Below are 71,113 nucleotides of genomic sequence, written 5' to 3' on the forward strand. Positions count from 1 at the left end.
CCTCACGCACCGCGCGCACTGCGTGTACTCCGCACGCACCACGCGTACCACACCTTCCTTCCAGTGCCTACAGCTACAGGGCTAGAAGGGTATTTTTGGAGTTATAAAAAAATTTGCTTATAAAAGTAAAACTACTGTGTGTTTATCTAAAAAAGTATAAGCGAAAATTTTTTCACCTATTTTAATTAATATCCCCGTGAATCGTCATTTTTTTGCAGACATGGGAACAAAAAATTCATGTAAGTGGCATTGGGTCATGCGCAGCCCGCATTTTTTTAACACAATATGCATACTTACTTGCATACCATGACCTCACAATTTAAAAAAAAAATTACAAAGTAAAATAGTCATTAAAAAAAAGTACATTTAGACCATGTCAATGGCTATCCAAGTAAAATAGTCAAATAATATATAAATAAATTAACATGTTATTATCTAAGTAAATCATCTACTCATTTATTTTATTTTTAATTTAAAATTATATAATAAAACATTTGTTTATTATACTTTTTAATACTCATTCATCTGTATACGAAGTATTACTGTTTATATTAATAGGGTAAGCAAGCAAAATTAAAGAAGAAAGCGATTGACATGGAATTCATTTATTAGAATCAAGCGTGCTAGTTCGATTGAATTTAGGTGTGTGGCTCGTTGGCCTCCCAACCTTAATGTAATCAATTATATGCATTTTTATTGAATTCTTTTTAATCTCAGAATGAGACATTCATCAATCTTGTGAGAGGAACATCAATATGCCTTTCAAAGTCTTCTTGTTCAGTTACATGCCTTCTTCTTGGTTCTAAAATTTTTATTATTGTTTTGAAAAATATGGAGACCAAGAAATATGTTGGAAAATTTTGTAAAATAACATGTTAGTTTTATGACTCGGGATTGAATCGTCTAGACCAAACTGACCATCAAACCTTGGTCGAGCTGATTCAATCAATTTAATCTGAATTTCAAAACATTGGTATTTTCCACCCTGACTTTACTTGACTAAAACTGTTACAGCTACCATTTCTAATAAGCCCACACAAAATCCCAGCTCCCACAAAATTACTGATGTCAATCTCAGATGATGTGCTTTGAATTAATAATAAATATTTTATTAGATAATTTTAAATTAAAAATAAAATAAATAGATAGATGATTTACCCATATAATAAAAAAAAAATTACAAAGTAAAATAGTCGTTAAAAAAAACGAAGTATTGAATCACAATATGCATTTTTTGAACCAAATTTATGACGTGCTTTTTAAGAATAAAGATAAAAAAAGATTTGTGGTCAGTAGTGACTAAATCAAGACTTCTAAATCTATCACTAAATCATTACTTTTAAATGGCTATCTCTGCGTTGTCTCAATTGTGCCAATGGTGAAAAACAGTTCTCAGCACATTCCAAACTCAAGTGAAGCGAGACTAGCTTGCACTTAAGAAGGTTGAATTCGAAGTGAGTTTATTCGGGTTTAAAACGATTTTTGCTCTAACGAGCCAGAGCCCGAGCTTGCCTTGAACGAGCCCGAACATGAATGCAACCCTGAATTTTAAGTAAAAACAAACACAAATCTAAATCCGAATATCAGTTAAGTGAGTCGTTCACTCAAATAAAAAAACATTTAATTTAGAACAAACGACACTGTTTGTTCCTTGAAATATGAGCCTGAAACCGAGCTGTCAAGCCTAAAATGCCAGTCCAAAGCAAACCCGAGCCCGAACACATGAACCCGAGCTAAGTGCGAGCTAAGCCCGAACACTAAAATTATGAAATGAGCTGAACATGAACATATGTTTAATGAGCTCAGTGAGCCCGAGCCCGAGCTTGGGCTCACTGAAAACGAGCCGAAAACAAGTTGGGCCTTGTTTCAGCTCAGCTCGGCTCGGCTCGGCTCGTATCCAGCCCTACTTGCACTTCATGCGTTTAGGCCTTCCATCTGCTTATATAAAGCAACCCAGAAAAACAAAGTTTGCACGTTCTACTAAGCTTCCTGCCCTCATGTATCTCAGGTTTCTCCTCCAAGCTTTCCTTCTTTTTTTTTGCCTTCTATGTACTGTAAACAACAGTCATGCTGAACAACCTGAAGCCCAACTCTCTTATAGTCACATTGTTAAAGTCAGTTCTCTTTTGCCTCCGACTGTTTGCAACCGGAATTCCACCAGAGGTTACATACATAGTTTTGATTTTTCATAGCTTAATTTGTCGTAATTATTATTGACCTTCTGACTGAATATTATGTCTTGCTGTTTCAGTTCCAAGCAAAGCATCTCTGGAGGTTGTAAGCAGATATGGTCCATGCTCCTACATTAATAAGGGCAAAGCAAAAACTCTGAATTACTCGGAAATTCTGCTCAAAGACCGCGCCCGAGCCAAATACATTCAATCCAGACTCTTCAAGCTCAAACATTCTGGCAGTGATGATGACCTTTTAAAGCAAAAAGACTACTTCACGGTGGGCACCAAGCCTGATATATCAGCTGGGGCATCCATCGAGTTCTACATTACTGCATCCCTGGGAACGCCAGGACAAAGGGTTAATCTCCTTTTGGACACCGGTAGCGACATCACTTTTACACAGTGCACGCCATGCGTTGATTGCTTCAAACAGAAAACACCCTTATTTGATCCATCCAAATCCTCCTCGTTTTCCGTCGTTCCATGCAGATCGTCAGCCTGTTTATCAGGTACAAATATATATTTGTAACACTCTTCAGTTAAATCCCACCTTCGCGCAAAGCACTAGAGCCATTAGGTATGTATGAACATCCTACAGACATAATTCTTAACAGTATTGATAATTTGAAACATATGCATGCACCAATTCCTTTTGGATCGATAATAGAACTTTGTAACAAGAAATTAGCTGATTACCGTTCCTGCAGATTTCGAACCAGTTTGCAATAAAGCGAACCAGTGCATCTACAATCAATCATACGGCAGTGGTAACTCCTCTGGCGTCGTAGCAACTGAAAAGTTAACCATTATAAACCGCCGCTCTGGTACATTTGTCAAATACCCTTACATTTTTGGTTGTGGCCGAAACAATTCAGTCGATTCTGGTGGACTGGGTGGAGCAACTGGCATAATTGGTCTTGATCGATTTCCAGCATCCTTTATATCACAAACTTCCCAAAAATACTTTTCTTACTGCTTTCCCTCATCTTATAGCTCCCCTGGATACATTAGCTTCGGCAAGACTGATGATGATAAACAATACAAATTCGTCAAGTTCACTCCAATACCCACTTCTCCAAAAGAGTCTGAGTTTTACGATATTATCTTAACCGGAATGGCCGTCGCTGGAGAAAAGCTACCCGTAGCTGGTTCAGAGTATAGTAAATCAGGAGGGGTAATTGATTCAGGAACGACCATCACGTCACTGCCACCATCTGTGTATGCAGCCCTGAGATCAGCTTTCTGTAAGAAAATGTCAAATTATAAGATGTTAAAACCAGGGAGCAATGCTGACTGTGATACTTGTTATGATTTTAGCAAGTATGATGAAGTTGTAATACCAAAGATTTCTATCTTCTTCAAAGGTGGGGTTGAATTGGAGCTGGATGTGAAGGGAATTTTGTTTGTTTATGGAAAGGATTTAAGCCAAGCGTGTTTAGCTTTTCAAGCAGGCTCTGGAGAACCTTCTTTGGTCTTGGGAAATTTTCAGCTAAGGGGAATAGAGGTGCACCATGATTTGGTCGGTCAGAGGGTTGGGTTTGGTCCCGGTGGTTGCAGCTAAACTTGCACTTGAAAATTAACAAGAAGAAACCGTTGTGCTTAAATATATGTTTGAAATAATGTATTCCTAATTGTATGCTTTTACTTCCTAGTAATCTTGAATAAATTCTGGTATGCAGGATGGAAAAATTTAGAGAAATAAGCTTCTGCCATCAAAGTCAATTCAAATTCTGCAAAATCCATTCTATTGTTGTTATGTTTATCCCCTGTTTTTTCCTCAATGAGATCACCCAAAAGATAATTGCCATAGTTTATTGCAGCAGGATACGTCGGCCCACAAAATTTTAAGGCTCAAAGCGGAACCTACAGGATAGTGGACTGTGCCTCTAATGACCAACCAAAATTTTTTTTTTAAAAATTATTAATTTTCACAATTATTCTTTTAAAAATAATACCTCTAAAATTTTATTGAAATGCCTCTTACATTTACCAAAAAAAAATGATTAATATGACAAAGTAAATAATAAAATTATATATATATCTATTTTGAGTATATAAATAAATATATATTTGATATATATATTATTATATGATTAAATAATTTTAAATTAAAAATAAAATAACAACCAATAATTTAATGACACATATAAATATATACTTATTTATATATTTAAAATAGTACACAAGATATTGATCAAAACTGAACTCGTATGTATAGTTATCATATATTTTTAGTTTCACCTATATCTAAATTCTTAAAATCTTTTATTATTTTATTAGCAACATGGTTTAAATGTACTTTTTTTAACTAATATTTTACTTTGTAATTTTTTTTTAAAAATTGTGAGGTCATGATATGCAAGTAAATATGCATATTGTGTTCAAAAAATGCGGGCTATACATGACCCAATGCCATTTACATGAATTTTTTGTTCCCGTGTCTGCAAAAAAGTGAGGATTGACGCATCCAAATTAGGGGAGAAAATAATAAAACTATCAATAATTTAAATACTTAAATAATATATTAATTTTAAATTAAAAATAATAAATCACTTATAGAATATAATTTAAATATTTAATTAAATACTAAAAATTATAATCATAACATTGAACATGATTAGGTCTATGATGACACAAGTAAATCTTCCAATTTCATAGAAGATTTTTCGTCAAAGAAGAGTCTTCGTCTCTGAATGAAGACGATTCATCTTCGTCTACGACGACGCCTAGGAGAGAAAGACGTCGCACGGTCAGAAAGAGAAGACGTCGGGGAGGAAGAAACATCGCCTGGAGATCATCGGTCGTTGCCAGAAAATTCAATCCGAAAGTTTGGAAACCCTAAGGGGGAAAATGTTGTTTTTGAAAACTTGGGTTGGGGGAAAATTGTTAATTGTTAGGGTTTGGAGGTAAAAAATAAATTAAATTTAAGTTTATTTTTAATATTACAAATAAAATGATGATTTTGCCTCTGAATCCGTCAACTTGACAATTTTTTTAACTGCCCATGGGTAGGTAAATGGGTTTTTCAAAGTTAACGGGTGGGAATTTACAGAAAAAGCATACCTTGGGTGGGAAATAGTCCTTTGGCCTATAATAAAATATAATTGATTAAAAATGAAAAACTCTTTAGTCTAATAGTCTCTCAGATCCCATGTAATTGATCATTCATAAATATGATTTATGATTGATTATACGCCAAAAAACTTATTCTCATCCAATTTTAGGTGTATTTTTAAATTTTTTATATGTAAAATTTTAAAAACTCAAATACTTCTTTTTCTATTAAAATTATTTGTTATAGGTAAGTATAAAACCGTTATTTAAAAAAATTAAAATCTTATCTTATTTTTCCCTTTAATTTAAAAAATTAATAATTTCTCTTTACCTAAAGTTTAAAAAGTTTTTTTCCCTCTATATGGTTTTATTTTTTCCAAGTAACCACTTTTCGACAACAGTGTAAGAAAGTCATCGATCGGTCTTCCCCCTATCTCCTTATCTAGTGGTTTCCCAGTAAAACCACTAAAAATCTGATCGAAATAGTTGAACGATATCACACAAATCTATGTATTGTCTAACCATCTATGTGTCGATCGGATGACACATAAGCGAGTGCATCGTCCAACCAAAGCACAAATCTGTGCAATGTTGTCCAACCATTTTAACCAAATTTAAAGTGTTTTTCATATTGAGAACCACCTGAGAGGGAGATGGTGGGAAGACTAACTGATAACTTTCTAGGATTGGTTTATTTGGAAAAAATAAAATCTTAGGAGAAAAAATATAACTTTTTAAACTTTAGTAGAAAAAATTATTATATTTTTAAATTAAGAGAGAAAAAAAGATAAAATTTTAATTTTTTATTAAATAATAATTGTATTCTTAATTATATTAAAAAATTTAATAAAATAATAAATATTTAAGTTTTTAAAATTTTTCTAATGGAAGTTTATAAATACAAGAGGACCTTGAATATAAATAAACAAAAGAGAGAGTTAACAATGCAATTGTATCTAACAAAAAGCCGATTGAAAGGACCCATTTAAGCAAATCAAAATTCCAAAAATCCAGCAAATAGATTTCTATTTTCTACCACAAATCTAGAAATCTTTAACCAACTTCCAACCTTAAACAACTAAAATAGACGAGGAGGAAAATAAAAGATGGATGGATAATATGCCAAATGTGAAGGCCGTATGTCCTATCAAATTTTTGTTCTCTTTAATAAAATTTGTTAAGAGGAGGTAATCTTCTACATTTTAAAGTTTTTAATTTATAGAATAATAATGATTACCCTTGAAACTTGGTTTTTTCTATTTTTGAGAAAAATACAAAACACGTTCCTTCCCTCTTTTAAAAAAAAAAAAAAAACTCTTAGATCATGACTTCACTTGAATCAAATCAAGTTTGATTAATTATTATTAAATTAAGTTTAAATTTAATTTTTGAGTCAAACTTAATTCATTGATATTTTTTTGGTAAAATCATAAGTTTCACTTGAATATAATATTAATATATTTTTAAAATTTTAAAACTTATATTTATATTTTTAAAATTTTATTATATTGTTTTCAATATAATAGACATTATAAGTTATAAGATATTTGATAAAATATTACTCATTCATATAATAATATATATAAGTATATATTTATTTATATCTTTAAAATAAATAAACATAATATTAATTTTACTCAATATCAATGAAATTATATATTGTCACTTTGAGTATATATTTATATGTATCATCACGTGATATATATAAATATATACTTATTTATATATTCAAAATAGATGTACATAATTTTATTTTTTAAATATAAATATATCATAAATGAGATATTTTTGAGGGATTCAATTGAAAAATTACTTTGTTTTCTCATTTTTCTCTCTTAAGATATAGTTTTTTTTTTTTTTCAAATACAAAATTACAAAGGAAAATTAACTGTTAACACATTAGAAATCGTTTCTTCAAAGCCATCTTTGGTTCTTATCTTAATATCACATTTTCCCTTCACTTTCACAATAGAACAATCACTAAAAGTTACAGTGGAATGGAAATCTTCATTTAGATAAGAAAAGAAGACTTACTTCCATTCATGTGGTTACTATAGCTTGTATCCATATATGAAATATCTGACTCGAGTTTCTCTCCATCTTGAACAACCATCAATAATGTTTTTGTTTCCTTCTTTTCAGCAAAATTTGCACTCTCTTACTTTTCTTTGTCATTATGCAGCCTAGTATAACATTCAAATGCATAATGACCAAATTTTTGAAATTGGTCGTCATTGGCTTTGAAATTCTTATCGACATCTCTATTTCCTCAATCTCCCCTTCCTTTACCTCTTCCTCTAGAATTGTTGGAATGAGTATTGCTAGAAGCCTTCAACGCTTGCTCCTCTACCATTGAACTTTTGATCATCTTTTGTTCATGGACCAATAAGGAGCTTTACAATTCATTAAGAGAGAGTGCATATATGTATTTTGACTCTTCAATTGCGCAGACAATATAATTGAATTTTGGTGTCAAAGAACGCAGAATTTTCTCCACAATGGTGACATTGTCCATCCTTTTGCCATGGAATCACATTTTATTACTAATCTCCATTGTTCTGGCACAATAACTGGTGACAAATTCTCCATCCTTCGTTGCCAATGTCTCAAAATCCCTTCTCAAGGCTTGAAGTTGTGCACGCTTCACTCTAACAGAGCCATGATATTTTTTCTTCATAGAATCCCGAATATCCTTGGAAGTTTCTTTGCAAAGAATAGTTTCCGAGATGAGATGATCAATAGCCTGAAAGAGATAATTTTTTACCTTCAGGTCCATCAGCTCTCTAGCTTCCAACACTGCTTTTTGGGAATCCGTCAAAGTCATGCGTGTTGGTGGCTCTTGAATTCCAAATTCGATGACTGGCCAATACGTCTTTGACTATGAAAAATTCTCCATTAGCATGCTCCAATGGTCATAGTGACCATCAAAGCATGGGATAACTACCTGCACAAAATTAGAGTCTATGGCCATTGGGTAAACAAAAATATAGATGAAAGAAATTTGTTGCTATCTCACGTGTTTACTCTCAAAGGCTCTGATACCACTGTTGAATTTAAAACAATAAAATAAAGGAGTAAAATATTTAAAGGAAAGGAGAGATAAGACTAAAGTTTATCTTTTATTTAGAACGTTGAAGCCTTTAAATAGACAAATACATAACAGAAACACCATCAACATATAACCCGTAACGACCTATGCTCTGTACCCATTATTTTTAAAATAGAACAATTTGGATTGAAACAATTAGGATTGAAACAATTAAGAAATAACCAACTCTTAAAAACTAGGACAATTAAAGAATAAATCAGCTGAATATGCAGCAAAAAAAACAATCATTATTTCAACAGTTACTAAATAGTGGCTCATTCAAATAGTTCATTAGTTTTGCCATTGACATAATAATAATAGAGTTTATTAGTTTTATAGTTTGTCCATGAATTAGGCACATTTTTAGATGGATTGATTTCATAGCAATTGTGTTGAATTTTTATATTACATCGAGGATTGAAATTTAAACTCTAAAAAAAAATATTATTTTTTAAAAGTTAATCTGATGAATAAATTTTTAGTTTTTAAAGTTGTAGGGAGAGAAGAAAAAATTAAATTTTAATTTATATTTAATATTATAAATAAAATAATGAGTTTATTTTTAAAACTAATAAATTTAACTTTTTATAAATAAATGTTTAAGATTTTTATGATAAAAAAGTGAAAATTTGAGATTGTGAAAATTTGAGATTGGAGGGTAATTTAAGTGAGAATAATTCCTTTCGCCTTACGACAAAAGCAGAAGGAAATAAGTGGAAATCTTGACATATGGGTAATCCCTTGCTTATTATATTATTTTATTGACCCAAATCTCTTTCTTTCATCAGAATTTGTCTCCATTGATGTAACATACTTAATTACTACAAACGCAGAAAAAATTGATTTCTTTATTAAATTGAGTAAATTACATTGGCCTAAAAAAACTTTTCTATCTTTTTGAAGGGTATAAACGTATTTTTACCTAAAATAAAATTCCACTAATTAAACCTTCATACGTGACGAGCAAAAAAGTCAAATCAATTAAGTATGACATAAAAAAAAGTCAAATAACAGTTACAAAGTCATACAATGAAAATTATATTTAATCGATGTCATTTTCAAGATAACTCCGCATGTTCTGTTACAATTTTTGGTAGGTCTATCAATCGGCTCAAACAGTCCTGGTGCCAAATTGTTTGACCTAGGGCTGGATTCGAATCGAGTCAAGCTCGGCTCGAGCTCAGTTTGGTTTGGTTCGAGCCCGAAATAAGCTCGGCTAAGCGGAGCTCGAACTGGCTCGGTTGATTTTTTTTTAAAATTTTTTATACAAAATGATGCCATTTTGATTAATATATATTAAAAACGACATCGTTTTGATTAGAAAAAATGAGTCAAAATGAGCCGAATCGAATATGAGCCCGAAACGAGTCGAGTTGAGCTCGAACCGAACTCGAACCGCTCATATATGAACCGAGCCAAGCTCGAACTGTCTATGAATCGAGCTCGACTCAGTTTGAATCTAGTCGTAGTTTGATCTGGAAAAAATACTAGTTTCAAACTTATCAAAATTTTTGCCTGGCGCACACTCAAACAAAAAATTTTGTTCATTAAAGTATCAACTTCAGGCCTAAACAAGTGTTATTCAAGCCTAAAACTTGATAGACCTTAAAAAAAAAAAAGGTGTTGTGTTAATCTAATAAAGTTATATTTAGATAAAGTTTGTTAATTTATTTCTAGTTTGGAATAGAATAAATTTGTAATAAGTTAAAATATTAAAAAATATAGAGTTTAAGTTTGGCTTATCATATTGAGTCTTAGTTTAAGTTTAATTTTGTCGAAATTCAAAAGACTCAAGCTCGACTTTCTTAAGCTAAACTCTAACAAACTCAAATTCAAGCTTATTCGGCTTAAATCTATTTATAATTTATTCTATGAAACCTACAACAGACCATTAGATTAATTAAAAGTAATTTTATCAATCAAAATTTCTTAAGATTAGGATTATATTTTATGTGATTAAAAAGTCATATGATACAAATTATATTTAATTAATATGTCATTTTAAAAATAGATTGGCATATCTCATTCTCATTTTTAGTGGATTCGTCGGATGAATAAGACAAACCATATGTCTAATTGTTTGATCTAAAAAAATCAATTTTATGTATACCTATAAATTGTGTTGACTTAATTATAAAAGTAGTGTTATATGTATAAATAATATATATAATTTTATATATAAATAATGATATATCATCATATAATTAAATAATTTTAAATTATAGATAAAATAATACATAATTATATGATAATATATTATTATTTATATATAAAAATATGCACATAGTTTAATTGTAATTTTAATATTATTAATGTTCCAAATTTCAACTTAAATACGTGACGCCATACCTAGATGACATATTGATTCACCTGATTTTCATAATTTAATTTTATTGTTAAATTACTCACCGTTGATGACAAAACTTGTAGATTTCAATCAATCAATATCGTACAACATAACCTTTAAAAGTCCGACTAATTGCGTTATATGTAGGCTGAATTCTTACCAATTTTTAAAATCAGATCAAATTGAGAATCGACTCTGAATTTTATTTGGTTAATGTAAAAAAATATTTATTTATTTGACTCAACCAAACCTGATCAAAACCGAATTTGATTGATCAAAATCGGTTTGACCCAATTTTACCAAAGTTTGATTTTTTTTAAATTTTAATTATTTTTGAATAATTCGATTATTTTTTATTAGAACGGATAAATTTATAAATGTTTGTAAGGAAAAACAAGTTCAAAAATAAAATAAAAAAAGAAAAAAAAGTCTCTTATATCTATTAAAATGTCTTCTATAGGTAATAATTTATAAAATTATTTTTTTCTGTATCATGAGACTGAAACTTTTTTATTTTAATTGTTTCATTGAAATCAAATAAATAATTATTACTTCTTAAAAATAATATGTTTTAATCTCCATAAATATGAGTATTTTGATTGATTTTATTTTTTATAAATTTTTAATTAAAATTTATTCATTATAATTTGATAATAAGTTGAATCGGTCGAATTATGAACTAGTAAGATAATCGGTTTAATCACCAATCTGATTTTAAAAACATTAATTCTTACTTATCCCATTGAGAAAGTTGTATTACAATTTTGTCCCTAATATTTGTTGATAGTAACTTCATTCTTGAAATTGTATTTTGGCCAAAAGACATTTCCACTCAAGGTATAGTGAAATATCAAACTCTTACTTTTCAACTTTTAAAAATCTAAACACATATCTATAAACAAATTTTTATTAAAAATCTCAATTAGGGTTAGAGATAAAATCATTATTTTATTAAAAAAATTTAAGTTTTATTATATTTTTTTCTCTAGGTTTAAAAAAACTCACAATTTTTTCCTAATTCAAAGTTTGAAAAGTGATAAATACCCTCTCAGGGTTTGTTCGTCCCCTCTCTGACATCGATTAGTGGTCTCCGATCGTCAGTCGTCCTCCCTCTCACCTTATGTCTTCCTCCAACGTCTCTTCCTTGCCTCTCCACCTGTATTCAATGAAGACGAAGGCGAAATCATTTTTGTCTAAGACAAAAACATGTCAAAAAGATGTCAAACGAAAAAGACAAAACAAAGGTGTAATCATATGTTATTATATGATTTGGTAATTTTGAATTAAATATAAAATAATATCCAATCACATGATAACACATTAACTATGTACCCAATTATGTGCTTAAAAATATGTACATAACATTGTTCAAATTTAAAATAGTAATACTATTTATACAAACAAATTTAATTTATCATATCAATAGAGTCTGAAGTGATAACATGTAATTAAATGATTTTAAAGTAAGAAAAAAAGTAAACAATTATATTATTCAATCATATGTCATATCAATTTATACAAATAAGTTACTTTGTATACATAATTTTATTTAATTTAAAATTGTGTAGGTTGAAAATTTGTTACATGTCATAGGGGAAATTTTGATACAACTTTTATCATTAATAATAGAATATGTTAGGGAATTTTTTCCTAAAATGGAGTATGCTAATGAAGTTAGATCAAAAGATATTACACATACTTCACAATCCTAAGTAAGTTCAATAGGTTTTTCTAAAAGTAACATGTTTGTGGGCTATTTCGATGAAAGTTAAGCAGTTGATAGGTTCAAGTTTTAATTTTGGTGAATTTATAAATTATATTAATATTAATAATTTATCTAAAATTATGAGTGAAAATGATAATTTTGATATTTTAACGTAATGGAAAACACATTAAAAACTTATCTTGTGCATCCACCATGGCACGTAATCTATTAACGCCCTTAGTAGCACCATGATCAATTTTTAATGCAAATGAATTGGCCTTGGATGATGAATGTCAAATTTACATCCAAATATGGTTGAAAGCATTGTGTATGAAAGATTAGATGATGACGGATGGAGTTGTTGAAAATATATTCAAAGATTTTAAAAATTTAGATATAAAATATGACTAAAAATGTATGATATTTCATTTTGTAAATTTTATGATATGACATAAGTTTATTTTTTTATGTACAATTTCTTTTATTATTTTATCATATAGCTATGACTTTCTTTTGTATTCTATATAACATTTTAGAGATACTGCCCTTGTTTACTTTAAAAAAATACAAAGTCAATAATTTATTTTTTTATAATAGAAAATTATTAAATATAGTAGGTAAACCCAAAAAACATTTGGATCAGCCCATCAAAAACCTTTGGAGGCACGACTCATAAGACTATAAGTTATGTCTTAGGCTTTGCTATTTCAAATAACTGATATGATCTATAAAGTAAATGATTTAACAAGTTTCAACATGTCCCATAAACCCTATAGACTCGACCAAATAAAAGATGACACAATTCGCCTCAACCATGAACACTCTTATGACATCTTTAATCAAATGAGATTTATATATAATGTCAAACGGCATGGCAACATATAATTTAATTTAAAAAAAAAAGATAAAAATCAAATGGCTAGAAAAGACGGGAAGAGACAATTTCACAGTGGAAACCATGCACCAAAGCATTAGAAAATTATAGAAGAGTTTAGTTTACCACATGGTTCACATCATCAATTAATCAAATTGGTTCAATTTGTTTGACTTGGATTAGCCACAAATTTCTTATCGGCAAATTGCATTTTCTCAATCACAATCACCTTTATTAATTCAACATGAGTAGAAGAATCCCAGCGAAAGACAAAAAGTATATATCAATATTGACATTTCGGTTCAATGGAATGTAATATTGATTCTATTATAATATTATTATTATTTATTATTTTTTAAAGATAAAAATATATTTATTTTCAATTAATATAATTATTAAATAAAAATATTTTAAAATAATTATTTTTAATAATCTTTAAGATATTTAAATGAAATAATATTTAATATTTTTTTTATTATATCAAACCAAACACCATATTTATTTATATCTATATATTAATAATTTAAATTTAGTAATTTTGTAGGTAATATATTTTTGTAATAATTTTCAAACTAAATGCATCATAAATAACAAATATTTGCATTCACAAAAATTATTTTAAAAAATAAAAATAATTTTTTATTAGCTTTCCACTAATCTTTGTATTATTAATCTAAAAAGTTTCTCCCTTGATTAAGCCAAAGTATTTGTAAATTGTAACCTTTGTTATAGTTTTAAAAGAATTAATGTGCATAGATTTTTTATATATATATATATATATATATATATATATATATATATATATATATATATATATATATATATATATATATATATATATATATATAAAATTAAATATTATTTTATTTTTTATTTAAAATTAAGATATTTTTGTTATCCCAAGTGACATTATTACAGCCCAAAGTTCTTTATCCACATAATATTTTTCAAAATAAGTCCCCATCCGACTGAAAAATTACGTCACGTTAGGGACGTTGTCACTCTGATTCATTCATTCACGCTCAATGAGATAAGTCCTTGTGCGACGACGTCCTATGAAATTGGCCTTTTATTGTTTTGATTAAGAACTGAGACAATGAAATCTGAGAGAATCCTTTTGTTTTTTTTTTATACATTTCAGGAATTGTAAAGGGTATACAAGTAGCCAATCAAATTCAATCCAAGAAATCTCGGATTCATGAAATGTTGGGATAATAAGTTTATTTTGATTGAGACTATTAATTTGGATAATATTTTATTATTAAAAATAAAAAATAATTATAAAAATAAATTATTTATGTGATTATTGGGTATAATATAATAAAATATAATTGATCAAAAATGAAAAACTCTTTAGTCTAATGGGCTCTCAATTCTCAAGTAATTGATCATTTATAAATATGATTTATGATTCATTATAAGCCAAAAAAAAGATTCAGCGTATTTTTAAATTTTTATATATAAAATTTTAAAAACTCAAATACTTATTCTTTTATTAAAATTATTTGTTATAGATAAGTATGATACGAATTTTAGGAGAACTACACCTCAAAAGTTAGCTATTGAGATGGGAGAGTCCAAGGTCATATAAACCCCACACTAGTTGCCCATACTTTCTAATGTGGGATCCAAGTCTCAGACCTTACACTTGAGATCCTAACATACCACCACACTCCGCAGCCCCGGCGTTCACACAGGCTAACTGTGCGCTAGCTCCCTGCCAGCCCTGGGCGAACACTGCAATGTCGGCGTCACCACCCGCGCCGCACGATTACAACTGGGAGACATAGCGATGACTCTGATACCAAATGATACGAACCTTAGGAGAATCACACCTAAAAAGCTAGCTAATGAAATGGGAGAGTCCAAGGTCATATAAACCTCACACTAGTTGTTCATACTTTCTAATGTGAGATCCAAGTCTCATACCTTACACTTGGGATCCTAACAAAGTATAAAATCATCATTTAAAAAAAATTTTAAATAATTAAAATCTTATCTGATTTTTTCCCTTTAATTTAAAAAACTAACATTTTTTCTTTACCCAAAGTTTAAAAAGTTGTTTTTCCCCCTCTATGGTTTTATTTTTTCCAAATAACCACTTTTCGACAACCAATTTGAGAAAGTCATCGATCGACCTTCCCAGCACCTCCTTCCCTAGTGGTTTTCCAGTAAAACAACTAAAAATCTGATTGAAATAGTTGAATGATATCACACAAATTTGTGTATCGTCTAACCATCTATGTATCAATTGGATGACACATAAGCGAGTGCATTGTCCAATCGAAGGACAAATCTATGCAATGTTGTCCAACCATTTTAACCAGATTTTAAGTGTTTTTCACATTGAGAACCATCAGAGAGGGAGGTGGTGGAAAGATCGATTGACAACCTTCTAGGATTGGTCACTAGAAAGTAGTTATTTAGAAAAAATAAAACCTTAGAAAAAAATTATAACTTTTTAAACTTTAGTGGAAGAAAATTATTATACTTTTAAATTAAGAGAGAAAAAAAGATAAAATTTTAATTTTTTATTAAATAATAATTTTATTTTTAATTATATTAAAAAAATTTAATAAAATAATAAATATTTAAGCTTTTAAAATCTTCTTGACAGAAGTTTATAAATACAAGAGGACCTTGAATATAAATAAAGAAAAGATAGAGTTAACAATCCGTTGTATCTATCAACATTTTTTAAGAGGAGGTAATCTTCTACATTTTAAAGTTTTTAATTTATAGAATAATAATGATTACCCTTGAAACTTGGTTTTTGTTTTTTCTATTTTTGAGAAAAATACAAAACACATTCCTTCCCTCTTTAAAAAAAAAAAAAAAAAACCTCTTAGTTCATGACATTACTTGTATCAAATCAAGCTTGATTAATTATTATTAAATTAAGTTTAAATTTAATTTTTGAGTCAAACTCTAATTTATTGATATTTATTTGGTAAAATCATAAGTTTGACTTGAGTATAATATTAATATATTTTTAAAATTTTAAAATCTTATATTTATATTTTTAAAATTTTATTATATATAGACATTATAAGATATTTGATAAAATCTTTTTATTTTCTTAATCATTTAAAATATATAAAAAAATATTCTCAAAGAAACACACCCAAAACTATTTGTTGGATTAATAAAATCATATCCATTTATTTTTAATATATAAATAAATACATATTTAATATGTATTACATGTAATTGAGTCATATTGAATTAAAGATATAATAACACCCAATCACACAAGAATATATATAAATATGTATTCATTTATGTTCAAAATAGATATTTATAATATTGTTCTAAATGAATTTATATTTTTTTAATAAGACTATGTATATATACTTTTAATATACAGTTTGAATACACAAATAGTATCACATAATAATACTTTTTTAATATCTAAATTATATAAAAAGAAAAATGTGTTCACATTACGTTGCTTTTTTTTCTTAAAAATTGAAAAAAAAAAAAACTAAAATGTAGTAAATTAAATTATAATTTTCAATGACCAAAAAGGAGTAATACAATACTACTTTTATTATTTGTTTTATCTCAAGAGAAAAAGTAAAAAATATGGTCAAAAGGACTATTTCTTACCTAAGTTTAGTTGCGTTCTTAAAATCACATTCACAAAATTTAAAAAAACTCAAAATCTCATCTATGAAACAATTGCTGTTAAAATTTTTTATTAAAGGCATGAGATAAAATCGTTATTTTACTAATATTAAAAAAATATAAAATTTATTAAAAACTTACTTCACTCATACTTAAAGTATTCTAACTTTGAAAAATCACATTTTCTCCTCAAATTTTTTTCATCCCTCTGATCACTATCTCTGGTGTTGATGACCTCTCATTTCCACCATAAACTGTCAGCCAATGCATGAAGGCAATCTGGTATAGATCTCTTTGTCGAAGACAAAAAGATCTTCTCCGACGAAGAGACTTTATATCTCTTCGTCTCCAACAAACAAATCCGTTCCAAATTTCTTCTTGTGCTCTGGCCAATAGTTTATGATGGAGAGAGAAGATTGTAGACGTCAGAGATGGTGGGCAAAGGAGAGAGAAAAATAACCCTAAGATTTGAAGAGAAAATACGACTTTTTAAATTTAAAAAACTTTATGTAAGGGTGAAATGTTAGTTTTTAAAAATTAGAAGAAAAATATAATAAATTTTATAAATTTTTTAATATTATTAATAAAATAACGATTTTACTCTTATTTCTAATAGAAAATTTTAATCAAAGTTTTTTAAATCCTGTGCTTGTAACTTTAAGGGGTGTTTGGTTTTGGGAATGTTTTATTATTAAAATTGAAATATTATTTTAAAGATAAATTACTTTAAAAATTATTACGTATAAATTATTACTATATTTGATAAAAATAGATAAATATAAATAATTATTGTGTTTGGTTAAAAAAATAAAAGAATACTAATATATTATTTTTATTTAAATACTCTTAGGTATAATTATTTTAAAATATTTTTTATGTTATTTTTTATATTAATTAAAAATATAATTATTTTTACCTAAAAAAATTAATAAATAAATTATATATTATAATAAAATTAAGATTATCTTAATAATCTTTTAATACTTAAGATAAAAATTTAAATTAAATTATCTTTTATATTATTTATTATATCATTATTATTAATAAAAAATTATTAAAACTTTTTATTATTTATAAATTAAATAAAATAATATAAAAAAAAATAGGATTTTCAGCCTTACACTCTTTTAGAATCCATCTAATCACGGTGAGACATAGTTATTTGACCAAAAATTAAATACACTTGCGGAAAAAAGGCGTGCTGCAGTGCAGGCGGTGGGACAGCTGTACAAGAAAAATGTAAGAACTTAAAAAATAAAAAAAAAAATCTTTCAAAATTCAAGCCTTCTTCCTCTCTACTGTAAGTGTACTATATATACGGGGCCTTTCGCAACCCAGTCTTAACGTCCAAAGCTGCAGACCTCAACAAACCCTCCGATCTAAACAATATTTGAAGACGATCGCCACCACCACGCCAAGCTCATCAATCAAATCCTTCACTTTCTCTCTTTTTTAATCCTTTCTTCGCTACACACTACGCACGTACAAAACTAGCTATATTTTTCAGTTGTCTCACTCCCAAGTTCAACCAGACGGCTGTTTCTCTCCGGTTAGTTTTTTCATTTTCTCTTTTTTTTTTTTTGTGAGGTGCTTTTCTTTCATTTTCATGTTCTAGCTGCCAAAATGAGCAAACGTCAAATTTTATGTCAGTTTCTATAAATAAGTTGATAAAAATATTTTTCTATATAGATTTACTATTGCATAAATAACTGTATTTCTTTCTTTTTCCTACGTTTTCTTGGCAACCAAACAGATTAGATGCCTTCTTGGCTTTGAAAATTAGTATGAGAAGTCTGAAATGTTTTGTTCTGAAAAAAAAAAACTGGTACTTGAAAATAGTTTGTGTTCATTGAATCTTGCCATGCATCTATAAAATTGAAAGGGAAATATTATATTTATCGAATTTGAGTTCACAAACAGGGATATGCTTTTATGTGATATTTTGTATGGGGTTGTTATTTTATATTTAATTTAAAATTATTTAATTGATATATATTAAATGAATATTATTATATATAATTTTTATATATAAATAATAATATATTATTATATAATTAAATAATTAAAAATTAAAATAAAATAATATTAAATAATATGATAATATATGATTATTTATATATAAAAATTGTATATACAATTGTATTAATATTAACTATATATTTATTTATATCCTCAACTAAATACACATAGGTTTGTCGAAATTCCAAAGATAGCATAGACTTTTTCATTTGGACCTTTTTATGTACACCTTACCAAGTGTTTGGTTGCTGACAAAATCGTGAAAGGGAGAGGAAAACAAAATGATCTTTACTTCCTTAAATAAATATTACATTATTTTGACTGGGCCTTTAGCTTGCGTCAGGTCACTGGTCCCGGAATTTGGAGGAAAAACAATATATAAATTTTTTTCCATTGGAAGAAAATTGATAATGTTGAAGACATGCTCAGTTTCTTCACTGGACCATTCCTGAATCTTGGCTTAATAGAATTTGCTCTTTCTGGTTTTTTTTTTTTTCCCGAGATAATATTCTATTTAATAACTAAGAGATGAAATTTTGATTAAAGTATTAATAGTTTACAATACAAATTAATATCTTTATTATAATGAAAAAATTGGGGATTGTATTGAATTAATATTTTTTTTTCGGTTGTAAGTGTGCTTGACTGGCATAATCAGATTATCTATATATCATAGGTTGTCGAGTTTCTCAGGGAGGTCAGAACTGCATGCATAAGCTTTTGTTGGCATTATGGGTTCAATTATTATTAAATTATTTATGACGATGGAAGTTTCTGAAATTTCCTTCATAATCTCCTTATATTTAAATAAATATCCAACTCATCTCCAAGTTGGAGATTAGCTTGTTGGTTGCTCGGTCCTATTAGTTGTAACAGGAGATTAAATTGTCGGTACAGTTGAAAAGAGTGTTCTCAATGTATTTTACTTTTTTGCTTTGTGTCTTTCCCTTCTTCAAAGAAAGGATCTGTTCAATGGTCCATAAGAAATAATGAATTTTGTTCATTTTGTAGCACTGTCTTCTCATTAATGCTTTTTCTTTTTCTTTTTTGATTTTATTGATGAAAATTGGGGGAACAAAGTAAATCTGCTTTTGAGAATTTTTGACCCAAATGATTCCTAAAGTTGAATCATAGATTTCAAACAGGTTAATTTAGGAGGGTATCTAGTGTTGAATAATAAAGACTGTGAAAGGTATAGAGCAATATATGTCCAAGAGCTGGAGTTTTTGGATGTCCATTCTAGTGGTGAGCCTTTGTTTTTTTGTAACGATGCTCTAGTTCTTGCTAGTTTCGTCCAAAAAGAGATATTGTATTGCAAGTAGTTCAATCGAAACATTATAGGCTGTAGGATTTGCTTATATCAATCTGTTGTATCAATTTTGTTGAATATAAAAGTCTCATTTTGGGAATGAAAATAAGAATTGAGGGTATATAATGTAACCAAGTTAGATTGACTTAAATCATTGTAACAATTGAAACCTAAAACTTGCTAAAGAGGTTGAAGGGCCCAAAATCTCAAACACTTTTAGTCATCATCAGCATGCGTGATGACTAAAGGGACTAAATCCTTTACTCATTTTATATCATTCTATGTGTATTTGCATTTATAATGTTTTATGAAAGTTCTGAAGCATTATTGCTGATAGATATTTTCTTGGTTACTGACAGGTGGTGAACTTATGAGTACTATTTATTGACAAATGCTTTGTGGATGAGTTGTGCTAGTTCTGCTTATGGGTTGTGTCTTGACCAAAAAAAGTAGACAATTCCCTGGTTACGAGGAGCCTTCTGTTCTTGCTGCTGAAACACCTTGTCAGTCATTATCATACATTTGATTTCTTTCTGTTTGGAATCACCTAACAAATTTCCTTAAGACTGATTTTGGAATTACAATGTTTTTCCTCTTCTTTGCAGTCACTGTTAGTGAAGTTGAGGCCTTGTATGAGCTGTTTAAGAAATTAAGCAGCTCAATAATTGATGATGGGCTTATTCACAAGGTATTTTTCTTGTTACTAATTCAGATTTTACACTCATTATCGGTAATTAATTTTAAGTTGGACGTCATTCTAAAGAGAGACAATTGTATATGGTTCTTGTGTACAGGAGGAGTTTCAGCTTGCACTCTTCAGGAACAGGAATAGGAGGAATCTTTTTGCTGACAGGGTTTGTATTGCTGGCTCTTGGTCGTGAGAATTGATCGATATTTGTGTACAATTACAATTTTAACAGCAAAAACCGGTGCCATATTACTGATGTGAATCCTGTTTTACATTAATTTGTAGATCTTTGATCTGTTTGATATCAAGCGCAATGGGGTCATCGAGTTTGGGGAATTTGTTCGATCATTGGGTGTCTTTCATCCAAATGCACCTGTCGAGGACAAAATTACATGTAAGATCACTTCCTCTTATCATATAATTCTTAGTAGTGTTTCAGCCCTGGAAAATCATCATGTCCTATACATGCTACTAAAACTCTCTTCTTTTGTATGAATACTTTTGTGTGTAGGTTAAACTGAAAAAATCTCATTAACATATGCTGTTTTCATTGATTCTTAAATACCTACTAAATTTGCAAAAATTCTTTTGCAGTTGCTTTCAGATTGTATGATCTAAGGCAGACTGGTTTCATTGAGTGGGAGGAGGTAAATATTGCAATCATTATAGTTTCTTTATATGTCGCTCTTCTAATATGGTAAAGGCTTCTAAATTGTGATTCCAAATTTTGCATTCAACAACTTAAGCTTATATTTTGATATTAACTGACAGTTAAAGGAGATGGTATTGGCATTGCTGCATGAATCAGACCTCATGCTTTCAGAAGATGTTGTTGAAACTATTGTGAATAAGGTTCAGAACTCAACTCTTTCAACTATACTATTTTATGGTTATTTGGTCCTTCCATCTAGAATTTTGTCTTTTATCACAGACTTTTAATGATGCTGATGCAAAAGGTGACGGAAAAATTGATCTAGACGAATGGAAAGAATTCGTGTCAAAGAACCCCTCTCTAATAAAAAATATGACTCTTCCATATTTGAAGTAAGTTTTAATTTGTTTTGTAAAACTAATTATAAGTCAAGTGGTGTACCGTGTTCATCATCAAGTAAACAACATATCATAGAATTATAAAATTGCTTCAAGTCCATAGTCCTTGACAGAAGTTCATATTTAGAAAAATAACATGTCATTTTCTTAATCTACAGGGACATAACCTTGGCATTTCCCAGCTTTGTGGCAAATACTGAAGTTGAAGATGAAGAAGTCCAAGTTCATATCAAATCTAATATGTATTGATGTTGTTGCTCTTGGAAATGGATATAATCTACAAGCGAATTAAATTCCACATGGTTTCATATCCATGGCTCACCAGAAGAGCTAGAAGCAAGCTCAGAGAAAGCAAGTGTGAGTCTTTTGGAACACAGCTGGGCTAGAACATCAATCTGTGGCTGCTCTATTATGCAATCTTACTGGGTGCTTATACTATTTTTCTTGTAGAAGTGATTTATATGTATCTGGTTTCAGCATCAGAAGTTTTGTCACTATGATGCTGTGTGCCTTTGAGGAGGTAAATTTTCAGTCCCACTCTCGTTCTTTATGTAATAAATAATGTTTTAGTATTGTAGAGTGATACCTCGAGTACTTCTAAGCGGTCTTTTTCATTTTATATATATTTCAGTAAAATTCTTTCCATTTCATTAGGAAGTAATTCTAAATATACAAATAAATTATATAAATTTTTGTATATAACCTAATATGAAAGTATTTAATTGAGTGATTTTAAAATTAAAAAAAAATCATATTATTCAATTATAATTAAATTATACATACATATATATTTTTGATACATAATTTAAATATACAGATGATATATTGTGATATAAATTAATGATTTTTAATTAAAAATAAAATAACACTTAATCATATGATGACATATCATCTATGTATCTAAATTGTATGTTAGTGTATACATAGTATTATTCTTTTCACTTGATAATTATCTATTTGGACTGACGGGCATAAACAATATATGTCAAGGGCAATGCTACACGTATACACTGTTAGGTATACAATTGAATATATAATTGATGTGTTATCATGTGATTATGTGTTATTTTATCTTTAAAACAATGTTATATGTATCCATATTGAGTATATAAATAGGTATATACTTGATATATATTATTATATATTTGAGTATTATTTTATCTCTAATTTAAAATCATCGAATCACTTGATGACATATATCAAATATATATTAATGTATATACTCAAATAAATACTTATAGTTTTATTATTATTTTTAATTAAAAATTATTAAATTATATAATAATATCATATGCATTTTTAATTATATCATTGGGAGAGGCTTTCGGTTTGATGTTGTTTTTAAGATTTAAAAAAATATAAAATTAAGAGAAGAAATCACATGTTTTCTAAATCCCAATTAAGCATTAAATTCTGTTTTCGAGCCATTGATGTCATAATCATTTGTCGTTCAAGAAAAAGAGATTGAATTATTTTTTCTTGAATAATTTCTTATTCAAGAAAAAAGAAATCAATTCATTTTATCTAATAAATTTTAGAATTAAAATTTTCAAATTTGGACACTATTTGATCATCAATTGATATTTACTTCAAGTATACCACAATGAATTTGCTCTTAAATGTGATGATAATTAACCTTTTTTTTTTAATTTTTAATTTTTCTATGTATTTTTTTTCATTTTTTTTATCGCGAAGAATACACTAACAAAATTTTCATTTTTGTATGTTGCTTTCAAGCATTTTCTTCAGCCATATTTCTATTGTCAACTCAAATTCCACCTCAATAATTTTGGTTCTAAAGAGACAGAAGGATGAAAATTTTGAGAGATATTGGGATAAAATAAGATGGGAAAGTATTATTATTATTATTATTATTATTATTATTATATAACAAAGACAAAATCTTCAAATTTGACAATCTTTTCTAGACCAAAAGACTTATTTCCACTCAAGATTGAATCCATTAATAAATTTTTATCCATTAATTTTTAAAAATCTATATATACATCTGTCATTTAATATCTTTAGTGTATTCTTCATTGATAGAAAATGACTGCCATTATCCCCTATATGAAAGGAGAAAAGCAGCTTTAGGTTGAGTTATGTGACTTTCACGATGCAGGAGATGAAGATGTTGCATTGGAAATGAGTAATTTGGAGGTGAAGGTAGATGACTGGAATTTTGCCATTGGCATAATAATAAAGGAAATTACTAGTTTTGTAGTTTGTCTCTTGTGTTATGTCTTTGCTTATTGGTATTAAATTTAGCTTTTGTGCCAATTGAAGTTTCTTTGAGATCTCAGCTTGCTTTTGAGTAAGAATCCATGAATTAGGCAGATTTTATTATGACATTTTTAGATCGACCGATTTCATAGAAGTTGTGTTGAATATTGAAAAGTGAAAGTGAAGCTTATTGTGGTGGAAGATAGAAGAATCAAAGGTTCAAGCATGATAATAAGTCTCTTTGTTTCGTATATTTCCAATTGCAAGAAGTATATTTTGTTAATAATTTGACATTGGGATGAATAAACCCAAAGTTCAAACTCGAAATAAATTTCAAGTCCGGTCTTTGACATATGGAGCCTGGTTGACAGGTTATATATGGACATACTAACTATTAATTTATTAGGATTGAATTCGAATCAAACTTATTTAAGTTTGAACTCAAATTCGAACTTAAGAGCTTAATATTTTTGAGTTTGAATTAAAGCTTAAGGGTGTTTAGTTTATAAAGTTTTATTTTTTTTATAAAATAACATTGTTATGATCAATATATATTAAAATAATATTGTTTTAATATTGAATTAAATTCGACACTTCTCAAATAAGTTAGACTTAATAAATTTGAATTCGAATTTAAAGTTAGACTCCATTGATACAAGCCGAGCTAAATCCAAGCCCAGCTTTATCCTACCTTTCTTTTTATTGTTTTTGTAGTCAGAGGCTATATAAACTATTTTAGATAAGATAAGATCAAAATTATATATCCAGACAACAATAAGAAGGTGATAGGTTATGTCATGATAAAAACTAAGGGAAATAAGTTGAAGGTCATGACATGTGTAGTCCCCTGCTTATTATATTATTTCTTCAAAGCCCTAACTAATTTTCTACCCAAATCTCTTTCTTTCTACAGATTTTGTCTTCCTTGATGTAACACACTTAATTACAAAGGCAGGAAATATTGACTCCTTTATTAAACTGAATAAATTACATATTCCCACCTTTTTTATCTTTAAAAGGCATATATCACATTTTAACCTAAAATCAAACTCCACTAATAAAAAAGTATATAGGTAAAGGGCAAAATAGTCGAATCACTTAAGTATAACACCAAGATTGTGTACATTTCTCTTATAGGAGTCAAACTTTAGTCTTTGACATGAAAAGATAATGTCCTAACCATTGGACTAAATGGACCAAAAAGACATTCTTCATATTCTTTAACTTCGAAAATAGAAGTGATTTGTTTTGTTTTTATACGCAATTCATCATTTTAGATGATGTGGTGGGTGTGATGTTAGGATTGAGGGGATTAAATTGTAGTGATGTTTGGATAGTATGATTTTGGTTGTTGATGTTTGATGGAATTGTGTGGTTAATTGTGAAATGAGGTGAAGTGTTGATGTCGATATGATGAGTGTAGTTGTGATTGATACTAGCTTCTATTCGATTTCTAACAGATTCTTAAGCAACAAAACTTGTGGGTTGTTATGCAGCTGGATTTGTAGTTTGAAAGTAAGCGGGTGTCCATGGAAAAGAAGAAGGAAAATTTTTGAAAGAGAAGAGAAGATTTTGTAATCCTATAAGTTTTGTTTAAGTAAAAAGAAGATTAACCTGAAAGAAGAAAAAACTGAAAGAGAAATAATAATAACCAACAAAAGAGATGCAATTTTTACCCATCGACGAGATTTTACGATGTTGTTTTATAGTTGAATATATTAATCATATTTTGTTAGGGGATGATATAGGTAACATGGTACTTACAATATATTCCACTTTGTGTTTGGTTTTGGATAGAATAAATGGGGGTAGAAAATTGTTTTTGCACCAAATGTTGAGTGGGAATATTGTGATTTGCCAAGTAAATTCACAAAATTATCGCATTAGAAAAATATATTTCAACAACTCATTTCAGTACGGTTACATTTCACTACCACATGGATGTTGGACATAACACCAATCAGTGTCAAAAGAGGAATCCAAAAGAGTTTGTGGAATAGCAGGAAGACTCTCATGTACAAAGTGACTCTCCTCCATTTGCTCAAGTCAATGCAATGGCAACCAAACACTTTCATCTCAAATAGTGAGCCTTCACCCACATGTATTTAGACGCAGGAAGCATCCAAGTCCTCCCAAGTTTGCTTTCTCTATTTTATAAAACCTATAACCCTGCTTAGGTTTATCTATGTCTCATGTTCAAACTCTAAGTTCAAATTTTAAAAAACTTCATCAAATACTAAGTCATTATCCATTATTGTCTAAATTTGGCAAAATAGGGATGACATAAGGTATACAACTTTTTCATACGTTCTCGCATTAGTGCAAATTTGTTGTTCGCTTAAACGTATCATTACAAAATCCTTGAGTTAGTTTTGTGATGCTAAAAATAAAATTTTCATGCAATATTGAATTTTAAGTAATTTGAAAAAGGGTAAATTAGACATTTCCTTCCATTAAATGTCTTTGATCTCATACCATTAAAATGTGGAATGGTATCAATGTGACATCATAATTCCTCTAACGGAAGTATGATCATATCACAAGATATGATTTTTCATTTTAAAATTAAGGAATTAAATGCTTTTTTTAATATGTAATATATATATATATATATATATATATATATATATATATATATATATTATAATTTGAGTATATAAATAATATATTATTATATAATTAAATATTATTTTATTTTTATTTAAAATTATTTATTTATATAATAATAATTTTTTTATTTATATAAATTATATATATAAAATATACACTTATAATTTTATTGTTAAAATAAAAAAAGGCTGATAAGTGGATTACTTTGTCGACAAACAAAATAAAATGGTAACACGTGGCGGTCCACGCGTGAAACATTGGTTTCTTCTCCGTCACCGATGATTCTCCTTTTTGCCTTCTCTATTTTAATTTATTTTGTTTGTCTTTTTTTATTTTTTAAATTATGAAATATTCTTTTTCTCCTGGTTTTTAAATTTCCCAATTTAGAAAGCATTATTTGTTTTGTTTTTCAATCCCACGCGCCTTTCGACAGTATGGGATTCTTTGATTATTTCGTTTGTTACGTGAACTTATTGTTAAAAAAAAAATTTACCTTTTCAAATTTTTATCTGATAATTTTATTAAAGTTCAATATTTATTATGATGCCAATTTTACATATAATATATATGTTAATATTATTAATATATTATTTAATAATATATTAATATATAATTAGACTATTTTCCTTATGATCAAAATATAATTATATACAAAAATATCATTTTTACATAATAAAACATATAATTATATTATATCAAATTTATTTATTATGAAAAGACAATTTAACTATTTTTTTAACAAAAATTGATATTTATACCTTTATATGATTACAATTGAAAAAACGAAACAAATTTTTAGAAATTTGTAAATTTATCAAATCTCGATAAAAATTGTTTAATTAATTAAAACTATATTATAACAATACAATGTTGAAATTATTTTTTACACTATCAATAATATTATTAATAACCAAAAGCAACTAAAATTAATAGGAATTTAAAAAATACCTAAAAGATAATAAATTACATCATAAAAAATAAAAGTTAAGCTAGATTTATGACCTATATCAAGAATATATAAACTTAATTATACATTTGGTTTATTTATTATCAAGAGGAAACAATTTAAGTATCATACATTATTTTTCACTTACTTGAAAAGAGATAAAAATATTTGAAAATATCAAACTCTCGTAAAGGAATCAAACTTTGTTTTTTTCTATTAAAAAAATTAAATTTTTTTATTTTTCAATTGAAATGAATAAACTTATTTTTTATTATATAAAAAACGGGTCTAATCTTTAATATTATTAAAAAATGATAATATAAAACCCTTTTAATTTAGAAATGATAAGTGTGATAATTATTTGTAGATGCAGGCAATTATTGATTGATCGATCTATATTTTATTTATTGAGAAGGCTAAAATTTCTATTGAATAAACTCAAAATATATCACACACACACACACAAAAAAAAACTTCTAAATATGCATTATGTTTTTTTATAATTTCATCATTATATATTATATCTGTTTGGTATTCTTTTAACGTAAATGATATTAATTTCTTATTTTTAATTTTATATAATTTATTTAAAATCTTTTAATTAGAACAACTTAAATAATAAATAATTTTTGTTTACTTATTATTTATAGGTTGTTGAGCCTAATAATAAATATATTTCAAAATTTCAATTTAAAATACTTTTAATATAAAAACAAAACAACAAATTTTTTCAGATTAAAATAGATTAGAATTATTCATGTCATTACATAAGATGCTCACATCAATGTTTTTTAACAAAATAAAAAGAAAAAACTATTATATTATTCCTATTTAATGTTACTTGGAAAATAAAGATAAATAAAAAATTTCATAATTTTTTAAAAATCGATAAAATTGATAAATTTAATAAAATATTAATCACCATTTTAATAAAATAATTTCGATCGTTATCGAAGAAATAAAGATAATTGATAACTCAAAATTTAAAAATAATAATAAAATCAGATCAATAAAAATTTTAAAGATTAAATATCTTAAAAGTATCAAGATCTCAGAGTTAAAATAAGTGGTAAAAGTAAAAAACTCTTTCGTAAAAAATTATAATCTGAATAGCACAAATAAAAAAGATATTATTATTTAAAAAATTTAGAACAATTAGTTTAAAATTAAATAACTATTATGTAAGGTGAACCTTTAACAGAGCTAATACAATTGTGATTTAATACAATATCCAAAATAGAGGGGTTCTCTAATTAAAAAAAGATATTGAGAGCACCAAATTAATGTCATCGACACGCGACGTATTCGCGCGTGTAATCATGTTGCAAAGTCCACATGAATCTCAATCATTTCACTTCCTTAAATCACGAACTTATTGCACGTCTCCTGTTCTCCACTTTCCGTTTTGTAACAAGAAAAGCACTTCGCTTTTACTAGATCTCTAATCCTCCCAATTACAATAAAGAAACCACAATCTTAATCCTATAGAATCCAATTCCGATTCTCCATCACAACAATTTAATATCCCAGGAATCAAAATCCCACTTTCTTGATTTTTTTTTTAAAACTTTAATGGCTGATCAAGTCCAAATCTTTTCCGGGTAATATTCCGACTCAACACTTTTTGTCTTTCTTAGTATAATCATTACAAAAGTTTTGGTTTTGATGAATAAAAGTCCAGTTTTGTTTGAATTTGCTGCAGTTTACTATGCTGTGATTGGATCCGTTGGATTTTGATGCCAAGAGCTTTGTTCAGAAGTTGACTTCTGGAGCTTATTAGCAGGTAATTGATTAATTTTTTTCACTTATTTAATCAGGTTTGTTGTGTTATTGGGCTTTGTTTGTTGAGTTTTTAGTGTTTGGTGGTTGAGAAACTGTGGGAAAATGATATAAATTGAAAATCTTGAAATGTAGCCTTGTTTAATATTGTATTAGATTCTTGAAACTCTTTGTTTTAAGTTTATTGCGGCTTAAAGAGTTTTGTTTTATGTTTTTTATTTGTGGGTTATTTTTTCTAGGTTGATATTGTATTTTGATTTTGATCAACACAGGTTAGTTTGTTAATCTTAATGCACTCAATTGATGATAGCAAGGAAAAGAAGACTTTGAAGCGATTGAGGTCACCGCCTTCTTGCAAAATGCCTGTGACTGATACCACTGCCCCACAAACTCTTGATGATTGTATTTTCTTCCCTCTTGAAGAGATAGTACAATCTCCGTTACCTGGATATTTTGCACCTACAGCAATCAGTTTTAGCCCTGATGATAGTTTGGTAACTTACTTGTTAAGTCCGGATCAATCCTTGAATAGGAAGGTCTTTGCTTTTGATCTACACACTTGCAAGCAGGAGCTGCTTTTTAGTCCTCCAGATGGAGGGCTGGATGAGAGTAACATATCAGCAGAAGAGAAGTTGAGGAGGGAAAGATCAAGGGAGCGTGGATTGGGGGTGACACGATATGAATGGGTGAAGACTGGCTCAAAGAAGAAAGTAATCATGGTGCCTTTGCCTGTTGGGGTTAGTTCAAATTCCTTACATTGTATTTTAATACTTTCTCTATTAAATTATCATCTTGGGTGTTGTTGATATCTATGATGAGTAAGAATGTAGACATCAAATTTATTTCATTGGAAGTCAAAATTTTCTCACTTATTTGCTACAAGCTTGAATTTCTATCTCGTTCCCTTGATGATTATTTTTTCTCTTTCTCTGGACAGATTTACTTTCAGGATCTTTGTTGTTCGAAACCAGATCTAAAGCTTCCAAGCTCACCCCTTTCACCTGTCATTGATCCTCATCTCTCACCAGATGGTACTATGATTGCTTATGTGAGAGATAATGAGTTGCATGTTATGAATCTCTTGTCCAATGAGCAAAAACAATTAACGCATGGTGCCAATGGAAACACAGTGGTAAGTGCATATGTTAGAATATTGCCTACTTTTCTATAGATATTGGATGATAATGTTTAAAGAATTTGTATATTTTTACTTGTTATATTAAATAATTGTTCCTAATGTGTTATCCTAACTAGATAGTTTTCTGATTTATTTGGCTGGTGATCAGACTTGAAGTTATCAAGCAGCCAAGGGGCTAACATATCCCCTGGCAACTTTCAAAAGCTTTATATGCATTCTTAATGTGTCCTTTGATTATTCTAATGTTTATAATATTCAGCTTGGAGAGTTGAAACATGGTTTTGACTTTGTCATTTACTTGGATTTCATTCTAGGAAAATAATTGAGGACATGAGATAAAAACTTAAGTTATATTGTGATATAACATTCATGTTGCAACTAGGAATAGAATTTCTAAACTTTGTATGAATATGAATATGTATATATATGATCATGATATGAGATGAGATTGTGTTTTCTTAAAGACAACTCTTTAGGTATGCACAAAGTCCATGATTTAAATGTTATTTATTTGAGAGAGATGTAATTATTTGTTTTTCATAGAGATTCAGTTCAAAGCTAAATAACAGAAACATGCAAAATTTTGTTATTGTGTTTTTGATAATAACATGTAAATCTGAAGATGTATGCATTCTTTAATTTTTGTAAACTCTATTGGAAAACTTAAGTACAAAATTACATATTTGATAAATGGTCGCATATCTTGAAAGCATCTGGCAATTGTAAATATATGAATAAAAATACTGGCAATTTAATGTTATTTAAATATTAAATTTTGTTATAGATTTCTTAAATCTGATCATAGTTCAATTTTTTCTGTCCTGGGTAAGTTTCTTGGCTGTGCCGTTGCTGCTAACATATTTGATGGCTAGATATGCTTTTAAAAGTGGGAATCAAGTTATGAACACTTTTAACTCCATATGACTTGAAGCTTGGAAATCCATTAAGTTCTAAACACGTTAACTCCAGATACAGGGTCTGCTTCATTTCTTTCTTTCTTTCCTTTTTAACTTTGGATTAATATCTTTCTGGGGCTATATTATTTATAGAGATTTCTTTTCTCCCAACCTTTATATATTATTTTTGGCCAGAATTATGATATTTTGTTCTAATAAATGGTCAAGCTCTTGTGAACTTGGCTCTGACTCTCTGCTGTCACATCTTCCAATTTAATTTTTTGTAGCCACATAATAATTAACTTGAAAGAATTCTTTAATAGAGCATAAAGTGTGTCAGTGTGTTCTTGGTGAAAACTCTATAAAATGTAATAATAAGCTGCAAAATGTAAATAGCCTGAGTGTTTAAGGCTGTCTGCAACAAAAATTTGGATTTATGGCTTGGAATTTTTATAGTTTATGTTCACTTATGATGCTGGTAGCTAAGACAATTAATTTCTGAATTTTCCAATTTATGTTATGATGCTGGCGGCTAAGTTTGACATGATTTTTTTTTTAATTTGTATTGCAGACTCATGGCCTTGCTGAGTATATCGCTCAGGTGAGAATTTATTTGAATCTCCTTACTTTCCTTGTTATATTTTGTTTATATCTGAGTAGTTCTTATTTAATTTATTATTGCTTTGAGTTGCTAAGTTTGAAAATAAAATTCTGCTTTTAGAAATAAAACGCAATTATTAAAATACTGTAAACAGTGTTATTATTTTTTTTTTTTTTGGATGTTTATAAAGTGTACTCAGATTATCAAAATTTTGTTGATTGAAGGAGGAAATGGATCGGAAGTCTGGATATTGGTGGTCACTTGACAGTAAATATATTGCATTCACAGAAGTTGATTCCTCTGAGATACCCCTTTTTAGGATTATGCACCAAGGAAAAAGCTCTGTTGGTTCAGAGGCACAGGAAGATCATGCTTATCCCTTTGCCGGAGCTTCAAATGTCAAAGTTTGTCTTGGGGTAGTTTCTGCTGCTGGAGGTCCTATCACTTGGATGGATCTTCTGTGTGGGGGATCAAATCAACTTTATGAGGAGGAATATTTAGCCAGAGTCAATTGGATGCATGGAAATATTCTCACCGCTCAGGTTTTGAACAGGTCTCATACTAAATTAAAGCTTCTAAAGTTTGATATCAAAACAGGCCAAAGAAAAATAGTACTTGTAGAAGAACTAGATACATGGATTAATTTACATGACTGTTTCACACCTCTAGATAAAGGTGTCACCAAATATTCTGGTGGATTCATCTGGGCAAGTGAAAAAACAGGATTTAGACATCTTTATCTACATGATACTAATGGGAATTGCCTAGGTCCTATCACTGAAGGTGACTGGATGGTTGAGCAAATAAATGGTGTGAATGAGGTCTCAGGGCTTGTGTATTTCACTGGAACTCTAGATGGACCTTTGGAATCTCACCTTTACTGTGCCAAACTTTATCCTGATTGGAACCTTCCTTTGGAAGCCCCAGTTAAATTAACTCATGGGAGTGGAAAACATGTGGCTGTGCTTGATCATAATCTGCACAAGTTTGTTGATTTTCACGATTCTCTTGATTCTCCCCCAAAGATTTTGATTTGCTCTTTGCTGGATGGAAGTGTCATTATGTCTCTGTATGAGCAGCCGTTAACCATTCACGGATTAAAAAGGCTTAAACTTGAGCCTCCTAAGTTAGTTCAGATACAGGCAAATGATGGGACTGTTCTACATGGGGCTTTATACAAGCCTGATGAAAATAAGTTTGGACCTCCACCATACAAAACCTTGATAGGTGTGTATGGTGGTCCTAGTGTACAGCTTGTGTGTAATTCTTGGATAAATACAGTTGATATGAGAGCACAATATCTACGAAGCAAAGGAATTTTAGTATGGAAGGTTAGTAGTCCTCTCTAAACACCCTAAAATGAATCATTTGTTAATGTACTTAGGGTTGTTGCATTTATCTAGTTGTGAAGTTCGGTCTGATTTCCAATTTTAGACACGATTATTCTCATCTTGCAGCAGTTTTACCTGTTGTCTCTTATGGATTATGCAGTTAGTTGTGTTTCGTATATACAAATTGGTAAAAGTTGTCTTGTGCATCCTAACCTTTCCTTGATGTATCAATGGTTGCAGTTAGATAACAGAGGAACTGCTCGGCGTGGGTTGAAGTTTGAAGCTGCCATCAAATACAATGCTGGCCGAATTGATGCTGAAGATCAGCTGACTGGAGCAGAGTGGCTCATCAAACAAGGGCTGGCAAAACCTGGGCATATTGGCTTGTATGGTTGGAGCTATGGAGGCTATCTCTCAGCCATGACTTTGGCAAGGTTTCCTGAAGTCTTCAAGTGCGCCATCTCTGGCGCCCCTGTTACATCCTGGGATGGATACGACACGTTTTACACGGAAAAGTACATGGGATTACCCTCTGATGATCCTGTACGCTACGAAAACAGCTCGGTTATGCACCATGTGCACAAGATGAAAGGGAAGTTGTTACTGGCGCATGGTATGATTGACGAAAATGTGCATTTTAGGCACACTGCTAGGCTTATAAATGCCCTTGTGGCAGCCGGAAAGCCTTATGAAATACTAATATTCCCAGATGAACGACACATGCCACGCCGTCATAGGGACAGAATTTATATGGAAGAGAGAATTTGGGAGTTCATTGAGAGAACTTTGTGAAGAGTCATCCTCCTCTCTCTATGTTTATGTGTTGCTGTTGTTATTGTTAAGGTAGAGTAGACGGTTGGAAACTCAATTTTCCTTGAAAGTAATTGCAAATTTTCTCTTTTCCCTTTTTCATTCACAAAGTCTGGTTGCCAAGGTATCTACATTATCAGTGGGTGAGAAAAAATTCAAACAATTATATGTGCATGTCTCTTAAAGTTTATGTCAAGATAATAAAAAATGAAAAAAGTTGATGTATTGGAAGATAATATTATTCATAAGATTAATAAATTATAGGGAAAAATATATATTTTTACACTATAATATAATATTTGTTTTGTGGTAGGTCAGATTTTATTTCAATAAAGATTGGGGTGACGACAGGAATAATTAAAATTTTTATAATTAGAATTTTAAACCCCTATATATTAAATTATTCTTAAGAATTTTAAACTTTTACAAATATAATTTAATATTTAATAAATATTTTATTAGTTTTTTTACTGGAGATAAAAAGGGAAAAGTGAGAAAAATTTATCCTACGAGAGGACAAAATGAAAGCAAAGAAAAGTTTTTCAAAAAGATAAAAATTAAAATTAAAATATTCGATTTTTATCCAACCGTTGGCATTACTTTCGAGAACAAGCCAACTAACATCATAGCTGTTTTCTTGCCAAATAAACTATTATCACAGATTCTCTATGTCTCTTGTTCCTTTTTCATAGAAAAAAATTAATTATTAATAAAATATTCTAGAACACCAGGAAATTGACAATATAATAAATAAATAAATAAATAAATTTTAACACGTCAACGTTTTACATGTCTATTCAACTTTCTCTTTTTCTCCTCCAGCTGCGAAGTTTGTCCCTTTTTGGATAAAATTTTCTTGTTCTGGAAACTTGGGGAGAAAGTCTCTCCTACTATTTCATACATAAGCAAGGCTGCGCTTTTCTTTTTCTTCTCCTTTCGTAATCATTCTTTTATTCTTTTCTCTCCATTTCTGCTTCTCCAAGGTATGGACTTTTTTGTTTTTAGATTTTATTTTTGTCGTTTTTTGTGAGAATTGAAATTGATTTAGGGAAGTTGTGCATTTTCGCTATCTGTCTGTTTGATTTCATTGATTTGATCGCTTGAATTGTTTTCTGATTTTAGTTATTTTTTAAATTTGTTTTATTATCTGTTTGGTTGCTGAGAAAATTTTGAAAGAAATTTAAGAATTCCTCACATTAAGCCATGGGAACGGAGACTTAGGCTAAGTAGACTGTTTGTCTTGGTCAAATGACTCAAATCGATTGTTAATTTCTGTTATTTTATTTGTTGGAAACACAAACGGTTAAAATTTAATTAATTGTAATTTATTTTCTTTATTCATGATTGGTTTTGTTTGACATTAGGTTAATATTCGTTCTTCGGCTCACAATGCTGCTACATCAACTATGATCTTAGCTGTTTAAAGTGTATTGATCCAGTGGTTTAAAGATCTTGTCTTTCTTTTTTAAAAATCAATTTGGTGCAAAATGATTCTTTTTCTGTAATTGAGCATGTTATGTGTCTTTTGTTGTCTTATTGGTAAAATTTTGTTTTGTTGTAGGGTATTTGCAGTGACGCTACAGAAGCCCTAAACCCTTTGGGGATAATTTTGGAAAAACCAAAGATGGATGATAAAGTAACAAAATCCTAGGTTAGGGTTAGGGTTTATAACCCTATTACTCAAGGGTTTAGTTCTTGGGTGCAGATTTGGAGTTTTAATTGTTTTTCAATTTGGGGGTTTTAGGTTTGCATGGTAGTAGTTTGTAAATTTTAGTAATTGTTAATGGCTTATAGGGTGTAGGAGTTGTACATAGAAGTTTTTAGTTGATATAAGGTACGCGGGGTTCTAGATCTACAAGATAAAAATGTCTATTGCCAGTGTAGCTCTTAGTCCGGCTCTTGAAAAGTCTTTGAGCTTTCCGGGATATTTCACTCATCGACATGGTTGGCCTGCGGATGACTCGATCTTGATTTTTCTAAGTGTTGGGGGTTCTATGATCCCGATGCTTGTTATGGAATCAGATTCAATTGCTTCTGTGAAGTTGAGGATTCAGAGTTTCAAAGGGCTTTTTGTGAAGAAGCAGAAGCTGGTGTACAGAGGGAGGGAACTGGCCAGGACCAATTCTCTTGTCAAAGACTATGGGCTTGCTGATGGGAATGTTTTGCATTTGGTGCTTAGACTTTCAGATCTCCAGGCCATCACTGTGATGACTGTATGTGGAAAGGTATTTGAATTTCATGTTGAAAGGAGTAGAAATGTAGGTTATGTGAAGCAGCAAATTGCTAAAAAGGGAAAAGGGCTCATTGATCTCAAGGATCAAGAACTGATATGCGATGGTGAGGAGCTTGAAGATAAGAGACTCATAACTGACTTTTGTAAAAACAATGATTCTGTTATTCACTTTCTGGTTCGAAAGTCTGCTAAAGTAAGAGCTAAGCCTATTGAGAAAGATTTTGAAGTCTCTATTGATGCTAATAATTTGAATGAGAAGTTGGCTGATGTTGTAGGAGAATACCAGTTGGAAGCACTATTTACGGGATGTGAGGTCACAGATAGGAAACTGTTGCAGAGAGATTTCCTTTTGGAACCTTTAGTTGTTGATTCCAATATTGACTTGCCAGTAGAAATTAAAAAGCTAATTGAATCTACTTTTGATGGGTTGGACAGAGGTTATGAACCTGTCCGCTCCTCTGAGGGATCAGGAGGAGCTTATTTCATGCAAGATTCATCAGGTCAGAAGTATATTTCTGTTTTTAAACCAATTGATGAGGAGCCAATGGCTGTGAATAATCCTCGAGGCTTACCCTTGTCAGAAGATGGTGAAGGATTGAAGAAAGGCACAAGAGTTGGAGAAGGAGCATTGAGGGAAGTTGCAGCATACATATTGGATTACCCAAAGGGTGCATTGCACTCTTCTAGTTACAAGGAGAGAGGCTTTGCTGGGGTTCCTCCTACAGTTATGGTTAAGTGCTTGCATAAGGGATTCAATCATCCAGATGATTATGAAAATTCTGCCAAGAATGTGAAGATTGGATCACTGCAAATGTTCATGAAGAATATAGGAAGCTGTGAGGATATGGGACCTCGTGCTTTCCCAGTGGATGAGGTACACAAGATCTCTGTGCTGGACATAAGGTTGGCAAATGCAGATAGGCATGCTGGGAATATATTGGTTAGCAAAGATGAAGAAGGTCAGATTAGGCTTATTCCAATTGATCATGGCTACTGCTTGCCTGAGAAGGTAAGTGTTTTACTTTTCTTCTATGTATGCACTAATGTACTTCTTTACTATGTTATGCACTTCACAATTTTCCTTCTTTTGTCCAAATACATCCTTCTTGAAATTCAGCTTCATGATATGAATGTGAGCTGTGTGATTGTTTTCATTGTCCTTTTGTTGATTGCTGTGGAACAAACATCAATATATGGGATACTTTTAGGTACCTTGATATATTATTCAAGAACTCTTCTGTTATTTTAGTGAGATATTTTTCATTAGATGCATACATTCATAATGTGGTCTGCTTCTATATTTTTTTTCTGATGCATGACTCATGACATTACCCAGTTAGGGATTCATTTAGTTCTTCTCGATCTTATGCATGGAAAAGAAACTATAGCTAAAACCCTTTTTTTGGGAACTTATACAAAGGCTAGTTATAATAGTTTGAACTTTCGTCAATTATTAATTAGGTCATAATACATCTGTCTAACCTTTAACCTTTTTTAATTTGTTAGATTGTAATACGAAAAAACAACCCTCATAGACTATCTGATTCTGCTGTTGTTGGAATTTTCGGCTTCTCATTATTTATAATCCCTTTATACTACTGTAGTTTGAAGATTGTACATTTGACTGGCTCTACTGGCCACAAGCTCACCAACCTTACTCCCATGACACCATTGACTACATAAACTCACTGGATGCTGAATGGGATATTGAACTTCTGAAGTTTCACGGCTGGGACATATCACCAGAGTGTGCCCAGATCCTTCGAATCTCCACCATGCTTCTGAAGAAAGGTACAAAGAGAGGATTCACTCCCTTCACCATCGGAAGCATCATGTGCAGGAAAACACTGAAGGACAAGTCTGTGATTGAGCAGATTGTTCATGAAGCACAGGAAGCTGTGCTCCCAGGATCAAGTGACGAAGTGTTTCTTGAATCTGTTGAAGTCATCATGGATTGTTACCTTGATGAGCTGGCCCTGTGAGACCTCAGGATGACTATCTAGGTATATAGCATTCAACTGTCTATTTGTCTTTTCGTTGTTGTCTGCAAGTTTATTTGATATGCTGTTTGTTGCTCTTTCACTTGCTTTGTCTTTTGACAAAGTCAGGCCATTGTGCACCTATCTCTCCTTTCATCTCTCTAAAAGAATCTGTTACTTGGAATTGATAGTTACCTATTTTAAGTGCTGACTTGAAAATGTTGTACCGTGCATATGCTATTGCTTTTTTTTCTTTCTTTATTATTATTTTTCTAAGTTTTGCAGCTGCATAAGTGTCTAAAGTCATAATTCTTACTTACATGTATGGTTGGTCAAAAAATTGTTAACTTATTAAAAGGAAATTCTTAAAATTGAAGAAAAATAATTTGATGTAATCAACCATAAAATGGACATTCTCCCATTGGTAATGAAATGCCCTAGTTGTATTAAGTTGCCTACAGCAAACCTAATGTGAGGACATTTTGCCAACACAACTGCATTTGATGCCTGTAAACGCATTCAACCACCCAATTCCATTCGTTGTGTAATATTTGCCAAAAATGTGAAAACAAATACAAAATGCCACCTACATTTCTGGCTCATTATCAGAGTACTTAAAACCCTGCACCAAACAAAGGTGGGCTAACATCTTCTTTATGGCTTTTTGCCAATATTTTCACTCATTATTGTCAACTAGCCCATCATTTAATTTTTTTTGGGCTAAGATAGCAAAGAAGGGTACAACACGGACAATTTGTCTTATAACTCACAAATTCAGAAATTCAAATACCTAATGGAACTTTAGACTAGAAATTAAGAAAGTTCTTTGTAACTAGGCTATTGAAGGTTTCCAACTTGGAGGCCGGGTCCAATGATTGGTCTCAAAAATATTGTATCAAATAATTTAAAGTTTAATTTTAATATAATGTATATAAGTTTTGAATCTAACACTTCTTTAGAGATTCTTAGTTATTCAAACTATCTTTTAACGGTTTAAAGATATTTGTTATCGTATGAATATGAATGAGTAGTATCAATAAGGTTTGTTTCAATATAAATAATTATGTCATGAGCAAAACAACTTGTCCTTTTATTTTAGTGTAAACAATTGTTTAATAGATTTCATATTCAATTATTGTTATAAAAGTAGGAAGAGTCAACATTAGATAAATCAATCAATCAATCAAGAAGTATTTTATTGACTTGCTTGTCCACATGTATAAATATACCACTCCATTGTGGAATAAATGAATTTGGGAAATTAAAACAAAATAAAATGGGAATTTAGCTAAGCAAGGCATGTGGGCATAAATGTGTAGGATCATGTACAACTTGACTTGACTTAGACAATTTAAACCCCTCCACAGCTGGCCATTTTCATTTTTCTTTTTGGCTGCTTCCCACTCCTGCCTAACTCCATCTCATTGCAAGACTAAAGTCCCACCTCTAGTCTTTTCCCACAATTATTAAATTAATATAAATAAATAAATAAATAAATAAAAGTTATTATCATCAATCTTGGAAATTTATGAATATTCAATTTCATGATGTATTATCAGGGATACTTTTGAAATCTTTTAAAGGAAGGTTTTTTGTTTTTCTAAACATTTATACACATATTTCAAGGGTGAAGTGCAATTTTTTTCCTTGTGTTAATAAAATTAAATGACACCTTAAAGGAGACAATAATAAATAATAATATTATCCAATACATAAATTAATATTACCTAACAAAGTTTGAAGATAAGTTGTGGTGGGTTATGAAAATGGGGATGAACAATTTGGCATGTTAAATATGGTTTTAGATTCTGATCAGAGTCAAGGATGGTTTGTTTGTTTGTTGTTGTTGTTTTTTTTTTTTTTTTTTAATTTAAAGGTATGGAAAATATTAAAAGCTTTTTAAAAATCTTTAAAAATAAATCACCTGATTGGTTACTTTGTGGTCAATCTAAATCAAGCATTAAAATGAAAATAATTCTAAAATCATGCTCCCAATTGGTTATAATGATTTTATTGGATGCCTGCTTTTAATGAGTTAAAAGTACTTTTAATTTGTTTATTATTTAATTTTATCTTTTATGGATAAAGATACTTGTGCACTAAAAACATATTTAGAATGCTTTGATGAACAATTTTAATGCACTCTTTCAGTTCCCTAAAAAATTACTAAATATATTTTTACAAAATATAGGTGTTGTTGATGAAAAAATTTTGCTTTAAGAAATTAATTTTGCATATATAATTTTTTTTTAAAATAAGAAACTTGAGTTCAGTGATCGGATTTATAACTATTGAGTTGTGTAAGTCAAAAATCTTATCTTGGTATGCTAAAAAGGAGACTTAAATCCAAACTCTTTATTTTGGAAGTCCACCCTTTTATCACTCAAGTTACTGTACTTTTAATTAGATAATATGATTGTTTATTTTTTCTCTCACTTTAAAATCACTCAATCAAGTATTAATATCAAATTATATGAATAAGTTTATATAATTTTTTTAGACGCGTAATACTACTCATATGATAATATTAGATTAGGAAATTATATAAAGTTTACATGGGGTTTATTCAATGCAATAGTTGTAAATTTGACCACTATATTTTAAAGTTTACTCGTTCAATCAATTTGAATGAATTCTTTGGTTATTAAAAAAATAAAATTATACGTCAATCTTTTTGGTAATCTCTACAACATCAATTTTCATTTATCAAAATGCATATTTTATTTGAAATATAATTTAAGAATTTTAGAGGATAAATGAACGAAAAGAAAACATGATATTGTTTAAAATATTAAAATTGAAATTCTGAAGGTAAATACAATGATTCCATTTTTCAAATCTTGGCATTTTAATAACATTTTCAATTATTAAAATAGTAAATTTCAAAATATAGAATAAGAAAAAAAAAAAAAAAAAAGAGTTCTGGTCCACAAACGCCACCTGTATCATGCCTAAAAAGGTTTAAACATTTATGAAGATCCACCACCAATAAAATATTTAAGGCCAAAGGACTATTTCCCACCCAAAGTATGCTATTTCTAAAGTTTCTTTCTGTTAATTTTAAAAATTCTATTTACTCACCTATAGAGTATTAAAATTGACAGTTTAAAGGATAAAATTATCATTTTATCTATAATATTAAAAAAAAATTAAAATTTAATCCAATTTTCTCCTTCAACCCTTAAAAACTAATCATTTTTTCTAGATCAAGTTTTAAAAAATAGCATTCCCCCCCTAGGGTTTAGTTTTCAATCATCGAAGTCAAATCTGACACCATCGCCGACGACAAAGCTTTCCCAACCCACCACCATACTCCGACGGCTTCTCTTCCCTTCTCTGGAACATCAATCGACCCAGATCTGACGTCATCTTCGTTTGGAAAGTTGAAGAGCTTCGTCAGGAAATGAAGCTCTTCATTTTTCCAAACGAAGATGACGACCTCGCTTTTGTTTGGGAAGACGAAGAGCTTCGTCTCTCGACAAAACTCTTCAACTTTTCAGACGAAGATGACATCAGATCTGGGTCAATCGACGTTCCAAAAAAGGAAAGAGAGGTCATCGAAGCATAGTAGTGTGTCGAAAAAGCTTCATCATCGATGATGGTCCTAGATTTGGTATCAGGGATTGAAAACTAAATCCTAAGAGAGAAATGTTATTTTTTAAAACTTGACTTAGGAGAAAATTATTAGTTTTTAGGGGTTAAGGGGGAAAAAAGAGATAAAATTTTTAAAGATTAGGGTTTCATTAATTTTAACAGTTCACTGATAGATAAATAAGATTTTCAAAATTAATGGAAGGAATTTTGAGATAATAGCGTACTTTGGGTGGGAAAGAGTCCTTTGGCCAATATTTAATAACAAAGACAGGATTCTTGTGATGAAGATAGAACCTAATGAAATTACTTAATTACCCTTGTCTGTCAAGCCACCAACCACCTTGCACATTATAATTGAAATTCATTCTTTATATTATAAACTCATGCGAATTCTCTTTAATCTTTCATTATCTCATTTTAAAACTATTAATAAAAAGTTAATGATAAGGATTAGTGTTATTAAAATATAAATTTAAAAAATAAATAATTAAGATGAAAAGAAATTTGTCCAAAACAGTGCTAATTTCTACTTCGGATCCCAGATTAGGACAAACACCCTTACTAATTATATATTAATTTCCTTACAATTCCGAATCAAGAAAAACAAGGTCCATTTGATAAAATATATAAAAACCCCTACATGGCTACATATAACAACATTTTTTTAGCATTTACCACAATTAATTAACTCAATTAATGAATTAATTAAGTTGATAATCCTGCCAAGAACGCCACTCCAGTCGATGGCAGCCAAGAGGATCCAGATATAAACTGTGCAACAGTGAACTTATTAGCCTCCACCGTAGATGTAATCACCCTGTAACCCGGCCAGTTCACCCGCTGCCCCACGGCGGCACCGGGGCCGGAGTTCATATACTCACCGTAGTAAAGAGTATCGAGAGCAAATGTGGAGTTCCATTCGAGCCATCCTTTCGGATTAATGTGATCCCCCATGTATGTCAACATGTAAACCACCCTGGAATAAAGTTTCCAAGGCCTCCCGAGATACGTTTCAAAGCTTCCTTTCGACGCTTCGAGATCGGGTGTTGCGTAGAGCCTGCAAGCGTGGATGGAGATGCCGGTGTTCTGAAACGGGTCTTTTCTGTTTTGCGCCGTTATGGTGTTTTTTTGGTTGGCCATCGGCTGTCTAGCGTAAATGCTACAGTTTTGCAAGACGACGGCAGCGTTACCGAAAATAAAGTCTACAGTTCCATAAATATCTGACTCTCGAAAGAATTGACGATTGGAGTGTACATAGAGAGAGTCTTGGTATCCGATTATGTTGCAACGATACACGACAGCGTGGTCAGCTCCGATTCGGAGAGCTACAGCTTGGTGCTTACCCGGGCCAGCCGAATTTTCAAACGTCATATCTCGGGCAATGAACCCAGACCCGGTCGCAGCTGCAAGATAAAACTGGAAATATCACTATCAACGACAATTGGATTGATAATTTTTAAATTTCTTTTTCCACTAGATGTTGGTAGAGGGAATTGACAGACTAATAAAATGATTAACGAGGTGACCCACCTTCAATTATGTGATTATCATTTAAATTATGGCCATTGGATTATATTTAAGACAATCCGATCCACACTTTGTAATGATATAAAATAAAAAGTACATAATTTTGCAGTGATTTTTACGCGGAGGAAACACGTCAGTCAGAACATTCCAAATTATTTTACAGACAAACCGTACAGAATACATACAAAATACTCGTGTATAAATAAATATTTGTATTTTTTTAAAATTATACTGTAGAAAAGAAATCCGGGGGGCGGGGCATATAGGATGACTAAAGTTAAAGCCCACATGCAACTTCATTTCTTTCTATGGACCAACTTCGCGTTGTTTCGTAGTATATTTTTAATTTGGTTTTATTAAGATTGCGAAGAAAAATGTGAGAAAGGTGAACAGAAAATTTACCAAAAGATGCCGTGTGAAAAGTTGTCATTTTATCTTGAACACTTTTACTTCCAGAAATTACGGTTTTGCCCTTCCCGTCTCCAATGAGCATCACATTCTTTTTCTTTCTTCCCACCTTTAGTACGCTCTCTTCGTACCTAACAGGACATTAAACGGTGACAACTGAATAATAAATAATATTTCAATATATTAAAAATATTTTCTAATATTAAAATAACTCTTAATTTATTCATAAATAAAAAACAACTATGTTTTTTAAATCAATTTTCCAATTACCGCTTACTAAATCTGAAAATATTTTTATCAACTGAGAAATACTGAGGTAATTTACCTTCCTGCCCGCACGTAAATAATCGTCCGGCGTTCGCTGTTTTCTGGCACCTTTTTAATCGCCTCAGCAATCGTCTTAACCGTTCCATTTCCAGATTTCGACACGATTATATCGGCATGTATATCCGATAGAGGCAGAGCTAACAGTCTCCTATCCTTTCTACTCAACCATCTCGGAAGCTTGTCGCCATTTTCCGCCGATATATCGTTCTCAAGTAACCTCCTTCGGTTCTGTATCGGAATTCCCGAGAAATCGCCTCCATTAGTTGCAGCAAAAATCGCCAAACAATTACTCACCAGTTCGGATATGTCCTTCAATTTATCGGCCACCTGATCCTTAACGGCTCCGTCAACGTCGGAGAATCCATCCGTACACGTGTCTTGATTTGTCAGCGCCGCACTCAGCCACGTCACCACGTCTTCTCTTGCATACGCATTACCGTTACCTCCCGGTATCTGCACGATGGAGCCGAGTGAGCGCGTGAGGGCGTCCACGGAGTCGTCGAGGAGTTCCAAACACGCGTCGAAGGCCGACCGTACACGTGTGTCCATCTGCAGATAGGAGATCCCCGAAGTGGAATACAACGCCTTGCTGAGCTGCTGCAGCGTCATGTTGAAAGAAATGTGAACGAGGTCCTGCTCCGATGCGGTGAGTGAACCCGGGAAGTTGAGCAGCGAGTTGACGCAGATAGTCGGGTAGAGAGTCTTGCTACAAGTCCTCGAAATCGCCTGAGTCGGCTTGTGAGGGATTTTAGTGCCAGAGCCGGCCCGCGATTTCAAACCGACCACGAGAATGCCGGCTACGAGTGAAAGAATAATCAAAACGAGAGCCAAAGCGGAGATGAAAATAAGTTTCTTATCTCGCTTGCCTTTAGAGGGAACAGACGGAGCTGAGGCAACGTGATCTTGTTCGTGTAAAGGACGGCGGGAGGAGCCACCGGGCTCTGAGGGCTGAAGCCTGCCGTAGTCCATTGTTGCTTAATCTGAAAGCTGAAAAAGAATCTTTAGACAGGAAATATAAGAATAAAAAAATTACTTGGAGAGGGGAGAAAGAGAGTGAGGGTAAGAGAGATATAAAAAGGAGGAGAAGGAAGAAGGAGGTTGGTGTGAAGTCAAATTCTATGAGGGAAATGGATATAGCTGGCCTCGACGAAAAACAAAAATAAAGAGCACTGAAATTTTCTTCTTCTCCTTGTTATTCAGTTAAGCATGAGTTAAATAAATAATTAAGGAGGAGACTAAGCAGTGTTAAAATGTGTAATACAGTTGGTTAAGCATTTAATTTGAAGAATCCATGAAAGGGAAGTAAAAGCACTTGTAAACCAAAAGCAATTTTTACAACACAGCTTCTTTTGGTTTGGAAATGAATTAGATAACTGCCGTCACTTTCACGTCCAACTAGTTACTCCTTTTTCGAAATTTAATATTTAATTATTTGAACCTCCTTTAAACTTACATGGCGTTGCCTGATTGGTTGAATTGCCATGAAATTTTATTTTAAAAAAGGTGATTACTTAATTGAGTCGGCGTAACGAAATTACGAAATTTTATTTAAAAAAAGGTGATTACTTAATGGGATATTAATTAAAATAGGCACCTGCATCTCCGTCTAAACCTTTTTCGGCAATAATTACTCCGTTTTACCTTTTTAAGCAAACCAACTGTTTCATTCCAAAAATACCCTTCTTCTGATTTTTCAAACGCAACGCTTACGTTCCGCCGATTAATTCATTACTTTTCAATAAAATCATTAATATTAAATTATCTGAAATAAATAAAATTTATAAATTAAAAAAGAGATCAATATTTATAAATTATTTTATTCTTATATATAAAAAATAATGGATATATAAAAAATAATACGTTTTTCTTTAAATTACCTGTAATGAAAAATAGATGAAATTTTATTTTTATAAAATAATTGATTTTTATATATAAAAGATAATAGATATATTTAAAACGATACCTTGTGCGTTTTATTTTCAAACAGATTGCGCTGAAGAGATGCAGGAAACAAAGAAAGGGGTGCTTTGAAACCTTGGGAAAAATTGAGAAAGGGTGCGGAAATGGTCGTTAATTTGGAAAGGGGTGCAGAAACTTAGCGAAAATTTGAGAAAGGGTGCGGAAATGGTGGATAATTTGGAAAGGGGTGCGGCAAACCATCAAAGGGTGCGGCAAACCGTGAAAGGGTGCGTGGAAGGTGTGAAAATTGCGGAAAAGGTGCAGCGGCAATTGCTGAAAGGGTGCGGCAATGGCTGAAAGGGTACGGCAATTTCTGAAAGGGTGCAGCAGTTTCTAAAAGGGTGCGAAAATTACCGAAAGGGTATGTTAATTTCTGAAAGGGTGCGGTAGTTTCTGAAATGGTGCGGCAATTGACAAAAAAAGTATGGCAATTTCTGAAAGGGTGCGGGAAGTGTCAAAAGGGTGCGGGAATTATTGAAAGGGTGCGGCCGTTTATAAAAGGGTGCGAGAATTGCCGAAATGGTGCGGGAATTACTGAAAGAGTATGTTAATTTCTGAAAAGTTTCTGAAATGGTGCGGCAATTGACAAAAAAGTATGGTAATTTCTTAAAGGGTGCGGCAGTTTCTGAAAGGGTGCGGGAATTACTAAAAGGGTGCGGCATTTTCTGAAAGGGTGCGGGAATTACTGAAAGGGTGCGGCATTTTCTGAAAGGGTGCGGGAAATACTAAAATGGTGCGGCAGGGTGCGTATGTTTATGAAAGAGTGCGGCAAACTGAAAGAGTGCGAGAAAGGGTGCGGGAATTACTGAAAGGGTATGGCAATCCCGAAAAGGGTGCGGTAGTTTCTGAAAGGCTGCGGCAATTGGCCAAAATATATGGCAATTTCTGAAAGGGTGTGGCCGTTTCTGAAAGGGTGCGGGAAATACTAAAATGGTGCGACAGTTTTTAAAAGGGTGCGGGATTTGTCAAAATGGTGCGAAATTGCTAAAACGGTGCGTCCGTTTCTGAAAGGGTGCGGCAATTACCGAAAGGGTGCGGGAAATTTTAGAAAGGGTGCGGCAGTTTCTGAAAGGGTGCGGCAATTACCGAAAGGGTGCGGGAAATTATAGAAAGGGTGCGGCAAGCATTATAGGCACGTTGAAGGTGCAAGAATTGCTTAACGGGTGCGTGGAAGTGTGCGAATGGGTGCGTGGATGGGTGCATTCCATTATAATCTAAAGGGTGCGTGAAAACCCTAATGTTCAGACTTGTGCATGCATGCACAACTTATCATTTTTAATTTTAAACCTTTATTAAGACGTTAATAATTAATTTATTTTTATATTAAGAGAATTCAATTCTTCATTAATATTTAGGTAGGGTAGATTTGTGGCAGATGAAAGTATTTACTGCAATATTAAGTAGATAAATCTATGATTATCTACTTTCTCCATAAACAAATTATTGTTATTTCACAAAGATCTCTTTCTTTCTTTATTTGTTATAACTTCAATCTCACCTTTTTGATTTTGAATCCATCCATAAGAAAGAATGGTAGGAGTGATGTTTATGCTAGGATTCGGAGGAGAATGGCGCAACGATGAAGGTAATCACCTCAAATATATCGGTGGGTTGCAGAAATTATTTTCAGCTGATAAAAGAATCAATTACGAAGGATTTAAGGAAGGAGTATGCTTTCGTTTAGGTATCGATCAAAGTTTCAATGAAATTAAAATTTATATGCCGAATCCAACCAAGTTTAGCGATACACCTTATTTATTGAAAGATGATTATGATATCCGAATGATGATGCAGTTATGTAAGTCTCACAAAAAGTCTCCTTTTTTCCTTGAAGTGGTTTTACAGCAAAATGAATTTCCAGATATTTATCAGCAATATTCACAACTGGATCGAGAGATTCATCAAGGCATCCGACAAAATCCATCAGTCGAAATTCATTCCATGGATAACATATATACACAACCAGAAAGTGTACCAGAACATATACCAGAAAGTATTCCAGAAAGTGTTCCAGAAAGTGTTCCAGAAAGTGTTCCAGAAAGTAGCAGGATAAATACAGATGGTATTGAGAACGATATTGGTTGGAATCCTTTTTCTCAAGACTTGGCATATGGTGAAAGAGGCCCAGAACCAATATGGGGTACACCTGAAGGCTGTTATCAAACAGATGATATTCCAAGAAATGATATTAACCTTCCAGAAGAAAATGAATATTGCGGTTTTGATAACGTGGGTGCTAGAGATTATAATGGTGCGGCAATGTGTGATAATGTTGTTGATGATGTAGGGGTTGGTACATCAGTTACAACACCTGAAAGTTTAGTTGGTTGCAATCCATTTTTTGGTGGTCCAGAACCTTACAGAGATGTTGAAAATGAAGGAATTACAGTTCATACTGTTGCACCATCACGCGACAAATTCAAAGTGACAGACCAGTTTGCATCTAAACAAGTTTTGAAAGATACATTATATAGAGATGCAATAGAAAATGGTTATCAATTCAAGGTCTCGAGCTCAAATAAGAAGAGGTGGGATATAAAGTGTTTACATCAACAATGCAAATGGAAAGCGGGAGGGAGCAAGTTAAGTAATAGCGATGTATTTGTCTTACATAAATTCGGAACACATACTTGTCCTCGCGATATGATAAGGCCTCATCACAGGCAAGCAGGTAAAAGGGCACTTGGAAAAATCTTACAGACTGTATTTACTGCTGGGGATCGTGTGTATAGGCCGAAAGAAATTATAACAGATATGGCAGATAGGTTTCAAATTGATATATCTTATGCACAAGCTTGGCGTGCAAAGAATTGGGCGTTGAATGAAATTAGAGGTTCACCAGAAGAGTCTTTTAGATTATTACCACTATTTTGTTATAACCTTCAACAACGAAACCCTGGTACTATTACACAAATTGAAACTGACTCAGATAATCGATTTCAATTTGTTTTCATATCTTTAGGATGCTCTATTAGAGCATTCCGTGAGTATTGTCGTCCTGTTATTTGTATTGATGGAGCATTTCTGAAAGGTCGATATTGGGGTACACTTTTTATTGCTGTGGGGAAGGACGGAAACAATCAAATTTATCCAATTGCATTTGGAGTTGGCGGAAGGGAGGAAACAATGACTTGGACCTTGTTTCTCCGAGCGTTACATAGATGTATCGGCGATCTCACTAATCTAGCAATCATCTCAGACAGACACCAAGCCATCACTCGTTCTGTGAGAGAGGTGTTTCCGAATGCACATCATGGCTGGTGTAACCATCATATAAAAGGAAATATGCGTGCTCGATACAAGCAAACAAAACATATAGAGGGATTATTTTGGAGAGCGGCGAAGGCTTATCGAACAGAGGATTTTGAAGAGGCTTTGCATATGATTAAAGCTGAAAACCCCACTGCAGCTGCTTATTTGGAAGGGATCGACTACGCACGGTGGGCTCGTGCTCACTTTCCTGGCATCCGATATAACATTATGACCACAAATATTGCTGAATCGTTTAATGCTCTAGCACGACATGCACGTAAATTGCCAGTGGTTATGCTCCTTGAATTCTTGCGTTCGACTTTACAAAAATGGTTTTATACTCGTCGCAATATGGCAGGTACAAACCTCCTAAATTTGTTACTCTTTGCAGTATGATAGCTAAAAACCCTAAATATCTGTATTTTCTAATTTTTTATATGTTATAATATCTTTCAGATACTTGTACTCATCCTCTGACTCCGTGGGCTGAAGAAAAGTTAGCCAATCATATTCGCAAATCAGCTAATATGATTGTCAAACCAGTAACCATTGATAGATATGAAGTGTATAGTTCTGGTAGATCCGTCGCTATAGTCAATCTTACAACAAAAGAATGCAGTTGTAAAAAGTTTCAACTATCACAGATAGCATGCACGCATGTTGCGGCAATTGCCAGATTTCAAAACCTCTCAAATTGTTATCCTTGGGTAAATAAATATTACTCAACTGAATTTTGGAAAGCTGTTTACCAGGAGGCTGTTGAACCTTTGGGAGATTCTTTCGAATGGGTACAACCTGAAGATATTCGTATCGTTAATCCACCACAAATGCAACAGCGACGTTCTGGTCGTCCATCAGAATATAACAGAAGACCATCAGAAGGAGAAGAAATCCGTCAAGTTGAATGTAGCAGATGTCATCAAAAAGGGCACACACGTTTAGTTTGTAAAAATCCCTTAACTGAGGCTACAACATCTTCATGATAATTTGGTCTCTGATTCATGACAATTTTTTCCTTTTCGCAAGTGAAACTTCATGAGGGGTTATGTTAATTATCAATGGTGGATTTAATTTGCTGAAGTGATGATTTTCTTTACTTTAGGGATATCTTTACTTTAAGGATATCTTTACTTTAAGCAATTTCTAAATCAATTTTTTTTTTTTTTGCTGTTTCTAATATATTGCCGCAATTATTATTATGTTTTTTGCGCATGGAGTTGAGTTTAAAATTTTAAATATTTAATAGAATATTGAAAGATGAAGAATAGCAGATAGATTTATATTTATTTTATATTTATGTTTTGATATTATTATAAAATGAGTAATTTCATTATGCATATTTATTTTTGAATATATGAATGATATATATGTGATTAAGTATTATTTAATTTTTATTATAATATGAATACAAATTCATAAAATTAATAGAATCATTTAGGCCAAATTTTTTAAAAATTTTGGCAGCATCTCCTTTGTATTTTCAACAATTGCCAATCTGTATATAACAAATCAAAAAAAAAACTGCACTCCAATATATATATATCCATCTATATATCCATCAATATATCCATCAACCCAAATTCCAACCACATCAACATATCAATCAAAATATGCATATGACTAAAACATATTAATCATATTCATATGTTTATATATAATACAAAAAATCAAAGAATTGTATTCCCGCCATGCCTCCATATTCTGGATGCAACCATACAACGCATTACAGAAGCATTCGATGCCCTAAAAGTTAATCTCCTGCCAGTGGCGAGATACTCTAAAATAAATAATGAGAATATCCCGCAGTCACCGGAGGCAGTGCCTTGTTGTGGCACATCTATGCATCTCGTGATGGTCAATGGGTCTAACTTTGGCTCAAGACCCCGTGACTCCCAATAGTTGGTCGCATTAATAATAGACGGAAGATAAGAATACCGTTTCATAGCCTCTAAGAACTTCTCTGTAGAGTCAAAAAATGCTTTCGATGAATCATACACCGTCAAAGTCCAAGCATTTAAGTCTAATTCACCGCATGCCCAGTGTTGAGATTCATAATTGATCGGAATATAAACCTGTAATAAAATGAATTCATTACCATCAGTCAAAATTTATCTAATATATTTTATCAAAATAATATATAAATATCAAGATTCATAATACAAACCCGATCAACGTTAGCCCATGAGATATAACCTCTATGTAAGTCTGAATCATTTATCCCTTCAATCGGATCTAATAATAATCGTGGCCATCGATAATTATCTAACCTATAATCTTCTCGTTCTTTTATTATATGCGGTAACCACCCATCAAAAGAAGTTTCGACACAAGTCCATTTAGCCGATGGAAATGTATGTCGTAATACCACTAAATAACTATCGATATGCTGAAAAGTTAAATAATATTAAACTGATTAGCAAACATTAAAAAAAATAATAATATAAAAGTAATGTAACTTCAGGCTTTTTAAGATTAATATACCTGATCCATGAGCCAATGGTTATCTTCACATACTAGCTTCCACCATTTTATTTTATCGCATGGCCCATATAAATAAGTGTTTCCCAATCCCGGTTCGGGAGGGTCTCCGTACCATTGCAAATATTCCCACATAAGATTTACTATATCCTCTCTGCAGGATGCCCCTATCACTGCCCGTGCACGACGATGTTCAAAAGGATCAGTGTATGGGCTCCGAAGTGCTTTACCCTTCTTCATTATCCTTCCACGTAATGTCCTCCGAGTAATGGAACGATTCTCTGTTTGAGTTTTATTTGTGCCATCCATTGTTTGTTGGATATCCGTATCCAACTGATCAAAATACTCAAACAGAACTTCTGTTGGCTCATCCTGAAAATAAAAAACAAAACACTTATCAATTTCTAAAATAACATCATTCAATTATTAAAAAATATAATATATCATAATATAGTTTAAATATATATATATATATATATACCACTTCAGTTGGGCTTGTTGGGTTTGAATGGTACTTATGTTGAAGCTCGGTCAATTTGGCTTCTATGGATATTTGACGTGCTTCAAGTAGTGTTTGCCGCTCATCAATGCTTTCAAGTCGTTCATCCACTTTTTGCATAAACCCTTGTAGAAGCTCTTGAAGTCTATCAAATTTATCATCATCCATCCGGGTAGATGCACTTGGAATATTGCAAGTATGTGTTTCTTCAGCCGGTTGAGGCGAGGGCACATGACTACTTATAAATGAACTTCGTCGCCTACGAACAGGAGTACTCCAAGGTGCAGGTTGGATATCTGGAGGGGATGTAACGCCATAAAGGATGTCTGGAGGGGATGTTACATCAGGTTGGATGTTTGGAGGGGATGAAGGTGCATCAGGAGTTGTATCAGATTCTTCTAAATCATCAATGTCATTTATAACATCTTCGTAATACCATGATTGCCTCTCAACTTTGGATGCAATCATACGAGATGTGACAACATCCTAAAGATATTCAAATCAAGTTTATTAATGGAAGTTTAAAATGAACTAATAATACAGTATGAAGAGATGCATAAGAACTTACTTCAGAAGAGTTTAAAATACGATCCATATCCTCCCAGCTTGGAACTTCTAAACTTTTCCATCTCAACATTCGAGGTATTGTCTTAACCGATTTACAGACTACAAATCTTTTCAAATTATTAAGCGTCTCGTATATCCAAACCTATCAATAACAAATATACAAACAATACTTAAAATAAATGAGTAAACATTAGATACTTATGAAATATTAAAAAGGGGTTAATATTACCTGAAATGCTAACGTACATCCTCGTATACCGTAAGTTAATATTGGGATATCATTTGAATTCGATGGATACAATCTGGAAACTTCATTGTATTGTTTTACCAAAGCATCACCCAAAGATTTTACTGTCATCTTCCAAACAAGTGTGCCCCAAGGATATGAATTAAAAGTATCCCAATCATCAAAAATACTTAAAATATTCTCTGGAATAGTTTTTCTATTATCGGATCCCAATAATGCAAAATGAAGTAGATATAAAGCAGATATTTTAATGGCATCATCATCATTGTCAATCCATACTCTTTCTTTAAATACTGCTGCTAAATCACCATAGCTAACTGCCTTTTTACCTGGGAAATACTGAGATTTCAATCGGGATTTTCCTATAACCTTCCTCTTAACCATTTCCCTACTGAATTTTAATCCTGTTATTAAAGCAAATTCAACAGGACCAAATCTGCAGTCCACCCCATTAAGCCGAAACCACATTTCCTCTCCCACCACTCCTTTGTTGATTTGACGAAATAACACAGAATGTAATAAACTGGAACTATGCTTCAAAGTCTCCATCTTAAAAAATTGCCCGAAGCAACATGTTTTAAACAATTTTTTCTGGGTATTTGTAAGGGCATTTCGGATTTCTTTGACAGTTTCCACATGAGCTCTAACTTTTAACTTCGCCAAAAAATAATGGCTGTCATTATACCTCCTTTCCCCAGGAATTTCATTAACTCCATTATCCTAAAAAGCAATCAACATGTTGAAAAAAATTAGGAAAAGGTTGAAAGGCTAATATAACTAATATAATCCAACAAATTGCAAACTGTGAAAGGGTGCGTGGATGTGCAAAGGGGTGCGGCAAACTGTGAAGGGGTGCGTGGATGTGCAAAGGGGTGCGACAAACGGTGAAAGGGTGCGTGGATGTGCAAAGGGGTGCGGCAAACTGTGAAGGGGTGCGGCAAATTGTGAAAGGGTGCGTGGATGTGCAAAGGGGTGCGGCAAACGGTGAAAGGGTGCGTGGATGTGCAAAGGGGTGCGACAAACGGTGAAAGGGTGCGTGGATGTGCAAAGGGGTACGGCAAACGGTGAAAGGGTGCGTGGATGTGCAAAGGGGTGCGGCAAACTGTGAAAGGGTGCGTGGATGTGCGAAGGGGTGCGGCAAACATGTGAAAGGGTGCGTGGATGTGCGAAGGGGTGCGGCAAACATGTGAAAGGGTGCGTGGATGTGCAAAGGGTGCGGCAAACATGTGAAAGGGTGCGTGGATGTGCAAAGGGTGCGGCAAGCTGTGTAATGGTGCGTGGATGTGTGAATGGGTGCGTGGCTGAGTGAAGGGTGCGTGAAAGAGCTGCTAAGGGTGCGTCGACGAGTGAACGGTGCGTGGAAGTGCTAATGGGTGCGACGAAACGAGTGAAGGGTGCGTGGAAGTGCTAAGTGGGTGCGACGAAACGAGTGAAGGGTGCGTGGAAGTGCTAATGGGTGCGACGAAACGTGAAAGGGTGCGTCAATGTGTGCGTGAACGGTGTGAAATCAACCAACGCAACGCAATAAATCCGGCAAAATCACATCCAAAACTAACACAGTTAAACCGGCAAACCAATCACAAACCCTAAACAACCACCAATCGATATACATACATCCAACCAACCAAACGAAAACCTAAATCTTATACAATGTGCCAAAGCCGAAGCGTCAATGCAGAATAATGCCGAATAAATGGTAACAAATACGCACCTGAGACGACTGAGACGACTCCGACGACATTGCCGTAATTTTCCGACGACGGTACTCTGACGGTGAATCGAGAGTGTGAGAAATTTTGGTTTTGCGGAGACGGTTGAAGTTTGGCTGAAGTTTTGATTTGCAATATTAAAGTTATAAAAAGTTAGGGTTAGTTTCTAACTCAAACGTTACAGCCCACGCGCCCAACGCGCCCAACAGTTCCACGCACTCTTTCAGAACATGCCGCACCCTTTCAGAAAATGCCGCACCCTTTCAGAAATTATTGCTCCTCTCAGCAATTCCCGCACCCTTTCAGTAAATGCCGCACCCTTTCCACAATTGCCGCACCCTTTCAAAAATTGTCACATCTTTTCCGTAATTGTTGCACCCTTTCAGAAGCTATTATACCCTTTCCGTAATTGTCGTACCTTTCAGAAGCTATCGCACTCTTTCCGTCGCACTCTCTCCACACACTTTCAGAAGCTGTCGCACCTCTCCGCACCCTTTCAGAAGTTGTCGCACTCTTTTCGCAATTACCGCACCCTTTCAAAAATTGCCGCACCCTTTCCGCAATTGACGCACCCTTTCAGAAGCTATCGCACCTTTTCCGCACTCTTTTAGAAATTGTCGCACCCTCTCCGCACCCTTTCAGAAGCTGTCGCACTCTTTACGCAATTGCCGCACCCTTTAAAAAACCGCCGCACTCTTTCATAAGCTGCCGCACCTTTTCAGAAATTCCCGCACCCTTTCAGAAGCTGCCGCACCCTTTCAGAAATTTCCGCACCCTTTCAGAAACTATTGCACCATCCACGCACCCTTTTAGAAATTCCCGCACCCGTTTCCAGAGTCCCGCACCAACACCCCTTTCCAAATTCCCAGATATCTTTGCACAACCTGAGAAGAAAACGCACCGTTTTCGATATAAAAGAATCAATTATTTTATAAAAATTAATCTTTTTCTCAATTTATTATTTTATACAAATTAATCTGCTTTTCAATTTATACATTTTATTAAGGCCAAACGACTATTTCCCACCCAAGGTATGCTGTAATGACGAGTTTCCACCCTTTAACTATGGAAACACCAAACACCCACCCATGGCCGGTTAGATTTAACCAAACCCTAACGGTGGTAAATTTAATTGCATTTCCCCCCCTAAAAGTTTAAAAACTAACATTTTTTCCCTAAGCTAAGTTTGAAAATATTGCATTTCCCCCCCTAGGGTTTATTTCCAAACCCTTCCAATTTCCAAACCCTTTTCCGTCGCTTTCTCCGGCGCCATCACCGGCCGTCTTCCCCTCCCGACGGTTTCTCTTCCACCGACGGCGCCTCTCAACTCGACCTCAACGTATCCGACGCAGAGATAAGCCGTCTGGGAAGACGATTGTCTTCCCAGATGAAGACGACTCGTCTTCCCAGAGGACGACGAGTCGTCTCGTCGTCTCGTCTTCGTCTGGGAAGACGTCGTCTTCCCAGACGACGACGACGACTGGGAAGACGAAGAACTTCGTCTTCCCCGACGAAGTTCTTCGTCTTCCACAGCTTCTCCGACTCCGATTGGAAGTCCAAATGGGAGGAAAGAGTTCTCTGGAAGGTGAGGATGCTTCGGGAGGGAGAGACCGTCGGCAGTGGAGCCGGAGACCGTCGGCAATGCTTCGGGAGGGTGAAACTGCGATTTTTGAAAACTTAGGCTGGGGGGGGGGAATTTTAGTTTTTAAAGTTTAGGGGGGCAAAATATATTCTATTTTAGTTTATTTTTAATATTCTAGAGAAAATGACAATTTTACCCTTGTCACCGTTAGGGTTTGGTTAAATCTAACCGGCCATGGGTGGGTGTTTGGTGTTTTCATAGTTAAAGGGTGGAAACTCGTCATTACAGCATACCTTGGGTGGGAAATAGTCGTTTGGCCTTTTATTAATTATAGATAATTTAGAAAAAAACTTAACATTTTTTATATATAACAATTATTTATTTTATAAATAAAATTTTCTAAAATTAAAAAATAAATTAATAAAGGTTTAAAATTAAAAATGATAAGTTGTGCATGCATGCACAAGTTTGAACATTAGGGTTTTCACGCAACCGTTAGATTATAATGCAATGCACCCATCCACGCACCCATCGACGCACCCATTCGCACACTTCCATGCACCCGTTAAGCAATTCCTACACCTTCAACGTGCCTATAATGCTTGCCGCACCCTTTCTAAAATTTCCCGCACCCTTTCGGTAATTGCCGCACCCTTTCAGAAACGGACGCACCGTTTTAGCAATTTCGCACCATTTTGACAAATCCCGCACCCTTTTAAAAACTGTCGCACCATTTTAGTATTTCCCGCACCCTTTCAGAAACGGCCACACCCTTTCAGAAATTGCCATATATTTTGGCCAATTGCCGCAGCCTTTCAGAAACTACCGCACCCTTTTCGGGATTGCCATACCCTTTCAGTAATTCCCGCACCCTTTCTCGCACTCTTTCAGTTTGCCGCACTCTTTCATAAACATACGCACCCTGCCGCACCATTTTAGTATTTCCCGCACCCTTTCAGAAAATGCCGCACCCTTTCAGTAATTCCCGCACCCTTTCAGAAAATGCCGCACCCTTTTAGTAATTCCCGCACCCTTTCAGAAACTGCCGCACCCTTTAAGAAATTACCATACTTTTTTGTCAATTGCCGCACCATTTCAGAAACTTTTCAGAAATTAACATACTCTTTCAGTAATTCTCGCACCATTTCGGCAATTCTCGCACCCTTTTATAAACGGCCGCACCCTTTCAATAATTCCCGCACCCTTTTGACACTTCCCGCACCCTTTCAGAAATTGCCATACTTTTTTTGTCAATTGCCGCACCATTTCAGAAACTACCGCACCCTTTCAGAAATTAACATACCCTTTCGGTAATTTTCGCACCCTTTTAGAAACTGCTGCACCCTTTCAGAAATTGCCGTACCCTTTCAGCCATTGCCGCACCCTTTCAGCAATTGCCGCTGCACCTTTTCCGCAATTTTCACACCTTCCACGCACCCTTTCACGGTTTGCCGCACCCTTTGATGGTTTGCCGCACCCCTTTCCAAATTATCCACCATTTCCGCACCCTTTCTCAAATTTTCGCTAAGTTTCTGCACCCCTTTCCAAATTAACGACCATTTCCGCACCCTTTCTCAATTTTTCCCAAGGTTTCAAAGCACCCCTTTCTTTGTTTCCTGCATCTCTTCAGCGCAATCTGTTTGAAAATAAAACGCACAAGGTATCGTTTTAAATATATCTATTATCTTTTATATATAAAAATCAATTATTTTATAAAAATAAAATTTCATCTATTTTTCATTACAGGTAATTTAAAGAAAAACGTATTATTTTTTATATATCCATTATTTTTTATATATAAGAATAAAATAATTTATAAATATTGATCTCTTTTTTAATTTATAAATTTTATTTATTTCAGATAATTTAATATTAATGATTTTATTGAAAAGTAATGAATTAATCGGCGGAACGTAAGCGTTGCGTTTGAAAAATCAGAAGAAGGGTATTTTTGGAATGAAACAGTTGGTTTGCTTAAAAAGGTAAAACGGAGTAATTATTGCCGAAAAAGGTTTAGACGGAGATGCAGGTGCCTATTTTAATTAATATCCCTTACTTAATCCGTGAGTTTGTGTTTTTGTCAATAAGCAATACTAGGGTTACACGTAGTGTTAGAGTCGAATTAAATTGACTCTAATTCAAAAACTAATTTAATTTTATTTAATTTTATTTAATTTAAATTTGAATTGAATTCAAATTAAAAGATATAATTTATTTTAAAATTGAATTAAATTTAAATTAAAAAGAGTTTGGTTTATAAATTAGATAAATGATTTAATTCAATTTAAATTTGGGTCGTGATTTGATTTTGAATTATATTAAATAATATTTAATTTATATGAATTGGAAATTTAATATTTAATTTATGGGAACCTTCTTTAAACCTTCATGGCGTTGCCTGATTGGTTGAATTGCCACGAAATTTTATTTTAAAAAGAGAAGGGATTACTTAATCGAGCAGACAGAACTTTTTTGATGGTTGGAAATTAAAATTTCGATAGTGTGTGATTATGCATTTGTCAATAAGCAATATTAGGGCTACACATATTGTTGGATATAAAAGGGATTGGTTTGGATTCGAAAGTTGGTTTGAATTTGAATTAAGTTTAAATTAATAAATTCAGATCATTTTAAAACCGAATCTAATTCAAATTAAATAGAATTTGACTTGTAAACTAGGTAAATAACTTAATTTAATTTGAACTTAAGTCGTAGTTTGATTTAAATTATATTAAGTAATTATTAAACGATATCGTTTTATCAATAAGTTATGAATTCAAATAATGAATCTAAGATGATAATATATTATCTATGTCTAATTGTATAATAAAAATATGTACACATAATTTTATTATTTGTCAATTTTTTACTTTAATTTGTGCTTTAGAAGTAAATGGTATGTCAATTAAGACTAGATTTGAGCAGAGTCGAGCTCGAGCTCAACTCGGTTTATATATAGTTGAGCTCGAGTTCAAGCTTAAGCTCGTGAAAGCCAAGCTCGAACTAAACTCGAATTCAGTTTAACTCATTTTTCGTTATTAAAACGACGTCGTTTTAATACATATTGATCAAAACGATATCTTTTTGTATTAAAATTTTTAATTGAAAATTTTGATGAGTAGCTCGAGCTCATATAGGGCTAGCTCGTTTCAGATTCGTTCGAACCAAACTCAAGCTCGAACTCGAATGAGTTCGATTCGAATCTAACCCTAATGTCAATATATATTATTACCCATTTAAATTGCATTTTTTAATGGGATGTAATATAATTGTATAATTGAGTTAAATTTGTTATGAATTAAATAAAAATAAATCTATAGATAATTTATATGCATTAAAATCATAAGATATTTTTTTTCTATAAATATAGGTATTTGGAGCTTTCAATTTAAGTCATTATATATTAAATTTATTACTTGTCATTTTAATTAATTATATTATGTACTTTTAATGCCCCATATTTATTATATTTTATCAAAATAAATGAACTTTACATTAATGTCTTTACATCATAAGATCTCCCAACTTTTTCTCTTTTTTTTTTTTTTTTCAAAGCAAAAGTAATCCCAAAGTGAATAGATGGGTTTAAAGTTTTACTAAATTTGTGAAATTATAATTTGATTAATATAATAATTATAAATTTGATCAATGTATTTTGAGATTTATTTACTTAATTAATCCGAACGGAGTTTCCCATTAACAAAACAGAAAAGTACTTCTAAATATATAATTTTAGTGAAAATATTGACAAATAATTACATGATTTTGTTTGATATGATTTCTTTAGTTAATTCAAGAATTAAATCTTTTTTATTAAACAGACGGAAAACAAATTTATATAAGTTGAACATAAAATCAATAATATATAATTAATTGGATATTGGAGCTTATTATTCAAAATAAAAATTAAAAATTAATTCAAGTGTAGAATAAATTACAGTACGATTTTTCCTTAGTGACAATTGGATAATATCACAGTAAATTACATTTCCGATCCAATGTTTTGCCTAAAAACATTTTTCTGCTTCTAGATGACATAAATAACATTTTTTTACATAAATTTAAATTTAGTTAAAAAAATACTAACAATGTAAGGGTAAAACTGTAATTCCACCCTCTATAACTTTCAAAAAAAAATTTTAAAAATAATTATTTTACGTATTACATTGAAACATTTTAAACATGATAATTTAACCTTTAAAAATTTTGAAAATTTATAAACCAATCCTTGAAAAAAACCCCTAACATTAATGTTGTGTCTTCACCATTGCCATAATCTCATTGTTGTCACCCCCATTGTTCAAAATAATACAATGATACCCTTTTCAGTGTAAGATGTGAACAATATTTCGAAAATGCAAATGTCAAATTTTAAAACTTTTAAGAGAAAATATCAATTCCTCTTTCTTGGTTAATAAACTATCATATTCACCCTATATATTTTGACATACTGTTTCAATAGTTTGTAATGTAACATTTACATCCCTAATTTGTTACATTTTATTCAATTCTTCAGGGTATAATTTTTATTTTGAAACAACTTAAAGGATATATTACAATTTTAAATATTTCTAAAACACCCAAACTTTTTTTTTTTAATATGCAAAATCTTTCTAAAAAATTTCATCAATACCCTTAATATTTTAATAAATTGTAGTTTGATTTTAAATATATAATTATACATCATTGACACCCATATCTAATTTTTATTATTTTGAAGTTATATAATAATTTTAAAAAATAAAATAATAAAGATAAAATAAAAATTTTATTTTCTAGTGTCATGTCTAATTTTTCTTCGTTAACAGAGTTTGACTTTGAATTAGGTAAGAGTGTTATTTATACTATATAGAGTAGAAATATGTTCTCCGACCTAACATTAAATTGAAAAATATAATTTACTTAATAATATATAATAACTATATGATTTTTCCTAAGTGACAATGAACAATATTAATAAGATATTAAATATAAGGGTTAAGGAAACTGTTAAAATATTAAAATTTGTAAAGAAAAAATTTAAAATTTTAATATATTTATAAAATCTTAATTTATAAATTTAAGGAAAAAGGAAATATATTAATAAGGCATTCATAGGGAGGAAACAATTTCTTGTGGCGTGAAGCAATAAATTCAGAGCTGAAAACAAGGCACACATGATGTCAATGGATGAACAGTAAGAGAACGAGAATAAACGTGGCCACCGACAATGGGACGTTGTCGGTCGTCAATTATTGAAGAAGGCAATGTCATTTCTTGTGTTGAATATTTGAGATTTAACATTCAATACTCCGTCGACTTCCTTCTTGCCCACAACCGAACCTGAATAAATGCCAGCTAAATTACAAAATTCTTCATATTTCGTACTGTATTTTTATACTGTACATTGACTTGGGTTTTCTTATTCTATTCTATTTTTATATAAAAATAAATAAATAAATGAAATTTATGAACAGTAATTATTTTATTCTTAGATATTCTTGACATAAGTTATGAGTTTTTTAATCCAAAAATTAAAAAAAGTATATACATATATTAAATAATTATAATATTTACTTTTAGTAAATTACTTTTTTATCAATCAATTTAGCATGTGTCCTAATTTTTTTATCTTACATGAAAGAAAAATTGGAGGGTAAATGATGTATAAGGAGAAAAGAGAGAAAGAAAGAGAGGGCATAATGATCTATTTTGTTTTTTTCAACTAATTTCGTTAGTTTACTTTATCAAATTAGGCTTTTTTTTTAATAAAAAAAATTCAAGTTTAAATGATAATTACTTCAATTGATCTATATAATTGTCAATGTTCAATTTGTTTCAAATTCTAATTTTAAGCCTTAATATATTAATAATCATAACTACACAAGGGTTTTTAACGTTACAATAAACTTTATAAAAAATATCGAAAAGTTTTATTTTAAAAAATTAAAAATTTATCTAAAAATGTTATTTGCGGCCAAACCCCAAACAAATTAATTATTAATTGCATTAAATATTAAAAATAGGCAAAATGACTATTTTTTACCCAATATTTGATATAAATTCACTTTTTTATTCATTAATTATAAAAAACTCAAATTCTTATCTATTTATTAAATTTTATTGTTATTATTAAGATAAAATTGTTATTTACCAATATATTTAAAAAAAAAAACTAAAAATTTATCATATTATTAAGCTAAATTTATGGGTTACATGGATGATTAGTTGAAGATTAACTTATGGGTTACCCATGATTTGAGCAACCAAGAAGATGTCCTCTTCCATGAATGAAGGAGAGTCTCAAAACTGAAGAAGATGCCCAAAATATCATGCTCCTAGTTGTTAAGCTAATCCTTCGTTCTTGAAATTACCGTGAAGCAAAAAGGGCAAAATCTGTGGAGAGTCCATAGCTTTACTCTCTCACTTTCACGCAGGTTTAAATGACTATTTCCCATCTGAGCCCGATGAAATGATTTATTTTCATTCGTTTAATTTAAAAAATATAATTTTTTTTATTTATCTATTAAAGTTATTTATTAATTTAAATAGTTAAAAAATATTTATGTTATTTTATTTAAATATTATAATAAAATTGTTTTTGAGGTGTAAATATTATTTTTAAAAATTAACTAAGGATAAATAAGTATTTTTTTAATTTTATTTAAGAAATTATCATATATATTTATAAAATATAATCTAGTTTCAATAGTTTGTAATATGACATTTATATTCTTTATTTATTATGTATTTGAGGGTGTAATTGTTAATTTAAAAAATATTAAGAGATATATTAAAATTTTAAAAACATTGCCAACCCTCTTAAAATTTTCATTAACACCAATAATATTTTCAAAAATTATAATTTGCTCTCAATCATATAATTACACATTATTGATATCCCTATTTATATTTGTATCAATACTTTTTTATTATTATTTAATTAAAATTAATATAAATTAAGTGTAAAATTATTTAATAAAATTTTGAGAGTAAAGTATTATTTAGCTTAAGGGTTTTTTTTTTTTCTTTTAAGTAATTTTGTAAAAAAAGTTAACAGAATTTATTAAAAAAATTAACAAATTAGTAAAAAATTGGTTTTTTAATACTTAATGGGTGAGAATTTGGGGTGGGAATTAATCATTTGGCCTTACGTGCATAACAATTTGATAAGTGCTTACAATAATGCAAAATTATTTTTGTTTAGGTAATTAAGTTTCGGTGTCCATCAAATGTATTTGGGTTAAAATTAAGTTGCTTGAACCATAATTGGAGATAAGATATCGATTTACTTAAATTTAGGTTAGAGTTTTTCTCTGTTGAATCGAGCACTCTAAAACTACAATATGAATAAACAAGCCTTAATCAAGATTCGCATGTGGGGTTACTAGTGTGTCACTGCCAAAATTCAAATTAATGTAATATAAGAAAGAGTAATATTATATGTATACGGTTTTGATATATAATTTGAGTATATATATAATATGTCATCATATGAGTAGATGTTATTTTATTTTTAATATAAAATTATATAATAATATATTATATGTATTTTTTTGTTTTGAAATAAATAATCATAGAACATGTGTTTTTATAAAAAATTATGTGAAAGAGAATGGACGTGTCTGCTGTTGGCCTTTCTTATACCACCTCCTAGCTAAATGGATCCCACTGCTCACCCATTTTGCTATACATCTCATGACATTTAATGCCAGGTTTGTTGGCACTTCAACACTTGTCTTCTGGAGGGGTACTGTAAGTAATAATGTAAGTCTTAATTCTAGATCCAATCTAAATATATTTAGTATATACAATATCGAATTATATAATTAAACTGAATACAAAATTAAAATTAGGGATGTGTAAAAACTTATTTGAGTTATATCTCTAAAATTAAAGATCTTTATAAAATATCTGAAATTTGAAAACACGTTATGATAGGTGTTTTGCCCTAAAAACCTCTATATGATGACTTTGAATATATCTGTGTATCAAAATTAGTTTTTGGAATAAAAATCTAATCTATTTATAAGATATTACTTATACTATCCTATTAAAGGTTTAATAATCAAATATTTATACTAGAATATCTACCCAGACCGATAACCTTTAAGTATATTAAATTTATCTGTATTGATTACTTAAACTCATATATAAACTAGTATTAGATTATTCGATTACTCAATTTTATAAAATCAAAGTATAATTAATGTTATCTCACATTAAAAATTTCTAACAAATAATCCCCATGTCAGTTTCAAATTTAGAATATCTCAACCATTAATATTTGTGTGAGAATTGATGGATATGACATAAAAAAAAGATGATCACTTGTTTTGCAAAACAGAAGCAAGTGCGTTTGATAAGTTATTTATGGCAAGTTCATCACCTTTTTTCTAAAAATATTGGGAATTAATTTCAGATATGAAAGAAAATTTAAAGCAACAACTCTAGTGGCTTCAGGAGAACCACATATGCCACAATGACAAGCCATAATACCCTATCAAATTTATAAGCATGTGGGTACTTCCATGGTGGTGGGGAACAAAGGGCCAAAGGTGTCTAGCAAACCACATGATTTTGTTATAAGATTTCAAACTCTATTTCCCAATGCACATTCACAATTATTAACATAATAAATTTTAAATTATTCAGAAATAAAATAATACAAACAATAGATATATATATCTATGTCTATCTTTTCAAGAATTTTAATAAAATTTAAAATTATATTATCTTAAAACTAGTTTGTATTATTTCAATAGGTTTATCTAAATTATTTATCAAATGGATTCTATTAATTATCTTATGAAGCTAAATTGACCTTTTTCCATTTTTTTTATGAGTAATTTTACATGTACAAGTAAATCATACTAATTTGTCCATATAACATAATGTGACAACATACAATTAAATTATTTTGAAATAAAAGAAAAAGTAAGGAATCATATAATTCAATCACATGTTACCACCTCAGATAGTATGAATAAGTTAATAAGATTTTTTTGTATACATGGTTTTATTTTTTTTAAGTAGTATTAACAAATCATACTAACTTATTTAAATGATATAATATGACGGTATGTGATTAAATTATGTCACCTCAGATAGTATGAATAAGTTAATAAGATTTGTTTGTATACATGGTTTTATTTTTTTTAAATAGTATTAACAAATCATACTAATTTATTTATATGATATAATATGATGATATGTGATTAAATTATTTTAAAGTGAGAGAAAAAATAAATAAGATATTATGAACACATACCCTTTTTTAAATTATAATCAGAAAATCCTACAAGAAGTACAAGTTAAATCTTTGACCTTTGTTTATCATATTTATGTGATTTTATTTAAATATTATAATAGAATTGTTTTTAAGGTGTAAATGTTATTTTTAAAAATTAAATAAGGATAAATAAGTATGAGATTAAATTATTATGAACACATACCCTTTTTAAAATCATAATCAGATAATCCTAAAAGAAGTACAAGTTAAATCTTTGACCTTTGCTTATATGTATGAAAGTGAGAATATTCATTTTCAAAAGATGTCCATATAGATGATGAGGATTTTCATCAAACTGCCCTTCCATGGACCCATTTGAGTATCTCTTCCATCTCTAAATGTAAAGTCACTTTTGGAATATTAAAGATATAATAAGAAGATAATACCCACGGTAAATTCTGATTTGGTTAGCTAGTGTATTAAAATAGAAACCTAAACTAACATGGATGAATTTGGCTAAACATTAACTAAGTTAGGTCTAATCTGAATCTTTAAGCATTGAATTTAGTTTAATTTTTGGTTTGTTGTTCAAATCTGGATGGACCCATATGAGAACTGTCCTAATTTACTTTTGCTTTCATTTTGATTAACGAAGAAAGAGTGTAAGATAAATGGCAACATTAAGCTATAAATTAACCTGTAAGGGTGGGTGGCACAGAAGGAAGATGAGGGTGAGATACTTGCGAAATTCAAGCACCCTTAATTATGCCTTCTGTTTATTTATGCTACCGAAAGTTGCTCTATTTTGTGTTAGCTTTCTATTCATAATTATTCCCCACTGTTCATCTTTCAGGAGAATGGGGTTATATGCACCAACCTCATTGCGCTTTACACCCAGTCATAATTTTATTTGATTCGATTCCTTGATGAAAATAAAGTTCTTGTTTGGTTTTGGAACTGCAGTTTAAAATTTTAGTTATTGGGCATACTATAAGTGAGTATTAAAAACATGTATTGTGACAATTTAGTTTGCAGTAATAAAAAATTATCTTAATAATCTATCTTTTGTTAGTAACATTATTTTGTTTAGTTTGTTATGTTAGTAAAGATTTTAGTGATATTTTATTACTAATAGTGATGTGATAAATAATGTAAAGATAATATTTTTACCATTTCTACTTTATGTATCAAAAAATTATTGTGGTAATTTTGATTTTATTAAAATTTTACCTTATTTATTAATTTTTTAAAACTAAAATATTTTAACTTTCAATTAATATAAGAGGTAACACGAGTAATGTTTTAGAATAATTACACCCAAAACATTTAAATAAAATAATATTTTTTTATTTTTTTATTACATCTAACTAAATATAATAATTTTTTATAAAATATAGTAATAATTTATACTCAATAATTTTTAAGGTAATGTATTTTTATAGTAATCTATTATTTTTTGTAATAAAAGATTACATTAACCAAATGTACTATTTTATGTACCAATAAAGTTTGATATTTAGATTTGGGGTACCTATAAGTTAAACCCAAGATTTTGAGGTTATATTTATTATGAACCAACTGATTTTGATCAATCCGGTTTCATGCAAAATTATTAGTGAATAAGGTAATATAAATATATGCAAAAGCAACATTATTACATGAGGGTAGGTAGCTATATGTGATGGTGGTCTCTTTCCAAGTCCATTTCATAGTTAATAATAAGGTTTGAATTAAATAAACATCACAGGCCACACGAGCATTCTCTTAATTCAACAGGATTATTTATTAATTATTGCTATAAATATGCAAGCATTCTTCAAAAGGATTATTTATGAATATGATAATTAGTCAAGGCTTAACACATACAGAACCCTTTAATGTTTCTTTTCTAACCATATATTTATGTGGATTGTAGTAGAGGAGACAAGAATCTTTCTTCTTAGAAAAAGTCAAAGAAAATATAAATCCATATAATTGACAGCGTAACCTCCTCTTGTGCATATGTCCTTCTCAAACTTCATGGATTTCATCTCCATTTTGGCATAACAAGTTCCCAATTATCTTGTCTATATGATGATTTGATTACCATGCATAGGTATATACTCTCAAAATACAACTTATTTTACCTTCTTATTTATCCAATGTTTGTTTAAATACACTAAATTCTATAGATAACTTTTTCAAGTCCCTTGAGATAGATATCATTAAATTAATTGAAGTTTCATAAGATAAGAAAGAATCTACTCCCGCTGAGGTAACAGATCCTGCAAAACTAAATCCTACCTGCAATATTTAGTTTAAGCTAAAGCTAACAAAAATAAATAGATGGAACTTTCCTCGTCATCCTCTCTGGCTATGACGAAAAGAATTCAATAATGGGGAAATAAATTATAAACAAGTCCATGGACCACTTTGTGCATGAACAACGAGCAATCTTCCACCGCTTAATTGGCTTCTTCATCCAAACCAGACAATAATCTCACTGTCTTGTGCCACATTTATATTAGTGCTTATCTTTACGTGTCCATTAAACACACTAACATGTACAACCCACGCCCATGTGCTTTTCCTTCGCTTTGCCATCACATTATCTCTATTTCTTGCCATTATTTGGCGATGAAAACATCTTTTTGCTTCAAATTGTTGTTATTTTTCAGAGTAAATTTACCAGTCAAGCTGTTTCTTAAAGCGAGGGTCTTACAGTAAAGATAGTAAGTTTCATATTCTGTAATGAAAAATTAGGTTTTCCTTGAATATATAAGTGGGTTAAGTTGACAAATTTTCAGTGGCTCTAAAGAGCTGATCGGTTTGCTTTTTCTGCTTATATTTATTCATTAATTTAAAATACAAAATCTGATTCACCATTTTGATCAATGTTGGATGTTCGTTCTCTCACTGTATCAAACTTATACATGGTTGAAATTAGAGGGCCAAAAGGATTATTGAAAGTAAAATGACATTATTGTTATTATAATATTATCAATAGGTTAACACATTACTCCAACATTTAAAAAATAGAAAATTAATCCCTCATTAAATTGATGTACTTATCAATAACTTTCAAAAATCAGTACGATCAAATATTTGGACCCGACCACTGAACAAGGCATGCTTATCATATAGACGTTAAAGGTCTTCAAATAATACGCAAATAATTAAGAAAAACAAAGTTGATGGTGATGCTTTACCCATATTTGTAATATTTTGGTGACTGCAATCAAAGCATTTAAGCCGACTATATATTATTTTAGCTTGGCAAATAAATAAATGAATAAATAACTCTCATCTAACTTTATGTTGCTCAAACTAACCTTGATATATAATTAAAATGGGATTCCGAATTATAGCTTTTTAGATTTTTTTTTAGATATTTCATTTGATTTGTCGATTTTGGAATTAGGGTGTGTTGATAAAAAATATTATAACTTTAAATGATTTTTGTTAATAATTTAATATGATATTTCTACCTATTTTCAAAATTTTAAAAGAGGGGTTTTCTTATTTTTCAAATTTATGTGAACAAACAATAAATTCCAATTTAGATATTAATTATGATACGTAAATATTTGATTTGATAATTTTCAATTAAAAATAACACTGAATTATCTGATAACATATCATCATTAACAACAAATTAATATTAATTTTAAATATACGTAACATATTTTAGAAAAGTTGATTGATTTGGGTCTGGATTCCTCTTTTACATGGTGGAATTAATACTAATGCTATGTCTAGTACCTTTTCAAGGGATCTAATTCCCTATCATTTTGCTACTTTAATTTTTTCTTTTCTTAATAACATTTTTCAAATTTATGTCAAAAAAGTAATAGTATGTATATCTATTTTTAGTACACAAATAGATATACACTTATGTATGTTATCACATGATTAAATATTATTTTATTTTTAATTCAAATTCATTTAATCATATAATAATACATATCAAATATATACATATAGTTTGATTGATATTAAAAAGCAAACCATGTTTAAAAATAATTAAATATTTTTCAAAATATGCTAATCCTACATTGCACCCTCTTTAAAAAAGGAAAAACCCTCTTGACTCTTAGTATAATTAATGCCTTAAAATACAAATAAAAAAGAATATAAAATTAATCAATTGATATGACATACATCAAATAAACTTACATAAAATTAATCAATGGATATTCATGACTTCAAAAAAATATAGAATAGAGTTTAATAACAGTAGAGATTCAATAATTTTGCTTCAACTATTAATTGTCAATTTGGAAACGTTTCAATGTAGTCTCTTAGTTTAGCTGTATAACACCATCAGAACATTCTAATTGGACATTAGATCCAGTCCCCCTTAGTCAACAATTCATTAAGGTCACCATCTCCTCATTGTTTGTGCAAGTGAATTAAAATTTTCAGTGGAGATTTCATGTCCAACCAAAATAATTAAGTTGTGATAATAACATGCACTGAAATTACCAAAGTTGCTTTTTATCCATGCAAAATTTGATTAAAAATATATTTATTAAAATAATGGCTTATTCATAACAAAATTTTAATATATATTTTATTTTATTTAACAGACTGTGTTGTATAGTGATAGTTTTATTATTATTATTTTTTTAAAAAATTGTGGGTGTCTTGTCAATAGCCCCATTTATGAAAAGAATAGCCTAAGTTTATCCAAGTTAAAAGCCCATGTACACGGTACACGGGCACAAATAAGATAAAGCCCAAGTTAAAATAATATTGAATTTAATTTATCCATATTTTTGTTAATTTGTTTAGAAAAATTAATTAAAATTATCACTTTTGAAAGGGTTTATATAAAAAGAGTAATACTATGTATATTCAGTTTGAGTATTTAAATAGATACATATTTATGTGTGTCACTATGTGATTGAGTATTATTTTTATCCTTAATTCAAAATTATTCAATCGTATGACAATACACATAAAATATATATTAATTTATATACTTAAAATAGTTATGTATAATTTTATTGATATAAAAATAAACAACAATCCAACTATTAGACCTTTTTACCAACATATTCGAGTTTGATGAAACTATCCATTTTCAAAAAATTTCTTATGAACTTGCATATGTGATAGTTGTCACATACCATATTTTCGTCTTCAATCTCAAGCTTTTAGACAAATTTTTACCAAAAAACAAGAAAGGGAAAAAGTTATTATATTGTTTGTCTTCATTTTTTGTGTCTACATTAAAAATCAAGATACCATGGATGTAATAATGGAAGCTTTTCAATTTTATTTTATTTTT

The 71,113-nt window shown here is 30.9% G+C and overlaps 6 protein-coding genes across 10 annotated transcripts; 4 read left to right on the forward strand and 2 right to left on the reverse strand.

Moving 5' to 3' along the window:
• Positions 1–1,916: 1,916 nt before the first annotated feature.
• Positions 1,917–3,905, forward strand: LOC123224205 (aspartyl protease family protein At5g10770-like). The gene is made up of 4 exons (XM_044647837.1): positions 1,917–2,008; positions 2,066–2,163; positions 2,252–2,683; positions 2,882–3,905. The coding sequence occupies exons 1-4, from the start codon at positions 1,917–1,919 to the stop codon at positions 3,733–3,735; spliced, it is 1,476 nt and encodes a 491-aa protein (XP_044503772.1). The 3' UTR covers positions 3,736–3,905.
• A 14,265-nt stretch (positions 3,906–18,170) lies between these two features.
• LOC123218153 (calcineurin B-like protein 4) lies at positions 18,171–22,571 on the forward strand. Its single transcript, XM_044639405.1, has 9 exons — positions 18,171–18,418; positions 20,557–20,700; positions 20,803–20,885; positions 20,992–21,051; positions 21,171–21,279; positions 21,480–21,532; positions 21,657–21,737; positions 21,817–21,929; positions 22,094–22,571. The coding sequence occupies exons 2-9, from the start codon at positions 20,622–20,624 to the stop codon at positions 22,182–22,184; spliced, it is 669 nt and encodes a 222-aa protein (XP_044495340.1). The 5' UTR covers positions 18,171–18,418; positions 20,557–20,621; the 3' UTR covers positions 22,185–22,571.
• A 6,521-nt stretch (positions 22,572–29,092) lies between these two features.
• On the forward strand, positions 29,093–34,371 carry LOC123218130 (dipeptidyl aminopeptidase 4). 4 transcript variants are annotated; one of them, XM_044639377.1, is made up of 7 exons: positions 29,093–29,315; positions 29,396–29,497; positions 29,766–30,230; positions 30,431–30,625; positions 32,099–32,128; positions 32,353–33,459; positions 33,700–34,371. In XM_044639377.1, the coding sequence occupies exons 3-7, from the start codon at positions 29,784–29,786 to the stop codon at positions 34,249–34,251; spliced, it is 2,331 nt and encodes a 776-aa protein (XP_044495312.1). In that variant the 5' UTR covers positions 29,093–29,315; positions 29,396–29,497; positions 29,766–29,783; the 3' UTR covers positions 34,252–34,371. The 4 variants fall into 4 exon arrangements, with proteins under 4 accessions (XP_044495312.1, XP_044495329.1, XP_044495304.1 ...); XM_044639394.1 differs by having other exon boundaries at positions 29,804–30,230; XM_044639369.1 differs by having other exon boundaries at positions 29,417–29,497.
• A 700-nt stretch (positions 34,372–35,071) lies between these two features.
• LOC123226073 (phosphatidylinositol 4-kinase gamma 3) lies at positions 35,072–38,714 on the forward strand. Of its 2 annotated transcripts, none has more exons than XM_044650544.1 (3): positions 35,072–35,252; positions 35,831–37,511; positions 38,107–38,714. In XM_044650544.1, the coding sequence occupies exons 2-3, from the start codon at positions 36,135–36,137 to the stop codon at positions 38,482–38,484; spliced, it is 1,755 nt and encodes a 584-aa protein (XP_044506479.1). In that variant the 5' UTR covers positions 35,072–35,252; positions 35,831–36,134; the 3' UTR covers positions 38,485–38,714. The 2 variants fall into 2 exon arrangements, with proteins under 2 accessions (XP_044506479.1, XP_044506488.1); XM_044650553.1 differs by lacking the exon at positions 35,072–35,252 and adding an exon at positions 35,378–35,696.
• Positions 38,715–42,618: 3,904 nt separating this feature from the next.
• LOC123194746 (probable pectinesterase/pectinesterase inhibitor 61) lies at positions 42,619–45,521 on the reverse strand. The gene is made up of 3 exons (XM_044608128.1): positions 44,336–45,521; positions 44,005–44,141; positions 42,619–43,478 (listed from the first exon to the last, which is right to left on the reverse strand). The coding sequence occupies exons 1-3, from the start codon at positions 45,304–45,306 to the stop codon at positions 42,781–42,783; spliced, it is 1,806 nt and encodes a 601-aa protein (XP_044464063.1). The 5' UTR covers positions 45,307–45,521; the 3' UTR covers positions 42,619–42,780.
• A 5,644-nt stretch (positions 45,522–51,165) lies between these two features.
• On the reverse strand, positions 51,166–57,564 carry LOC123224293. Its single transcript, XM_044647950.1, has 8 exons — positions 57,457–57,564; positions 55,051–55,164; positions 53,322–54,059; positions 53,094–53,234; positions 52,508–53,011; positions 52,030–52,398; positions 51,713–51,934; positions 51,166–51,620 (listed from the first exon to the last, which is right to left on the reverse strand). The coding sequence occupies exons 1-8, from the start codon at positions 57,562–57,564 to the stop codon at positions 51,216–51,218; spliced, it is 2,601 nt and encodes an 866-aa protein (XP_044503885.1). The 3' UTR covers positions 51,166–51,215.
• Positions 57,565–71,113: the final 13,549 nt, after the last annotated feature.

The sequence above is a fragment of the Mangifera indica genome, chromosome 1 (genome assembly GCF_011075055.1).
Source record: "Mangifera indica cultivar Alphonso chromosome 1, CATAS_Mindica_2.1, whole genome shotgun sequence".
Lineage (NCBI taxonomy): Eukaryota > Viridiplantae > Streptophyta > Magnoliopsida > Sapindales > Anacardiaceae > Mangifera > Mangifera indica.

What these genes read in the sequence shown, in the direction of transcription:
- LOC123218130 (XM_044639377.1), top strand. Translation starts at nt 29,784, where the DNA reads ATGCACTCAATTGATGATAGCAAGGAAAAGAAGACTTTGAAGCGATTG. An exon ending in TGGTGCCTTTGCCTGTTGGG is followed by an intron (nt 30,231 to 30,430) that starts GTTAGTTCAAAT and finishes TTCTCTGGACAG; the next exon opens with ATTTACTTTCAGGATCTTTG. An exon ending in GTGCCAATGGAAACACAGTG is followed by an intron (nt 30,626 to 32,098) that starts GTAAGTGCATAT and finishes TTTGTATTGCAG; the next exon opens with ACTCATGGCCTTGCTGAGTA.
- LOC123218153 (XM_044639405.1), top strand. Translation starts at nt 20,622, where the DNA reads ATGGGTTGTGTCTTGACCAAAAAAAGTAGACAATTCCCTGGTTACGAG. An exon ending in TCTTGCTGCTGAAACACCTT is followed by an intron (nt 20,701 to 20,802) that starts GTCAGTCATTAT and finishes TCTTCTTTGCAG; the next exon opens with TCACTGTTAGTGAAGTTGAG. An exon ending in GGAATCTTTTTGCTGACAGG is followed by an intron (nt 21,052 to 21,170) that starts GTTTGTATTGCT and finishes ATTAATTTGTAG; the next exon opens with ATCTTTGATCTGTTTGATAT.
- LOC123224293 (XM_044647950.1), bottom strand. Translation starts at nt 57,564, where the DNA reads ATGGTGCGGCAGGGTGCGTATGTTTATGAAAGAGTGCGGCAAACTGAA. An exon ending in GATGTACGTTAGCATTTCAG is followed by an intron (nt 53,235 to 53,321) that starts GTAATATTAACC and finishes TGTTATTGATAG; the next exon opens with GTTTGGATATACGAGACGCT. An exon ending in GTATTTTAAACTCTTCTGAA is followed by an intron (nt 53,012 to 53,093) that starts GTAAGTTCTTAT and finishes GAATATCTTTAG; the next exon opens with GATGTTGTCACATCTCGTAT.
- LOC123226073 (XM_044650544.1), top strand. Translation starts at nt 36,135, where the DNA reads ATGTCTATTGCCAGTGTAGCTCTTAGTCCGGCTCTTGAAAAGTCTTTG. An exon ending in GCTACTGCTTGCCTGAGAAG is followed by an intron (nt 37,512 to 38,106) that starts GTAAGTGTTTTA and finishes ATACTACTGTAG; the next exon opens with TTTGAAGATTGTACATTTGA.
- LOC123194746 (XM_044608128.1), bottom strand. Translation starts at nt 45,306, where the DNA reads ATGGACTACGGCAGGCTTCAGCCCTCAGAGCCCGGTGGCTCCTCCCGC. An exon ending in ATTTACGTGCGGGCAGGAAG is followed by an intron (nt 44,142 to 44,335) that starts GTAAATTACCTC and finishes ATGTCCTGTTAG; the next exon opens with GTACGAAGAGAGCGTACTAA. An exon ending in TTTTCACACGGCATCTTTTG is followed by an intron (nt 43,479 to 44,004) that starts GTAAATTTTCTG and finishes TTTATCTTGCAG; the next exon opens with CTGCGACCGGGTCTGGGTTC.
- LOC123224205 (XM_044647837.1), top strand. Translation starts at nt 1,917, where the DNA reads ATGCGTTTAGGCCTTCCATCTGCTTATATAAAGCAACCCAGAAAAACA. An exon ending in CCTGCCCTCATGTATCTCAG is followed by an intron (nt 2,009 to 2,065) that starts GTTTCTCCTCCA and finishes TGTAAACAACAG; the next exon opens with TCATGCTGAACAACCTGAAG. An exon ending in CAACCGGAATTCCACCAGAG is followed by an intron (nt 2,164 to 2,251) that starts GTTACATACATA and finishes TTGCTGTTTCAG; the next exon opens with TTCCAAGCAAAGCATCTCTG.